The sequence below is a fragment of the Lactuca virosa genome, chromosome 1, assembly GCF_052849685.1.
Source record: "Lactuca virosa cultivar CGN04683 chromosome 1, Lactuca_virosa_CGN04683_v6, whole genome shotgun sequence".
Lineage (NCBI taxonomy): Eukaryota > Viridiplantae > Streptophyta > Magnoliopsida > Asterales > Asteraceae > Lactuca > Lactuca virosa.
This window is the reverse complement of record NC_136426.1, coordinates 110914144-110986232: the sequence shown is the minus strand read 5'-3', so window position 1 is coordinate 110986232 and position 72089 is coordinate 110914144. Positions and strand designations below refer to the sequence as shown.

Genomic DNA, 72089 nt, shown 5'->3' with positions numbered 1-72089 from the left:
TAATGAATGGACTCGACGAGTCGGGTATCTGACTCGCCGAGTCAGCTTTGCTGAGGAAAACCCTAATTGTCCGGGTTTGTGACCTATTTAAAGGCCCTTATGGCCTTCATTTGCGGCCACACTTTCCCTTGAGAGACCCTAATCGATCCAGAGAGCATAAAGAGAAAGAGGGAGCTAATTTTCATCATCTTGGTGCATTCTTGCAAGGAAGAAGGAGAGGGTTCAAGCTAACCTGACTTGAGGGGCTCAGATCCTCTGCTATTTCATTCAAGGCTGCTGTTTAAGGTATGAATCCATACCTATTTTCGTATGAATAGTATATCTCATGAATTTAGGGTTTCTTTACCCTCTTTTAAGTTGAGTTATGGAATATATGAAGTCCCTTTGAGGCTTAGACATCAGATCTGGACCTTGAGAGGTCCAGAGAGTCCCAAGAACCCAACTTTATGCAGCCACATAAGAGTATTGAGCCTAAGACACCATTATGGGGGTCATAGACATAAAGATCGAACCTTTGCGTGATTAATGAGCCTTGTGAGCATAGATCTGAAGTTTGGGAAAGTATCTTGCACTAAAATGGTCTGAATGCAAAAGAGTCTGAATAGACTCGCCGAGTTGAGCCGCTGACTCGGCGAGTAGCCAGGGTTTTGACCCAATGAACTGAGTCAGGTGGTGACCCGACGAGTTAGGGGTTAGCCCGTCGAGTTGGAGCTTGCTGGGGTTGCCATGAATCGACTGGACTCGACGAGTCTCCCGAGTGCACTCGACGAGTCTGGTCAAAGCTGGAGTTGACTTTTGTTGACCTTAGGGTTTGGTCAAGATGAGTGAAAGAGGTCGGGAAGGGTAGAATGCTCTTTTACCCATCTGAGAGAGCATAGGAAGGGAATAGTCTAGCCTTTGAGAGCCATTGTTAATTAGAGGTAATTTATGTATGTGATTAGGCGGAGGCTAGATCAGTGTTTCGAGGTCGAGATCATCCGAGTTTACCCGAGGTGAGTCGTCTCACTATACTTTACCTAGGGTGGAAACTATGTGTGACCCTTATGTGCTTGCTTGAGTTATGCATGTTTGTGTGATATGTATTGTATGCTATATTATTTGTTGCTTAGACCGGACCGGAGGGTCCAACGAACTATGAGGCTAGAGGGTTCTCCACCAGACCGGACCAGAGGGTCCAACGAGCCATGGGACTGGAGGGTCCCAACCAGACCGGACCGGAGGGTCCAACGAGCCGTGGGACTAGAGGGTCCCACTGAGACACATTGACCGGAGGGTCTTGCAGAGCTATAGCCTCGAGTGACTAGTTGTTGTGCGTGGTATTTTGGGGAACTCACTAAGCTTCGTGCTTACCGTGTTATGTGTTATGTGTTTCAGGTTGTTCTCAGGATCGCGGGAAGGCACCGGCTTGATTGTACACACCAGTGAAAGAGTTACGTTCTTGAGGATCCTGGATTATTATCAAACAAACATGGGTTGCGTTTTGTAATTTAAATAAACGAGATTTTATGAAATGTGTTATGAGAAATATGTGATTTAAAAATGAAAATTTTCCTTTGAAAATTTACGGTGTTACACCACTATATATATATATATATATATATATATATATATATATATATATATATATATATATATATATATAAAAGCTAGAAAACAACCAACATTAAAAAAACATACATTTAAAAAACGACCTACATTAAAAAAAAATGAAACGATCTAGGGGAAATATATTTTTCATGATCTTCTCATTCTTCTTCAAAACTAGCTTGGTCCAGTCCCGAAAGATGATCGATTTTTTCCATCAAGAATTTCATATCATCAATTTGCTTTCCTTTCTGCGCGCTCCTTCTTGTTTTTTGCTTCTTTTTCTTTGTCGAATGTCAAACGTTCAACGAAATTCAGATTGTATCAATCAAATCTTGTCATCGTTTTCCGCATTTCGTTTGCGTCCATGCTGAAATCGAATGCATTGGAAGAAGACCTTTTCCCCTTCCTTTTTGCTTTGTCCCTACCCATCAGTTGGGCAATTTCTTTTAGCTCGAGTTCGTCGTCCTCATTTAAATCTATCCCAACACAAGCATCATAAGAAGTTGTGTATCTACTGGAGCTTGTTTTGGTTCTTTGTTATTGTGCTCCTCCTAGTAGGAAATCGGCTTCATATTTTTTCCACCTTGGATGCAGAGCTAACAATTTCCCAGGCTCGTTAAACTTAAATGTCTTTCCTGTTTCCTCACGAAATAAATGCAAAGCCTTTAGAAGAATTTATTAATCTTCTCGAGCGCTTCTCCTTTGGGTTTTTAGGTTGTTATACAACCCGTTCATTTATTAAACACTTTTTTCTCTATTTCTCGAAACTTTGAATTAAGTTGGTGTTTGGTACGGTACTCATCGTCTTTACCCAAATCTATAGGAAATCTTTCAAGAATGTGAAGCCAAAAATGTTCAAGTGCTTGTACATTTCTGTGCTCAGAATCCTCCGAAATGTCAACCCAAGATTGTATCAACACTAGCTCTTCTTGTGGAGTCCATGCTTGAGGATTTTGCTTTGTCTTCTCATGCACCAATTGTTTTCCTTTGCGGTGTGGTGGGGGTGGAGGGTTGAGTTTCCCGTAAAATTTCGTTGTCCGACTCATTGAGGCTTTGGTATTGTGGTTGAGAGTGAAGGGGTGGGGTTTAGCTTTGTGTTTGTGATTGATAGAGTGGGGTTTGGATTTACGATTGATTTGGTGAAAGTTGATCGGGAAAAACGACAAAGTTGTTGAACATAGTTAGACTGATATTTGGTACTTACACAAGGTAGTATTGCCTAACATTTTTGTATTGAAATTGTGGAAGAGATTGAATGGGAGTATCAAGTTGGAGACAATAAACCGCTTGGGATTGATCGAAGACGAAAATGTTTCGGGTTTAAAAAAAGCATTTTATTCAAAGTAACCATTGGAGAGTGTTTGACAAAAAAAAAAAAAATAATAATAATAATGAAGAGAGGGGTGTGGTAGCCTCCCCTCACTTCGATCCCGCACCCATCGAACCGCAGCTCCGGTGTTTTGTTCAGGGGTGTGGTTCCATCCACCGCGCTTCTTTCCCAATCCGCTCCTAACGATCTAAATTTTGATCTCTAATTTTACAATTTAGACGATGAAGAATTCCAAAGAAGCTCAATACATCTTTGAATGTTGTAAATATATAAATGAGTTGTATTTTTTTCAAATGGTTCAACAGGTACATTTTTTTTACAAAAATACAAGCTAAATAAGATATTTGCACATCAAACCATTCCATTTTTTCATATCCTAAAGATTTAATAAAATTTTTGACATGTTATCCATCCAATCAATTCTATGTTATTTTAATTTGTCTACCGTGTGATACACAAGTTATAACCTAATAAAGATATATAAAAAAACAAATATAAGTTTTACAAATGGATTTTAGTTTTTGTTGTAGTATGAGTTGTTATCCTTCAAACTTTTACGGTGGAGAGTCATGGGTTCACTTTTGTCTGAAGCTGTTGGTGATCCGCCACAAAAATCCTTTCAGATTATGTAGAAAATTCAGAGTTTTATAACAAAGCATAGTATTTTTAAAAAGTATTTACCAATTCATTGTACTTTTAAAAATAATTACCAAAACATAGTTCCTTTTTCTATTGTAATAGTTTATATTAAACAATAAATGCTCGATGGGCTTAGATCTACTATATTTTATATAAAAAGAAAATTAAAAAACAAGTTAACCCAATGAATTCTTAATAAATTTTTGTCATTTCAATTGTTAACACAATAACTCAAATTGCATATATTAATTTTTTTTTTAAATTCTTTTACCCTTGACACTTTATCTTTTTACCAAAAAGAACATTTAGTTTTTAATTTCTATTATGTTTAAAAATAAAATAATGGACAGATGTTAGGAAAGTAAGAAGTGAAGACAAATGGCTCATAGGTTACGTCAGACGAGCATGTTTTTGTTTGCCATATATCAAGTTTCTGAAATATTATTTTTACAGATCCATAACGGTTAATGAATAACAACTGAAATTGATTTAATTATAATAACTCGTGAATCGGTTCAAAGTAAGTTGTTAATGTTCAAATGCTTAAGCAATGATCATTTTACTGGTAAGATTATTGAATTTTTATATATGAAGCAATGGCTAGGTTGTAGGAATACAAATTTACAGTAAATACATGGGATACGTTATTAATACCCCTTTTGTATAACTATACCTCTTTAATAATTACAAGTTTGGTACAGACTTTTTAGTTTTAAATTTTATAAAACTTTTTCAGAATTCTAACCAATAAAAAAACATATTCTCTTAACACACTGAAAAATGTATCCAATGCATGTAATGCTTTAGTATTCAGAAAAAGTGACTGTATTACATTGAAAATTACAAAACTCTAAATATGGTCCTATTATTCGGCTCACCCTCCCCTCTACAAACCCTATATTCACGTGCTTTTTGCATTGACATTCCTTTTTCTTTTTCAAATAAACTTTCTAATTTGCATTAGTGACCCTTTACTTTTAGAATTTGTCAAAATTAAAACTTTCCATTATTTTCTATTTTTTTCTTTTTATATTGTTTATTTTTATTTTATTTTCTCTTATAATAATATTTTTTACATGGAATATTTTATTTTTGAACTTTACACCTACATAAAAATCTTATATTATAATTGAAATATATTAATTTTTTCTTTAATATATATATATATATATATACATCAAATCAAATAAGGGAGGGGATATTAAATAGAAAGAGGGGGCTGAATACCTTTACCCCTCTAAATACAACAATTAACAATTGTGGACGGTCAGCTGCCGCCGGTAGCTACCGGAAAAACAGAAGAGAGTCCGAACAAAAGAGAGAGGAACGTCGCCATTAACCGGCGTCGTCTTCCATTAACCACTGCCATCGTCCCCTTAGTCGGACTACCTATTTCCTAGTTTTTGTCACAAATGTATGTGCACGATTAATTATTTTGTATTATTATCATATGAAACTAAGCTTTATGTTCAAAATTAAATTTATCATTTATTTTGTAGTATCTTTATTATTTTTTGAAGTAAACAAAATATGTTATGCTACATGTAAGACGCAAATTTAGTATTTATAAGTGGAAGTCAAGTTATTTAGTTAATGTTTGTTTACAATGTTTAAAATAACTTTTTTAGAATAATATATTAAATATATTTAATGTTGAAAAGTTTGTATACAAACCATTTAGATTATATTTTAAATGAGTCGTTGCTTATAAAATACTTGATTAAAAAAACTATTAATTATAAATGTTAATTATTCATACATTAAAATATATATATATATATATATATATATATATATATATATATATATATATATATATATATATATATATATATATAGGGATACGTTATTAATACCCCCTTTTGTATAACTGTACCCCTTTAATAATTACAAGTTTGGTACAGATTTTTTAGTTTTAAATTTTATAAAACTTTTTCAGAATTCTAACCAATAAAAAAACATATTCTCTTAACACACTGAAAAATGTATCCAATGCATGTAATGCTTTAGTATTCAGAAAAAGTGATTGTATTACATTGAAAATTACACAACTCTAAATAGGGTCCTATTATTCGGTCCACCCTTCCCTCTACAAACCCTATATTCACGTGCTTTTTGCATTGACATTCCTTTTTCTTTTTCAAATAAACTTTCTAATTTGCATTAGTGACCCTTTACTTTTAGAATTTGTCAAAATTAAAACTTTCCATTATTTTCTACTTTTTTCTTTTTATATTGTTTATTTTTATTTTATTTTCTCTTATAATAATATTTTTTACATGGAATATTTTATTTTTGAACCTTACACCTACATAAAAATCTTATATTATAATTGAAATATATTAATTTTTTCTTTAATATATATATATATATATATATATATATATATATATATATATATACATCAAATCAAATAGGGGGAGGGGATATTAAATAGAAAGAGGGGGCTGAATACCTTTACCCCTCTAAATACAACAATTAACAATTGTGGACGGTCAGCTGCCGCCGGTAGCTACCGGAAAAACAGAAGAGAGTCCGAACAAAAGAGAGAGGAACGTCGCCATTAACCGGCGTCGTCTTCCATTAACCACTGTCATCGTCCCCTTAGTCGGACTACCTATTTCCTAGTTTTTGTCACAAATGTATGTTCACGATTAATTATTTTGTATTATTATCATATGAAACTAAGTTTTATGTTCAAAATTAAATTTATCATTTATTTTGTAGTATCTTTATTATTTTTTGAAGTAAAAAAAATATGTTATGCTACATGTAAGACGCAAATTTAGTATTTATAAGTGGAAGTCAAGTTATTTAGTTAATGTTTGTTTACAATGTTTAAAATAACTTTTTTAGAATAATATATTAAATATATTTAATGTTGAAAAGTTTGTATACAAACCATTTAGATTATATTTTAAATGGGTCGTTGCTTTAAAAATACTTGATTAAAAAAATTATTAATTATAAATGTTAATTATTCATATACTAATATATATATATATATATATATATATATATCTTCATAATATAATTTTTAAAAGTAATCATAATTAATAAAAAACCGTGTCATCATAACGTAATGATTAAAAGCTAACTATTAAGGGGTAGTATTAAATAGTGAGGGGGTATGGATAAATGAGGCCATCTTCATAATATAATTTTTAAAAGTAATCATAATTAATAAAAAAACGTATCATTATAACGTAATGATTAAAAACTAATTATTAAGGGATAGTATTAAGTAGTGAGGGGGTATGGATAAATGAGGCCTAAATACAAAGTGTTTTGCATGTACAATTTGAGCTAGTCAACATGGTTAATTATATAGGCCCAGGAAATATATGGCCAGTGGCCTATACTAGTAGCCCCATCATTAACACCCTATCATCGTTTTGTGAGAATGTTGTCTAGTACAAAAGGTTTTGTAGAACATTTGTCGAGCGGTTGGTGGGTATAAACCCACCGTACCCATGCTTACATAACATAAAAGAATGAACCCGTAAGGCTATAAGTACATAATCTAAAAGAATGAAAGATCCACAATAATGAAAAAGAAAAAAGAGATACAATATTAAAAAAAGGAGATGCAGTTCTAATAGAATGAAGAGACCTATATCACATGATTATTTACAGCAGACGAAAAAAGAGAAGGTGAAAAAATGGTGAGGGAAACGGCAAGTCCAGCTAGCGATGGGAAGAAAGAAAGCGTGAGAGAAACTAGAAAAGATTAAGTTTTTCCATTTTAAAAGATAATACAGTTAATAGGTGAATAGATATAAAAGTACCACTAGTTACTAGTTAGTAAAATATTTTTCAAAAACACAATCCGATTTACTAATAACTAGCTAATTCTATTGGTTGGTACGATTACTACAATTTATATTAAAAATACTTAACTAATTGCAAAAGCAGCATTTATTACTTCAATTTACAGACACTGCCAAACACAATACATAGTATTAGTTTAACGTAATTAATACGTAGTTGGATTACTAAACCCTATAGATTGTCCAGGAAAGGCACACAAACACAATACATAGTATTAGTTTAACGTACTTTGCTGCTGTGTCTCTTAGTACGGAACCCAAACAACGTTATCTTCAGGCAAAAAGTGGCAAACTGGAACACTTCCTGGTTTCACTTTCAGCACCTGAAACGCTAAATGTTTTGGGTTCCATTTCGCAGTGTCTGTATGGCAAACCGCCACCCCTTTCACTTTAGTACCATCAGCGCCCACCAAAGAAACAGCATACGCTTTAACACTAACGGTTTTGTGGCAATAAAATACAGCGTACATGTAGTTTTGCTTATGGCAAGCCACAGCTTTATCTGATGCGAGTTTCTTGGAGCCCTCGATTGTGTACTTTTGTAACGGGGTACTTCCTTTAGCATTTACCTCTGTCGAGATCGCTTTCACTTTTTTACCTAACTTGTTAGTGCTGAAGTCCACCATGGACTCTAACGAGGTTGCACAATATTTTTCCTCGCCTTCAATGCCTTTGCTCTCGCAGACGCTTAGTGTTTGTTTCATGCTTTTGGCTTCCACTGAGTTGGACTTTATCGAAAACTTGTTGTAGATTTGGGGAAGTTTGTTTGATGAAAAGGGTATCGAATCAGCTACATGTCGAGGTAAAAAGGCTGCTTTTTGGTCGTCTTTCACGAAATGTAACTTCATTTCTGTACCTTCATGCAAGTCGTTCTCCAAGAAAAACGACGCTTCGTTTGGATCAACCTTGAGCTCATCCATGGGGACAGAGTATATTAATATTACTGTTTTATGTGTCACCCCTACATAGCGTTTCCCAACTCTGGCCTCGGTGTTCTTCTCTTCTGTTCATTCTAGTAAATCAACATACTGTTTCTTTGTACCAAATTTGTACGTACGAATAAACAATTAAAAGACTATGAAACAAAGAGAACCTGCAGTGTATAAAAGATCCTTGATTGCTTTGGGCATAGGACTGTTTGGCAACACAGACTTCCAGTAAACTTCAGGAGTCACTGCATGACTTCCTACCATTAATGATAGCTGATCCAAAAATTAAAGGCAACAATAATGAAACATGTCATCAATTGATACAATATTATAACATAAATATTACATTAACTTTTTATTTAATTATTACTTTATTATTTTACTAACTTCATTATAACCAAAAAAACCAAAAAAAGTAATTATTTTACTAATAAAAATATTTTTTTATTTTTTCAAACGTATAACATTAAATATGTTAAATAAAACACTTTTATATACTTTTTATATTTTTTTATGTAATTTATTAAAATCATTTTTATATAAAGTTTTAAAATTACAAATATAGAAAATAATTTGTTAATACTAAACTAAAAAACTGATTTAAATAAATTTAATAAATAAAAGCATTGTAAAAAGACTAATCTCGTTTAAATAAAAAGCCCATATTTTGTAAACTCAAAAAGCCCATATTTTGTTAGGTCATTACCCACCTATAAAAGAAAATAAAAACCCTAAAAAACCCTAATCTCTTTACAGCCCACCGTCAAAACTTCTCGTCACCTTACAACAAAAAACACCGGCGACCACCACCTGCGAATACCACCATAGTCGGTCAAGAACCATCTTCTGCCACCTAAGTACCATCGTCCGCCACCCAAGAACCATCGTCTGCCGCTTAAGAACCATCGTCTCTCTCTCTCTCTCTCTCTCTCTCTCTCTCTCTCTCTCTCTCTCTCTCCTGTTATTTTCGACCGGGTGGCTGGAGATAAGTTGCCGGAGGTGGTGAGGGCAGTGGTTATGGCGACGTTAGGTCGCGGGAGGTGGTAACATAGTCTTTAATGATTAAAGATTAAAATTGTAAAGATCTATGATATTATATAAAAAAAATTGAAATTACAGAGTCAAGCATTACAATTTCCAATGTTATAAAAACTGGAAGGTTAAGCCTTTCTAAAAATAGCTATAAACATTAAAAAAAGACCAATAAAACTATGTATCTTTTTGACATTATAAAATCTATTTTGAAGGTATGCATGTGCATGAACTATGTACATCCACTTCCGAAAATTTGGGTCGTTAGAATCTTGGGTTAACATCGTTCTAATCATTGCAACATATTACCTAATCTAGAACTGGAAAATTTGTAGTTTTTACATAAATTTCTAGAACCGGAGCATCTTGAACCAATTATAATGCATAAAGACATTAAAAGATTCAGAACTATAAGGTTCCTAAAAATTTAATGATGGTAAGAATATACTTACAGAAAAAAGTGCATAAACATTGAGAAGATTAAACATCATTGTGGATGATGTATGAAGACTCGCTTTGATGAAGTATTTATAATGGAGTTGAGGAGTAGCAAATGCACCACTCACCGTTTCACCGATAAGATCGACTTGTTTTATTTATGGCCCACAACCAACTTGCAAAGATCAAGTATGACAAGCCCACGTTCAGGAGCGCAAGAAAAAAACCGATCGACAAAATTATAGAAATGTTACTTGTAGTTTATATCAGTTGTTTTTTTTTAATTTCATTTTGTTGCAAAGTTGATTTTTAAGTCATTGAATCTAACTTTATTAATTTTTTTATAAAGACCATTTTGTCCTTACACCAAATCTTGAAATTATAATATAACACAATACCATTTTTGCTCGTATTAACTAAACTAGTAATTATAAATGAACCATTTAACAAAATTAACTAGGTTTTTAGTGTTTTGTAAAAGTAACCATTTTGTTCTAAATTGGTCATTCTTACTGACCAAAAATATATAATGTGTATTTTTTTTTCTTACTTTACTAGTTTCTTTTTCCAAAAACTCTTCTACTCATGTTTTAAAATTTCGTTTCAAAGTGTCTAATATTATTGTTTTGCAATCCAATATTTGATTTTAAGCTTTTATATCACATATTTTCCATTTGCTATATTGTTTTCAACTATTTGTTAAATTTAATAAAAAACATTGTATTTTTTTTAAAATTTCATATTTTGTTAATCGGATTTATACTTGTTTTTTAAATCTCGTAGTTTTTTTTTTCAAGATCCAAAATTTCAATATGAAATCTGGAATTCCAGATCCAGAATTTCAATCTAAAATTTATTTTGTTGTAAAAAAATAATATTTTTGAGGTGTTTGGACTTTGGAATGACCAAATCCGGACTTGCACTACAAGAATAAGGAGCTATGACGACGACACCTATGCCGACGACTTATGTCGTCGCTACAAGTAGGGTTATGCCGACGACTTGTCGTCGCAATAACTTTTGCCAAATTTGACCAAATTTCTTTGACCGGATGATCTGTGCCCACAACATGTCGTCGCCATAGATTCGGCGGGAATGACGAAATTATTCGCGGTTTTCTCAAACCCTATGCCGACGACAAGTCGTCGGTATAGGTTACGACAAATCTGATTTTCATTTATTTTTAGAGAAAATTACACGGATGGTCCCTATGGTTTGTGGTCACTTGCACGTTTGGTCCTTAGAAAGATTTTTTAACCCGGACCATCCCCGAAACTTTAATTTCTTACCCGCCCAATCCCCCTCTTAACGTTTCCGTTTGTTTAGGTGTTAGTAACCCACATAGTGGGGGTATTTTTGTTATTTCACCATTTCAAGCCTCTAAAACCCACCTCATTCATTCTTTTTCTCAATTTCTTCTTCTCACTTTCTTCCCTTTGTATTCTTCTCCTGGGCATGCGATCCAAACGAAGGGAAAAAGGTACATGTTCCCACTTTCCGACAGCACCATGTTGCTGCTCAGGTGTGTCTGTGAGTTGTAGTTGTCAGAGAAATATAAGCAGCCGACGACAAATGTTTGCAGCCGGAGCTGCTCGAAGAACAGAACCTGGACTATGAAACAGAGCGGTAGTCTCTTATTCTGGGTGGCATGTGTGTTGGCTTCTAGTGACAGTTTCTGACAGTCCATCAACCGGCAGTAGTTTTTTATTGGTTGGGTAAGTGATAAATGAAATTAATACGTTGTTTAAATATGTTATTATTAATAATTATAGTTTTTTATTGGTTGGTGTACAAGTCGAACACAAGAAGATTGGGTAAGTGATAAATGAAATTAATACGTTGTTTAAATATGTTATTATTAATAATTATAGTTTTTTATTTAAGGTATATTATTATTATTATTTTAATGTTTAAATTTAGTTGTTTGTTTTGATTATCGTATGTTTATTGTTTTCTTTATTTTAGGAGAAAATTCAAGACAAATATGAGAAAATGCAAAGCGAGGTCGGGGAAGGCGGAGAAGTAGATGAGGAAGAATGTCTTACGCGTGCCCTCGGAACGAGACGCGGGCATGCCCGTGGAGTGGGTAGGAGGCCAACCGCCAACTTCGGTCTAATTCCAAATGAACGGGCTTCCACTTCCACATCTTCCCAAACTCAATCTAAATCTCAATTCCAAATTGATGCACAAAAAATACAAGAATACTTAGCAACAATATAATGCATCATTGGCGGCATGTATTCCTAACTTCCAACTACCACCATTTCCTTGCTTTCTATTCAACTCTAACACACAAGGAAGTACCTCTTAAGAAAATGTCGAGCTTGAGAGGATGGAAGAAGAAGAAGAAGAAGATAATGATGGTTGATGTTTTGTGTTATTTTGAACAAAGTTATGTATTTATTATAATATTAAACTTGAATTTGAATGTTTTGAATTTAACAATGGTAGCTAGTTATTGTATCTCAATTGATATATGTTGCAAAGTGTTTGGGTTTGTTAAAAATGCAGGAATGGTAATGTATAAAATCACTAAAAACTATAAAAACACCTAGTGGCTATCCCGACGACAAGTCGTCGCTATATGTATTTAATCGAACCAGTGGCGACGACACGTCGTCGTTATGGCTGGTACCTACCCCGACGACATGTCGTCGCAAAACTATGCTGACGACATGTCGTCACCATAGGTAATTAACAAAAGTTTATTTTTTTCGAAAATATCCTCGACGAAACCTGTAACAACGACATGTCGTCGGGATAGGGGGAACCTATGCCGACGACTCCTGCGCCGACGAAAATTTTAACCTATCTGACAGACCTATGCAGACAACTCAGTACCGACAACTTGTCATCAGTATACCCTATGACGACGACAAGTTTTTGGTACAGGTCAGAAATTGTCGTCGCCGTAGGGGCTTAACGTTGTAGTGTTGTTAGTGATTTTTCAAAAGAAAATCTATTTAGTCCTTTTCTTTAATATTATCTTAACTGCGGTTAATTAGTTTAGTTATTTATATAATTTATTTTTATTTACTGTGTTATTTCTCTATTCGTTTTAAAATAAAATAAAAAAAGAATCTTTAAAGTAAAAACGAAAAATTAAGATGTTTGTTTTCTCGAAACTAAAAGTCTACTGATCACATCAGCAACCATCTGTAGTAGAAGAGGTAGAACAAATATATAAAAAATGCAATAAGAAGTATGTTTATTTTTTAACGTTTGTAACCTGCTAAAATAAACTGAAATTAATCATACAATAGTTAAAACTAATTCTAAATCAAAATTTTATTTAGTTTTAAGCATATATGCAAATCGAATATAAAGATAATTGTGATGATATCATTTTCAAATACGTTTATTTAAAATCATTAAACATAATAATTGCTAAATAGCAATAACATAGTGATCAACATGTTCATTTAATAAATTTGGTAATTTTTGTGATTAACTTTATAGTTTATTAATATTTTTTTATAAACAATGTAATACAAAAAAGTATTTATATGAAATTTATCAAATGGATTTGAAATTATGTAAAGTATACTTGAATTATTTATAATAACATTCATAATATTATTAAAATAATAAACATGTTGTTAGAAAAAATTAAAACAAACCTATGTTGAATAAATGGTTTGAAGATGAGGGTCCAATGATGCACCGCGCAGTACACGCGCAATAATCTTTAAGTTATAACTCTTTTAAAAAAACAAACATGTGCGAAATGCCAAGTTATGCGCGTGTTCTGTGTGGCGCAGCCATAAGTGGTCAAAAGTGAATTTTAAAAAAAAATAAATGCCTAAATCTTATCCATCAAAGAATGAAGTCTCGTGGTATTTATTAATATGGATATCAATCTTCGATGCAAGAAGCTACGGTGACGACTCCAATATTTTCAACCTCCATTACGACCCATCCTGTTTATTAGATCCACAGTCAGTGGCGGACGCAGAAGATTTTACTAGGGGTGGCACTATAAAATTTTTTCCGAAAAAATCTAAATTAGTAGTGGCATTTGTATTTTAAGCCGGTGCACATAATAGAAAAAACATAAAAAAAAAAAAAAAAAAAAAAAAAAAAAAAAATTACACTACGTGCCGGAATCGGACAGTGGCCCGGGACCCCCCGGGCACCACTAAGATCCGCCACTGTCCACAGTTGTTACAATATGATACTCATTTTGTTTATTGAATCCATAGTCCAAAAACCATCTTCAACATTCTTCTTGATCTTAAAAATATACAAAAAAAAAAAAGAAAAATACGATTTGAATGAACATAAGTTGGGGACGTGATGAAAAGTTGGAGAAAATATTGGAAGTGCTACCAACAATGTTGATGATGTGATCATAAATATTAACTTGGACACTATGTCCCTATTTTGGCCACAAATAATTCATTGCATGTCCAATTGGGTTGATTCAAAAATCTACATAAAGGTAACTCAGTTTCTCACAGCTCATATGATATCCTCATCTTCCAATTTGTCACGGATTTTGGCCAAAATTTCATACAAGACGGATGATGTCACCAGAAATGTCCATTTGCATACCTTGTCGGTATTTTAGTCATAAGTTGAGTATCTTAACTCATATGCAGTTAACTCAAAATTTCATGGAAAGCTTATTCAATTTCTTATAGTTCTCATATTTAATTGTTTCTTCTAATTATTCACTGGTTCCACTCATAAACCCATCCAAAATCGATGAAATTGTTAAAAAAAAAAACATGATGTTTACAAATTCTTACATGTAAAGATGTTTACATACATCACCAACTTGTTCTCATCCTCTCGCCATGTTAAATGCTATTGCACCTCTAACCTCCAAGTAGTTGTTCTTAACCACTTATTGCATTTTTTTAATTTCCCATAGTACATATTTATACAATTTAAACCCCTCTTACCCCATGCAGAAGTGTTGAGTACATGAAAAGGCAAAAGTTCACTTAGCATATAGCAATATGTAAATGTAATCATAGCAACCAAGGCATGTAAGGCATGCTAAAACACTCATGTCACCTTCATCACCAAAGCACTTACAATTTAAGTTTAATAAAAATCACGATGTTACATCATACTCTCTTTTTGCATGTCCATAATGCTATTGCATCTCCCTTTTCACCAAGCACGACACATTTCACAAAATATTACTCCCATTTACAAATCATAAACCCGTTTTGAGTCTAGGTTTTAGGGTATAGTGTATAAACACATGGTATTTCTCATACTTTTTCTCATTATCACCTAGCACATGTTAATACCCGGTCTTCATCTTTGATTCTAAGGAGGTTGTGGTATGGTCCTTGGAATGATATTATTCGTATGCTAGGACAATTGAGTCACAGGTTTTGATGTTCAGTCGTTTTGTCCGATTAGGATTAGAGATGGGAGACTTAAGTCCTGGTATGATTTGTGGGTACGTGATTTGCCTCTTGCGATAGTGTATCATCGGATCTTTGCTCTTGACAATCATATACATATTTCAGTCAAAGATCGTGTGTCCTTAGGCTGGGAGGTGGAGTTTCTTCGACATGTTTTCAGTATTTTCTACCGGTGCTTACTTGGATAGTAGGATGCTGATTTATGCAGATAGTGAAACTCGATGAAATAATTTGGTTCCTATCAAGTTGAACATTTTTTGTGGAGAGAGAGTCTTCAGATCAATCCTACCATATATAGATACTTTCTTATTGGGGCATTGAAGTATAGTCAATTTTATGTCCTGTTTGCTCATTGGCAATGGAGTGAATTGATTATATGTTCACAGGTTGTTTGGACCTTACTTAGGTTTTAGGTCGTACTGTAGTTTGGGGGGATGTGAAGCTTCCCAAGCATATTTTTATCCGTTCTTTGATTTCTTGGTCGAGCTCGTGTCGATTGGTTGGTAGCCAACACAAGGCATTTGATGTAGTGGTCTTGATAGTTTTTTGGTGTTTGTGGAATTTCCGTAATTGCATCGTTTTCTGGACGATTTTGTCTAAGAAATCATTGATCTTTGGTGACGTGGTAGATATATCGTTTTTGTGGATTTTCGATAGGTATTCTAAGGATAGCCGGAGTTGGACTTCTTGGTTACAAAATCCACCTTTTGCTTCCTCCCTTTTGAAATGTTTCTTTTTCTAGCTCTTTGTTAATTTTTTAATAAATACTCATCGTTCCAAAAAAAATATTAGGCATTCTAAGTTTTAATAATTGAAGAAATTGGTGAACATTACAAAAAAAGACGTGTGAAGGGAAAACAAGATGCATGTTTATGAGGATTTTTTTAAGATTAATAAAAAAGAGTGAATTTATTTGATAACTGGTTTCAAGCCTTTGTTATCATAACTTTATATATGTAAATATAAAAATTGGTTATTAGGTTATTGGAGTTCGGTTAAATTCGAACTAGTTTTTTATCGGATTTTTATATAAGATTAGCTTGCCTAACGTAAATAAACAAATCACCAAGAAAACAATATTTGATAATGAATTCAAACTAGTAAAGAACTTGCAGCTACGTCGTTTTTGGGGTGATATGGGAAAAATCGGCAAACTTTAAAAGATATGTGTTCAAAGTGTAAATCACCACAAATAGGGGAGAAAGTCGACAACCCCTAAAATTAGATGTCAAAAGTGTACAACAACCAAAAGAAGGGACACTGTTGGAGAAAATCCAAAAATGTTGTGGCAATAATGTGAAAGTTGCCAAAGTTAGGAAAATATGGTGGCAAAATTCTAAATGAGGTTTTTTGTGTTTTTTATGGGCGTGTTCAGCAAAACTAGTTGGTAGCGGGTAGCTTATAGCATGTAGCGGGTAACTTGTAGCTTGTAGCGTTTTGTTAAACGCTACATGAAGTAGCATTTGGATTTGGAGCGTTTTGATTAAACTAAACGCTAGAAGCTTGTAGTGCCAAACAAGACTTTTTGTTTTAAACGGAGTGTTTTGTCAAACGTTAGAAGCTAGAAGCTCTCAAACGCTCCAAAACGCTCCGTGCCGAACACGCTTTATGTCAAAATGTAAAAGTTTTGACTACAAGGGCGAAAAAGTGTCAAATTCATTAAAGATTTGTGGCAAAAACACCAAAATATAAAACTTTTCACTGCGAGGACGAAAGGTGTCAAAGTCACTAACGATTTGTGGCAAAAACCTAAAGGCACTAAAAGTTTTGACTTTAAGGACTAAAAGTGTCAAATTCACTAAACACATTTGTGGCAAAAACCTAAAGACATAAAAGTTACTATTGCTAACTTCCCAAAAGACAAAAATGTAAAAGTTTTGACTTTAAGGACTAAAAGTGTCAAATTCACTAAACATTTGTGGCAAAAACCTAAAGACATAAAAGTTACTATTGCTAACTTCCTTTGGATTATATATATATATATATATATATATATATATATATATATATATATTAAAAAAGTTTGAGGCCCGTGCTAAGCACGGCCCATGGAGGATAATTTGGGTATTTCATTCACTGTTATTTAAAAGTGCAATGCTATTATGGGTAAAAGATGAAATTACATTTCAATATAAAAAGTAAAGTAGTTAGCCTATATTGATAAAAAAAAAAAAGTAAAATCCAATGTTATTTCCGACAACATTATAATTCTCCCCAATGAAATTCATTGTCTAAGCATGCCTTTTCTCCCTTAACTGCAAAATTTCAGGACCAGAACTTAATTGTTAATGCATTTTTAGTTTAAACATCATATCAAAATCATTAATTAATCCCTAAACCTTTTAGGGTCTTAGTTATTTTCGGACAATATGTCATGCTTCTTGTAATGTATATCTTCCTTGATAGTGATGTGAGATATATGTCTTTTGTAGCGCATTGGTTTACTTTCATCTGCTTGCTCCTTCACCTTTAACACCATCATAACTACTCAAATTCAATATTTTCTCTGTCGATCCATGGGTTTCTTTTTCATTCCATCACTGAAAGGAACGGAAATTGCAATATAGCCCATTTTAGTTCTTTTAAATCTTAATGACATGAAACTTTTTCATGATTATGTATAATCTAATTATTTTTTTATATTTTAAAAGTAACTGTGTTCAAAATGGTATGGATTTGTTACGTTTGGTGACGAAAAAAGAGAACAATGATGTGAATAAAATCAATGGCATGTATTGTTTAACCAAGCACATGTGAACCGATCACCCTTAAAATGCACCTACTTAACAACAATATAGGCATCTTATCTTGGTCTCCCAACCAGGTAAGGGCGTGAGGCTTTGTGTTCAGAAACATTTCTAACATCGTCCCCTTTATGATATGACGATCTTTAAACTCTACTATTAACTAATCAACATTTATATTCAAAAAATCGAGAAAATCTATAAATATATTTTATTGGGAAATCTCAAGGAAAGTCCTAAAATTTTACCCTAATTTACGAAAAACTTCCAAACTAAATTTTGTTTACGAAAAAGCATGAATTACCGGTAAAAATGGCGATCTGACCCCTTTTTTCGGTTTACCGGTTATATTACTTATCTGTTTCACTAAAGTTGTAACACCCCGTTTCCAATACAAACCCTAAAATCTGAAGATGCGTTTCAAGTATTATTTTATTCTAGCATATGAATATATTTAAATAAAGAATTTAGTGAAAAAGTGTGTAATTGACATTGTAATTTGTTTTGGAGGTCTAAAGAATGCTTTTGGGATTAAATTAAAAAGATTTCATGGAATCAGGGTCTAAAAGTGTAAGTGTTGGATTCAAATTAAGAATAAATTGTGGAGGAGGGACTGTTTAGTAACTTTTGGGCTTATTCTGAAAAGAATTTAGGAGTCGGGGTCTAAAGTGTAAATAAAGGAGCAATATTGAAAGGAATAAGAGAAGGAGGGGCTGGAATTGTATATTATGGGAAGTTTGGAAGTAACCGGGTATATAAACCCGTCACTCTTCGGGAACCCTAACCCTAGGAGCCCTTAGCAGCCGCAACCACCTTATATCCCCTCCGCCGATCGCCACATTCCCCTCTTGACTTCCGGCGCCGCACCACCATCCTCGTGGAGATCAGAAGCCACCGGCGAACCATTGTTGTCGGCGAAGACAACCACCATGAGTCAGCGACGTACGGGTTAGGAAGACCGGAGTGATGCCGCCGCTGCACCGCCACTGTGAAGAAGACGGAGCCACCGCCCGAAACCGCAACTGCCATTCCCTGTGGCGGCGGTTGCTCATGTGTCGTCGTGAAGACCGAGCGGACGCCCTCCTCTGTAGCTGCTGTCACGACCGTTCTCTTCATCCCTTCTCCTCCATTTTGGCGTTACACCTCAGCCAAGACCCGCCGTCCGCCGCTGATGTCGATCGTAGCTCTTGTCGCCGGCGACGACGGGGACTCACAAGCGAGCGGACGCATTCGCTGCTGCTGTTGTCGTGTTTGCGTGTGTGTTGCTGCTCCTCCGTGGCGTGTAAAAGGTTGCTCGCTGGACGGAAAAGCTCAAGGAAAACCACCATGGCCGCCAGCCATGGTGGTTGCCACCGCTCTTTCATCTCCGCCGCCAACAGCCACCGTGGGTGGGTGGTTGTATGCGAGTATTATGGTGCCATTATTCTGAGGTGTGTAGTTGTTGAGTTGTAATCTTGGCCGGAAATAGAAGAAGACCGCCACCACCGTGAGGTGGTGGCTGCCACCACATGCTGCCGCCGGCCACCAGGTTGTTGTGTATAAGTGTTTTGTATTAGTGTGTGTGTGTGTGATTATTGGGGTTTAGCAATGTAAATGTAACAAAAAAATGGAATAATTAAAAGAAAGTCATAACCACCACCGTGAGGTGGTGGCTGACGTCTCCTGCCGCCACCGGTCGACGTGTCGGGTGGCGGTGTGCCTTGCCTCGTTGAGTTTGATTCGTTTGGGGTGCTTGAAACCCTAATGGGTCTTGTAATCCCTAATGGGCCCAATGAAGCCAAATGGGCTTAGTGAAAATCCTAATGGGTCTAATGGACCCTAATTGACCCAATAAAACCCTAATGGGCTTAATGATATTCTAGTGGGTCTAATAGGCCCAATAAAGCCCTAATTGACCTAAAATCCCAACAAATTGATAAATGGGTAGTATTTGGGTTGGAAACCCTAATTAGGGTTTGGAAAACCCTAATGCCAATAAAACCCTAATTTGGGGAATTAACCGGGACACACAAGAATTATTTAATAACTTGAGATATTAAAAAAATAATCATTGACAAAGATTAATCTAAGCAATATTGGACTTAATGGATTAAGTCCTTAGTGGATTAAGTCCTTAATGGGTTAAGTTGGAAACTTAACCCTAATCATCATTTTATGTGAAACCCTAATTTCACTTGGGCCTTAAGTTGGGCCTTTCTATTGGGCCTTGATGATTGGGTTATTAAAGGGTCATCCAAGATCAAGCAAATGGACTAGAATAATTAATGGGCTTTGAGGTAAGGCCCGTATGGGAGTTGGGCCCAATTTGGAAAATTGGGCCATAGATGGGCTGTAGTTTGGGCCTTAATGGTTATATGATTTTGGGCCTTAGAATAAGATCATGTATAGGCTTGGGCCCAATTTGGAAAAATTAGGCCATGTGTCGGGCTTTGATTCCTAGTTGACCTTGGGCCTAAGGATTGGGCCTTGGGCTTGAATAAGCCAATCTTGGGGTAATGTAGTAATTATCCAAAGTATGTACTTATGGTTATGTAGTGGAACCTAATTATTAATTGGGTGTTATTTGGTGTTGACAGTTCGGGAATCTGTCATCCAGCAGCTGGGGTTGAGTCTGCGAGACTTCAGCAGTGTGGAATTGAGTCTGCGGGACTTCAGCAGTGCCAGGTGAGTCTCCTCACCATACCAATGGGTCTAAGGCACCAATGCCGGCCCATTTTATGATATGTGATACACTAGTTGAAGTTGTATTATGTTGCATGTTAGCTGGTTATGTGATAGGGAGTATGCTAGTGATTATGTGGCATGCTAATTGATTTTGTGGTGCGTGATATGCTATTGGTCTTTGTGATACTTGCATGGAAGACCTCGGGGGGTTCCCTGGGCACTTAGGTGTAAGACCTTGGAGGGTTTCCTTGGCATCCTAGGTCAAGACCTCGGGGGGTTCCCGAGGCACTTAGGTGTATGTAACGCCCGGGTTTCGGGGCTAAGCATTTTAGACGGTGTAATAGTCTAGGTCAACTATTGTAACTCTTTTGATGTAATAAAGATGAAATATTTGAGTATTTTGTGAATTATGTGAATTTATATGCTTATTGTTTAATTATAAATGTATAATTCATAAAGAATAAAAATAAGCGTCAAAATTAAAGTATGAGATAAGCCCGATATCTTTACATAAAGTTGTAGTGGTCGAAACAAGGATTCCAGAGATATAAAGAACGCCGAAATCCGAGTTATAACGAAGAAGTTATGACCCGTCGAAGTTTCGCAATGCAACCGGCACGATACCGGGAAACGTAAATAGTGAATTTACGATAAAGCGATTTTTAGCCTTAGCGATCTAAATGAAAGTCGTAGAAAACGTTAAACCGAGAGTGTCCATAAAAAGAACGCCCAAATCTGACTTCGTATGAGGAAGTTATGATTTTTTGAAGTTTCGGCTTAGCAGTGTACAGCCCGAAGTTCGAATATTAGATCGAGCGGTTTTTAGCCGACACAACCTAAACGAGAATCGAAGATCTCGTTAATAGTAGCGTATCGATAAAAAGACAGACGAAAACGGACGTCGGATGAGGAAGTTATGAATTTTTAACGGACCAATCCTGTCCCGGCCTGTTAAAAATATAACTTTTAAAATAAAGTCAAATTAGCCGACGGAGTCTATACGAAAGTTGTAGAGTACGTTCCTGCCTACGTGTGGATATAAAGAACGTCGAAAACGGAGCTCGTATGTGAAAGTTACGAATTTTTAAAGTCGAGAGTGCAATTTGCGAAACTATGATGACGTGGCAAGATCCTACCCGTTGCTTGCTCCCCACGGTCTCGCTTCGGATGAAGGACACGTCGCCCCTTCGCTACGCCCCACGTCCGAATTTGGGTACGCCCAACGTACTTGATCTTGTGCGGTCCGAGAGATGGCCACGTAGCCCCACCGAAGCCTCGCCACCTATACCCTATCCGAAGTTACACCCCGCGTAACTTGCTGAACGCGCAGCGTAGGTCCGATGTTCAGCAGCCTATAAATAGCTGCGAGATTTCCCAGAAAATTCACACCAATTCACTTCTCTCTCTAAATACTTTCTCTCTCTAACCCATTCCAACTCCCCTAAACCCTAGTAAATCCCTAGCACCCAAAGGAAGCCCCGAGGCTCTCGGAGTCCCGAGAAAAAGGGTCTTTCGGTTCGGAAACGCTGCTCCGAGCAAAGCCCGGTTTTCTTTAAAATCCGCTGTAAGTGAGCTACGCCTACGCAATTTTTAATATAACTTTTAAATAATTATAGTAATGTTATTAGGTCCTTAAAATAATTATTTGGGCTATTATTATGAGTTATATTGAGTGTTATTTAACGCTTATATAATAATAATAATAGCTAGACTATTAATTAGTCGCGGTTAACGTTAAAACTAAACTCTAGTGGTACTAATACTAGGTTTTGGTCAAGGAAAAATTGTTTTGAGATAACGAAGTGTTGTTCAAATACCGAGTCACCACCTAATCAGGTGAGTGCATAGTTACTTTCATCTTACACATAGATATGAAGTATTTTATATAAATTACGTGCTATGTGTGCATATTATCTGAATACTTGTCGTCTATGTTGGATGAATGATTTTATACACGTTTTTCATGATTTAAACTGTATATGTATTTTATATCTACCAAAAATGTTGGGGTAAAACATGGGTAGATGTAATAAGACGATGTGTGATAAAATGATGAGAGACCTCGATGTTGTTGGTGATCCAGTCATCTAGCGGAGTATAGATGACGACCACGGACTCTTCTAGACAGTCCAGTGGAACGCTAGCAGGCTCGCAACCTGTAGGTGTTTGTGAACGATGTGTTCACCGGTGTACTCCATCCCTCTCATGGTTGGCTTTAGGACATTTATTGCTGAGGAACCCCCTTAGCAGTAGTGCCCATGCCGATGATGATCCTTAGGCTATGTCCCTTATGATAGGTGTTTAGGGACGTAAAGTGAGGATAACGGGAACGGGTAATCGGGTTATTGTTGATTGATGAAATTAATAAACTTATTTATTGTGGGTTGAAAACCCTATGTGCTCACTAGGCTCCCAAGCCTGACCCACTCAGTTTCATGTATTACAGGTAGTGGCGCTCGAGCATAGATGTGATGTTTTGGATGAGGGATTACGGATATAGGCCTATAGACATGAAATAATGTAGTAAGGCTTATATTGTACTGTTTATGCTTTTGATCTGTATCGAACATGACATCCCGAGTCTTTTAATGAAATACATTTCCTTGGAAATGCTTTTGATAAATCATTATCATATTTCGTTTTGGGACAAATTCCGCAACACTTTTATTTAAAATGTTACTCTGATTTTCAAACAAGCATAAACAAAATCGGTCTTTTCTGGCCGTGAAAATGGGGATGTCACAGTTGGTATCAGAGCATTAGTTTAAGCGAACTAGGAATTTGTAGGATTTCTAGACTTAAACTTAGAATGCTAAGCGATGATTGTGAGGTGTGAGCACTAGCTTATTTTAGGAATTATGCCTAAAATGCTTTTATGTGCTAAATGTTTTATGTCTTATGTGCTGTTAATTGTTCGGATCTGTGGTCTGTTGCCGACCGGATCTGGAAACCTTATGTGTTTAGGATTCTAAACGTACGACTACGATATTAGAACTAGCATGTAAACGTTTCGGAGAGATAAGGATGATTTAAACGTCTATCCTGAATAAAGATCTAAATTCACTTTATTCGGTGTACAGATCAAAATGGCAAGAACCCGCAGTGGAGCTGGGAATGCAAATGGGAATAGGAATCAACCCCCAGTGATTCAGCAAATACCTGTTGTAGCGGATGTTCCTGAGCCAATCACGATGGCCGGAGTGCAAGCGATGATCCAGATGATGTTGGATCGTCAAATGGAGGAAACCAGGCGTTTGCTCCAACAAAATCGCGAGGAAGCTACCATACCAATCGTAGAGCCCGAGCTGAATGATGGGTCGTCTGAAGGAGGAAACTAAAGTGGGACTGTTGGTCAAGCCAACCCACCGATAGTTAGGCAAAACCACCAGGATGGAGGAAATGACGGACGTGGATGCAAATACAAGGATTTCATGGCATCTAAACTACCGTGTCTATCTGGAAGCCCGACGCCGGTGGAAGTCATGAACTGGATCTCTGAGATGGAAACGATGTTTGAAAGTTGCAGAGTGTAGCAACAGGTAGAAGACCGTTCTCGCGGTTCCTCTGTTGAAATCTGGAGTACTAAGCTGGTGGAAGCTACTAGCTGATTCAATGCCCAAAGGAGAAGCGAGCAAGATGTCGTGGGAGAATTTTCTGGTGCAGTTAAAGATGCAATACTGCTCTGAGCAGGATCTTCTGGAGATCAACAACGAATTCCAGAATCTGAAGAAGGGAAGAATGAGCGTTACTGAATACGCTGCAAGCTTTACAGAGAAAATGAAGCTTGTTCCTCACCTCGTCCCAACTGAACTCTCCAAGGTTAACAAGTTTGCCCTCGGATTACCAGCGGACTTCGGTCCAATGGTCAAGCAAACAACCACTCTGAAAGCCGCCATCTGGGCTGCTAAGAATGTGGAGACCCAGATACGAGAGAAGGGTCTGGAGAGAGCGGAGGTGGGAGAGAAAAGGAAATTTGATGGGTCGTCGAAATTCAGCAAGAAAAGCAAATTCTCAAGGTCTGGTACGCAGAAGTCTGGAGGAGGTGAAGCCAAATGGTGCGACAAGTGCAAGAAGAAGCACCAGGGGAAATGTGACGGAGGAGTCACTTGTTTCAAATGTGGAAAACCTGGGCACTATGCCAACGAGTGCACGTTCACTAAGAAGGTCTGTTATGAGTGCAACGAGGAAGGGCACATTTCAAGGGACTGTCCGAAGAAGAAGGAGGCAGGAAGACCCAACATTCCACCGAAGCCGAAGGCAAGAGCCTTCCAGATGACGCTCGAGGATGCAAAGGAGGCAGCAGACGTCGCTTCAGGTACCTTTCTTGTAAATGGATTGTCTGCCAATATACTATTTGATTCGGGAGCAAACTATTCCTTTGTATCGCATAGATTTGGAGGAAAATTAGCATTGCCTGTAGAAAAACTTGATAATGCCCTAATTGTGGAAGTTACCAGTGGCAAGTTCGTACCTGTTAGTAATCGTATTAAGAATATCGTCATCGACCTAAACGGAAATGAATTCCACAAGGAGCTGTTACCCATAGAATTGAACGGTTTCGACATCGTTCTGGGAATGGATTGGCTTAGCGCCAACGATGTTGAGATTCAATGCCGAAATAAGATAGTAAGGGTAAACCCACCCGGAAAAGAGTCATTTATGGTGTACGGGGACAAACGCCGAGTAAATTCTGGAATCATCTCCCTGATGAAAGCCAGAAAATGTTTGTCCAAGGGATGTGCATCATACTTGGCATTCGTAATCGATGCTAAGAATGAAAAGAAAGAGGTGCAGAATATACCGGTTGTGTGTGATTATCCGGAAGTCTTTCCCGAAGATCTTCCCGGATTACCGCCTGATAGACAAGTGGAGTTCAGAATAGATTTGTTACCAGGAACAACACCGATAGCGAAAGCACCATACCGATTAGCACCGACGGAGATGAAGGAGCTCATAACGCAACTTCAGGAGTTGTTGGACAACGGTTTCATTCGACCTAGTTCATCACCCTGGGGAGCTCCGGTGCTATTCGTAAAGAAGAAAGACGGAAGCATGAGAATGTGTATAGACTACCGAGAGCTGAACAAGGCAACGGTGAAGAACAAGTATCCATTGCCGAGGATTGATGACCTATTCGATCAGCTGTAAGGTTCGAGCTACTTCTCAAAGATCGATCTTAGGTCAGGATATCATCAGTTGAAGGTGAGAGAGCAGGATATTAAGAAGACTGTGTTCAGAACGAGATATGGACACTACGAGTTCTTGGTTATGTCGTTTGGACTAACCAATGCTCCAGCAGCATTCATGGATTTGATGAACAGGGTTTGTAAACCATTCCTCGATAAGTCTGTGATAGTGTTCATAGATGACATTCTCATCCACTCGAAAAGCCAGGAGGAGCATGGTCAGCATCTACGAGAAGTGTTGGAAGTCTTGAAGAAGGAGAAGTTGTATGCAAAGTTCTCCAAGTGTGATTTTTGGATCCGAGAAGTCCAATTCTTGGGTCATGTGGTTAACCAGGAGGGAATAATGGTTGACCCAGCAAAAATCGAAGCTGTGATGAAGTGGGAACATCCGAAGAGTCCCACAGAGATTCGAAGCTTTTTAGGATTAGCCAGATATTACCGACGATTTATCCAAGACTTTTCTTCGATAGCTGCTCCATTGACTGCTTTGACCCATAAAGGAGCTACATATACGTGGGATGAGAAACATGAAGAAGCATTCGAGAAGCTAAAGAAGAAGTTATGTGAAGCACCGATTCTTTCTCTGCCCGATGGAGTTGAAGACTTCGCGGTCTATAGTGACGCATCTGGAGTCGGGTTGGGTTGTGTTCTGACCCAAAGAGAAAAGGTGATAGCATACGCGTCTCGACAACTGAAGGAGCATGAAAAGAACTACCCCACTCACGATTTGGAGTTGGCAGCGGTGGTTTTTGCTCTAAAGATATGGAGGCATTACCTCTATGGCACAAAGTGCAAACTTTTCACTGATCATAAGAGTCTCCAGTATCTCTTTAATCAGAAGGAGTTGAACATGAGGCAACGACGATGGCTAGAGTTACTCAAGGACTACGACTGTGAGATACTTTACCACCTCGGTAAAGCAAATGTTGTTGCTGATGCTCTAAGTCGAAAAGTCAATCTTGAAAGGAAAAGGCCAAGAGCGTTGAGAATAGAAGTTGTCTCGACGATTGTGGAAAGTATCAAGAAAGCTCAAGAAGAAGCTTGGGAAAAGAATGACCGAAAAGAAGAACGTTTGGGAAAGACGTTGGTATTCGGTAAAAACCGTCAAGGACTGAAGGTATTCCAAGATCGAATTTGGGTACCTAAGACGGGAGGAATAAGATATCTTCTGATGGAAGAAGCTCGCAAGACCATGTACTCGATTCATCCCGGTAGCACTAAAATGTATAGGGACCTAAAACCCTACTACCGGTGGCCGACGATGAAGTTCGATGTTGCAAAGTATGTGGTCGAGTGTATAACTTGTGCAAGAGTTAAGGCACAACATCAGAAACAGTATGGGAGTTTAGAACCCTTACCTGTACTCATGGGTAAATGGGAAGATATCACCATGGATTTTATGACTAAACTTCCCAGGACGAAGAACGGACACGACATGATTTGGGTGGTCGTGGATCGTTTCACAAAGAGCGCACACTTCATAGCTGCCAACGAAAGGTGGTCTATGGATAAGCTTGCAAATGCTTACGTGAAGGAAATTGTAAGACTTCACGGTGTTCCTCTAACGATTGTGTCAGATCGTGATAGTCGATTCACGTCAAGGTTTTGGAGGAGTCTACAAGAGGAATTGGGTACGAAATTGTGTTTAAGTACAGCTTATCATCAGGCAGACCGATGGTCAGAGTGAAAGAACGATTCAAACACTGGAAGATATGCTAAGAGCATGTACCCTGGAGTTCCAAGGTAACTGGGATGAGCACTTACCTCTGGTAGAATTTTCCTACAACAACAGTTTCCACTCGAGCATCAAGATGACACCCTATCAAGCCTTGTACGGACAGAAGTGTCGTACGCCGTCTTGTTGACTTGAGGCTGGAGAAAAGCAGTTTATGAGCCCCGAGATAGTCCATGAGACTGCTAAAAAACTAAAGGTGATTAGGGAAAGAATGTTAGCAGCTCAGGATCATCAGAAGAGTTATGCTGACAAGAAAAGACGACTGATGACCTTCGAAGTTGGGGATTCGGTTTTGCTTAAAGTCTCACCGTGGAAGGGACTTATAAGATTCGGGAAACGAGGAAAGCTAAGTCCAAGGTTTATTGGATCGTTCAAAGTTCTTCAGAAGATTGGGAACCAAGCTTACAAGCTGGAATTGCCCGAAGAACTCGATGGTATTCATAACACCTTCCATGTGTGTTATATGAGAAAATTCACGGGAGAAGTTCCCGACATAATTCCGATCTCAGAGCTAAGAATGGATGAAAACAAGAGGCTGATTGAAGAGCCCGAGGCAATTGTTTACCATAAGACTAAGAAGTTACGACGCAAGATGGTCGACTTAGTGCTAGTCCAGTGGAAACATTCGAATGGGCCGAATCTCACTTGGGAAACAGAGGATGACATGATGAGTCGCTATCCGCATCTGTTTGCTGACGCATGATTCCGGGACGGAATCATCCTAAGGGGGAGAGAATTGTAACGTCCGGGTTTCGGGGCTAAGCATTTTAGACGGTGTAATAGTCTAGGTCAACTATTGTAACTCTTTTGATGTAATAAAGATGAAATATTTTGGTATTTTGTGAATTATGTGAATTTATATGCTTATTGTTTAATTATAAATGTATAATTCATAAAGAATAAAAATAAGCGTCAAAATTAAAGTATGAGATAAGCCCGATATCTTTACATAAAGTTGTAGTGGTCAAAACAAGGATTCTGGAGATATAAAGAACGCCGAAATCCGAGTTATAACGAAGAAGTTATGACCCGTCGAAGTTTCGCAATGGAACCGGCACGATACCGGGAAACGTAAATAGTGAATTTACGATAAAGAGATTTTTAGCCTTGGCGATCTAAACGAAAGTCATAGAAAACGTTAAACCGAGAGCGTCCATAAAAAGAACGCCCAAATCTGACTTCGTATGAGGAAGTTATGATTTTTTGAAGTTTCGGCTTAGCAGTGTATAGCCCGAAGTTTGAATATTAGATCGAGCGGTTTTTAGCCGACACAACCTAAACGAGAATCGAAGATCTCGTTAATAGTAGAGTATCGATAAAAAGACAGACGAAAACGGACGTCGGATGAGGAAGTTATGAATTTTTAACGGACCAATCCTGTCCCGGCCTGTTAAAAATATAACTTTTAAAATAAAGTCAAATTAGCCGACGGAGTCTATACGAAAGTTGTAGAGTACGTTCCCGCCTACGTGTGGATATAAAGAACGTCGAAAACGGAGCTCGTATGTGAAAGTTACGAATTTTTAAAGTCGAGAGTGCAATTTGCGAAATTGTGATGACGTGGCAAGATCCTAGCCGTTGCTTGCTCCCCACGGTCTCGCTTCGGATGAAGGACACGTCGCCCCTTCGCTACGCCCCGCGTCTGAATTTGGGTACGCCCGACGTACTTAATCTTGTGCGGTCCGAGAGATGGCCACGTAGCCCCACCGAAGCCTCGCCACCTATACCCTATCCGAAGTTATGCCCCGCTTAACTTGCTGAACGCGCAGCGTAGGTCCGATGTTCAGCAGCCTATAAATAGCTGCGAGATTTCCCGGAAAATTCACACCAATTCACTTCTCTCTCTAAATACTTTCTCTCTCTAACCCATTCCAACTCCCCTAAACCCTAGTAAATCCCTAGCACCCAAAGGAAGCCCCGAGGCTCTCGGAGTCCCGAGAAAAAGGGTCTTTCGGTTCGGAAACGCTGCTCCGAGCAAAGCCCGGTTTTCTTTAAAATCCGCTGTAAGTGAGCTACGCCTACGCAATTTTTAATATAACTTTTAAATAATTATAGTAATGTTATTAGGTCCTTAAAATAATTATTTGGGCTATTATTATGAGTTATATTGAGTGTTATTTAACGCTTATATAATAATAATAATAGCTAGACTATTAATTAGTCGCGGTTAACGTTAAAACTAAACTCTAGTGGTACTAATACTAGGTTTTGGTCAAGGAAAAATTGTTTTGAGATAACGAAGTGTTGTTCAAATACCGAGTCACCACCTAATCAGGTGAGTGCATAGTTACTTTCATCTTACACATAGATATGAAGTATTTTATATAAATTACGTGCTATGTGTGCATATTATCTGAATACTTGTCGTCTATGTTGGATGAATGATTTTATACACGTTTTTCATGATTTAAACTGTATATGTATTTTATATCTACCAAAAATGTTGGGGTAAAACATGGGTAGATGTAATAAGACGATGTGTGATAAAATGATGAGAGACCTCGATGTTGTTGGTGATCCAGTCATCTAGCGGAGTATAGATGACGACCACGGACTCTTCTAGACAGTCCAGTGGAACGCTAGCAGGCTCGCAACCTGTAGGTGTTTGTGAACGATGTGTTCACCGGTGTACTCCATCCCTCTCATGGTTGGCTTTAGGACATTTATTGCTGAGGAACCCCCTTAGCAGTAGTGCCCATGCCGATGATGATCCTTAGGCTATGTCCCTTATGATAGGTGTTTAGGGACGTAAAGTGAGGATAACGGGAACGGGTAATCGGGTTATTGTTGATTGATGAAATTAGTAAACTTATTTATTGTGGGTTGAAAACCCTATGTGCTCACTAGGCTCCCAAGCCTGACCCACTCAGTTTCATGTATTACAGGTAGTGGCGCTCGAGCATAGATGTGATGTTTTGGATGAGGGATTACGGATATAGGCCTATAGACATGAAATAATGTAGTAAGGCTTATATTGTACTGTTTATGCTTTTGATCTGTATCGAACATGACATCCCGAGTCTTTTAATGAAATACATTTCCTTGGAAATGCTTTTGATAAATCATTATCATATTTCGTTTTGGGACAAATTCCGCAACACTTTTATTTAAAATGTTACTCTGATTTTCAAACAAGCATAAACAAAATTGGTCTTTTCTGGCCGTGAAAATGGGGATGTCACAGTGTAAGACCTTGGAGGGTTTCCTTGGCATCCTAGGTCAAAGACCTCGGGGGGGGGGGGGGGTGGGGGGTTCCCGAGGCATTGGGCTAAGACCATGTGGGGGTTCCCATGGCACCCGGTGTAAGACCCTGGAGGGTTTCCAGGGCTTCCCTATATTTTTATATGCATGGCTGGTGTAATTGATATGATTTGCGTGAGTATGTGAATAAGACCTTGGAGGGTTTCCATGGCATCTTTATATGTGTATATGCATGCTTATGCGATTGTTACGGTTTATGTAGTTGTTGATATGGATTATGTGGATATTTGGATTGTGTGGGGTATGCTCTAGGGAACTCACTAAGCTTCGTGCTTACGGTTTATAGTTTTGGTTTCAGATATTACTTTCAAAGGAAAGAATGCAGCTTGGTCGCAGCGCATCACACTATGTTTCCGCACCTGAGATCTTTGGGATTATACTCTGATATTATTTATGGTGACATGTTTGTTTATTTACACACTGGTTTTGACATGAGTTAATATTATGAATGTTTTTATACTAATGGTTTATATAATTACACAATTAAAAATGAAATTTTTACCCTTGACTTTTGGATCGTCGCAAAAGTCCCATTATTTTACCCTAATTTGCGAATAAGTTCCAAAATAAAATTTACTGATGATTTGGCCATTTGCTCTATGTAACGTACATTTTACCGGTTTCATTGCTGACCCAGACGCCTAGTCATTAAATAAGATGATGAGATGGATATGTTGAGTTATATAATGCTACGTTTAGCATAAAACTTGATATACTGATGTATTTTATATCTTTTTGGAACATAAAATGCATCCAACGAAGACTACAATAATTACATAAACTAACAACAACTGCGTTATTTTTTACGTTTATAAGAAATATCAAATTGTCTATCTAATCTTATGTAACCCAATATATCCATCTCATCAGACATCAACTCATTTTCTGCCCTTTTTTTTCTTGGAAACACATATTTTATTGGTTTCATTGCTAACGTAGATACATAGTCACAAATGAGTCGATGAGATGGATATCAAATTTTACAGTAAATGTGACATTATATAACCCATCGTATTCATTTTATCAGCTAATTTAATGACTAGATCTCTAAGTCAGCAATGAAACCGATAAAATGTAAGTTACAAGAAGAAAATGTTCAAATCATTAGTAAATTTTATTTTGGGACTTATTCGCAAATTAGGGTAAAATAATGAGACTTTAGTGAAACATGTAAGTAATAAGACCAGTAAACCGGAAAAAGGAGTCAAATCGTCATTTTTACCGGTAATTCATGTTTTTTCGTAAACAAATTTTAGTTTGAGACTTTTTCGTAAATTAGGGTAAAATTTTAGGTTTTTTCTGGAGATTTCTCTATTTTATTTATCTAATATTCTAATTAACTAATCAGTTTGAGTGTAAGACTAAGAGTACTGGTAAATGAAAATTTAGTTGTCGAGGTGATTTTTATGAAGATCAATTCAAGAATAGTTATATTAATGGTGTGCGACGAAGCATATATGTTAAATAGGCATAATCTTGAAAGAATACACCTTCTTATCTATTAAAATGACGTTTCAGGTAGTTAAGGAGAAGGCAAACTTGCAACACATTTGAATTGTAAACACAAAAAACAAATAAAATTGACAATTTTTCAGATTAATGGTTAACAAGTTAAAAAGAACAAAAAGGGTTTCTCATTAGCTACCTTCGCTTGCCTTCTACTTTATTAAAATCTTTTACAATAAACATATGAGTAGTCAACGTAACATTTATAAGAAGTAAATGTGTGCATCGCCATGAGCACACCTATAAATTTGCTAGGAAATGGAGATTACTATGAATTTCAAGCTAGTTCCCGTTTTATTCCATTTTGGAATGATAAAAAGATAAAGAGAATTTATACCATAAAGTTATACTCATTAGCAATGATTTGTGTGCATCAAAGACTCCATGTAAACAAGCTAGCAAGGTCATGGGGTTAGAAAGTGGTGGTAAAGTAATAATGACTTGTCGAGCCTTTCTTCTACCCCCTAAGAAGATAAACTTGAAATCAATATTTAATAGTTTTTATCCATTGAAGTTGTACACCTACAACATGTCATCTACAAAAAAAAAGATTCATAATTTTATTTGCAACATTTCATATGTAATGAAATATGTTTGAGAGTAACCATAATTTCATATGTCAACAAATATGTACCAGAGTAAGCAAAATTCCATACAAATCGTCATTGAAGATAATTCTGAAGTTCAATTGGAGTATTAAAAAACCCAAACACAAAATACGTCAGAACTAACAAACCCATTATTGTATTTCTTATATATGAATAATAAAGCAAGTAAACTCGTAAACCTCATTTACCTATGTGATAAGATTGAAGCAATTTCCATAAGTTGTTCCTAAATCAATGTCCATGCCCTTGCCTTGGGATTTAGCCGATCAACATATTTTACACCACTATGTGAACAATCATTTCCCCACGAACCAACTACTAAGAGATTATCCACCGATCAATGCATTCCAGATTAATAAATTTCTTTGTGGCATTTTGTCAAACAGTTTATGGGCATATGACAAGAGCTCATTTATATATAATCTACGAGTGTATTCCAACCCAACCAGGAAAACGACTAACATCCACATTTAAAATCTTCAATCTTTCTCTTTTGGATAGAACTTAATCGAATGTTCATCAAAATTTGATTAATGAAGATTCATACATGTTGTTTCATCACTTAAGAAGTATTTCCAACTAAAAATGTAGATGAATTGCTCATATCTGTGACATTTAAGATTCTGAAACCAAACTCCAATAAATCATATGAAACATTACATTTTATGATCTGATATGCATTGTATGAAATACAACCATAGAGAATACTTTTCGACTTGGCTTGTAGCATCACTTGATAAAACTCTCTTAAATTTTCAAAAAATTTGGGTTCTAGAATCAATCGATAGAAATGGGTTCCTACCCATATAACATTAATGAACGGAGGTTCAGTAACATCTACACCCCAAACCTCATTTCCTCCGTTACATATACACTTCATTTTCCTGTCAAACGGGTCGACTTTAAGTCAAAATTAAAGCGACTGTTCTTTCTCTTTTTTATTTTGAAGATAAAAAGTAGATTATATAGGCTAATAGAACGGAAAATAAGTGTAATTACTATAACTTGAGGCGACGTAAAGCAATTTTGAACTTACAGGTTTTCCGTGTGCGAACTGCGATCTTTCAATGGAAAACATCGTCATCCAAAACGAATTCCATGTGTTATAAACCCATTAAACTCACGTTTTCGTTTGAGATGGAGGGAGAAAGAAGAAGAAAGGCGTTGCTTGAGGAAAAGGCGTTGTAGGATACACCGGTTAATGAATGGGCACGCTTTTTGAAGGAAGCAGTAATGAAATCGGTGAAACGTCTTGTTCTAACATTATCACACGCGCCGTACGCGCTACCCTCAAGATAATAAAGAAAATAAAGCAAAATAAATAAAATCACTAATAAATAATAAGATAAAATAATATATAGTTTAAATAACTAAATAAAAAAATCAAAAGAATCAATAATTATATTATTAATATAAAAAAAATAGAAAAAAAATAGATGTTAATGATATGACAAGAGGGTTTTTTTTAAAGATTTTTGGAGTTTTTTTTATTATATCATTTATTATAAATAGTAGTAATAATAATCATGGGAATAAATATATTTATAAAAATTAGACAAAATTTCACAAATGATCGTAATAAGGTTTTTAAGCTACCCGTTGTGGCGAAAGTTTATATAATAATTTTTTTTTATGATGTAATATATTTTTTTGATGTATTGCGACATAATTACACTTCGAAAACACTATAAAACTGAATAAAGTACGATTTATTAAGATTAAATAAACATTTATCTTACCTCCATTAGTGGATATATGTGAACTTCTTTAGTAGTAGAAGACGTAGATGCAATGCTCCCACAACCCCTCACATAAACACATGTGCGTTCAGGCTCACAATGACTGGAAATGAGAGCAGAGAGAAGATGAGGCTACATTTCAGTTGAGAATGGTCGGAAAATGTAGGAAATGCATGAAGGGGGGTCTTCTTTTAAACTATATATAAGAAAACCGAAAACATATGAGATTGAGGTTATGTTTGAAAATGAGAATATGAGGGGGGCTTTTGAACCCCACACCATCGAACTGTTTTTGAGATTTCACTTTAAGTGAACATTTGTAAAATATTGTGTCTCATGAAGCCCTAACCCAGTTTACTCGAAACCCGTTGGGGTAACCCCATTAACACACCTACTTATGTCATTAACATGTACAATGCTCTAATAAGAAATAACTACAAAATACAATAGTGTAATAAAAATATTTAAAAGTATAGTGCCCTACTAATAGCTACAAAATATACAAATGATAAGAACCAATATATATATATATATATATATATATATATATATATATATATATATAACAACATATTTTTGCTTCTTTGTTTATTACTTTCATCATAATATAACATTGTGCTTTTATTAATATACCCAATCATAGAAATGTCATCAAAATTACAAAGTATTTTTATTGATGTAATCAAATAGATTTTTCTAAGTACGTTGACTTAATAAGAAAAAAAAAGTAAACTCTTATAGGCAATGTATTTTATCTTTTACTGACCTCACGGAGAAAGAAAAACAGTGAGTTTCCACTTTTTTCAATAAATTGTAATGCTTTATTGATTATCAACTCACTTATGCTTAGATAAAACATACACAATAATGAGTAATTTCGGCAAAATAGTTGTAACATCCTGTTTCGGAGCATTCTGTGATTTAATGATCGTGGGCGGTAATTTGGGTATGAGAAGTTTTGAGGCTTTAAAGAAGGAAGGTTTAGTCCCTTTTGGGATGTGGTTAAGGTAGGTTGTGTGATAAAAGAGTTCGGTTTGTGCTTTAGAGCCCAAGGGTATTGTTAAAGGCATTGGTTCGGGCCTTTCATGAATTTTGGATCTGAGTTCGAGTGGGCTTTAGGAGAAATAAAGTTGATAGAAGTGTAGGGCTTCTCGTTACCTTTTCGTGGATATAAGGATCATCGGAAACGAACTTATAACGAAGAAGTTATGGCTTCCAGAAGATTGGTGGTTTTGGGGTTCAGTCGGGTACGCGGGGCGTACACAAAGATTACGTGGGGCGTACTAGTGAAGAGAGCAGTACGCGAGGTGTACCTTGGAGTACGTTAGGCGTACTGACCAGGATGATCGCGGGTGCTCTTCAGAGTACGTTGGGCGTACTCCAATCAGACGCAAACCCTATTTTAGGGTCTTGGACCCTATTTAAGCTCCTTATCTCATAACTTAACCCCAATATCTTCAGCCTCCATCCCTCTAAACCCTAGAAATCGACCCTTAGCCTTCATTTGAGTGATTCTTGAGCTTTTTGGTGATTTAGTGGGTTTTTGGTGCTTATTGTGGAAGAAGGAGTTTCTTGAGGAAGCATTGTTTGGCTTGTAGCTTGTGGATACATGCCCTAATCATATCGATCTAGATCCAGAAAGTATAAAGTTTGAATCTTGGTGGCTTTCTCATGTGGATCTAGTTGGGTTATGACTTGCTATGTTTGGCCCTTGAAGAAGAAGGAACTTGGTGATTAAGATATGGTTGGAGTAAAGCTTCTAGATCCAAAACCTTCATCAACTTTGCAAGCTTCTGGAGGTATAAAGTCTCAAACTTGGCAACTCTTTCATGTAGATCTAGCTAGGTGGTTTTTAGTTATGGTTTTGGTCCTTTTGTGGTGGTTCTTGTGAGTAGAAGTTACTCTGGGACCTTTGAGCTTCATATTTGGTCCTTGTTAGGGTTATGGATTCTTAAAGTTTGGATCTTGATGAGTATAATCCTTTCATGTATAAGTTAATATTCATTTGGTGGAAGTAGAGTGTTATTTCTTGAGATTGGGTCCTCTTGGGGCATGCAAAGTCACCAAGTCCATGACTTTATGGTTCTACACATTCATTAAGAGTTTGATCGGTGTTGTGGGCTTCTGGTCTTAAGCATTAAGTGCTTAATGGGCATTTTGGGTTTCTGGCGCGTAAGTCGAGCATAAAAATGGGTACGCTTAGCGTACGCATGCAGCTCCCCGTTTTCAGCCGAGTAACCTGGTACGCATGGCGTACCAGGATTACGCCCAGCGTAATGATGGTCAGTAGGCTTTCAGACTTGTTCTTCGTTTGGACTTTGGGCCTTGAGTTTTGGCTGGGTTTGTGCTCTATGGGCTTTTGATGGACTGAGGACTTGCATTAAGGATTGGACTTATTTATGGGCCTTGGTGGGCCCAATGGGCTTGGACCTTGGTGGGCCCAACTGGTTTGGGTCATTAGTGGGCCTGGTTAGTTAGGGCCATCTTTGGGCCTAGTGTTGGGGTTTAGCCTTGTTTAGTTATTGATTATGGTGTTGGGTTGTTTGGCTCAATTCGGGATCCATTTCGCAACAGCAGCGGCAATGTAGGATTACTCGCGTAGCGGTTGAGGTGAGCCTTCTCCTGGTGCTCGTGAGTCGAAGGCACCAATGTCGACTCACTAAATTATGTATGTAGGATGCTAGTTGTCTTTGTGACTCTCGCATGTTTGTATGTACCTGTGTGGTAGAATAGTTGTATTTGTGATAACCAGCTGGGCTAGCTATTATTATTGTCTTATGTTGTTTATATGTGATTGAGACTGCTGATAGTCTCCAGGGTTGCTGATAACCCACCAGGCGTGTTGTTAGCCATTGGCACTGCTGATAATCCCCAGGGTTGCTGATAACCCATAGCTATTTATTTCTGTTGTCTTGTATGTGGTATTTTGGGGAACTCACTAAGCTTCGTGCTTACAATGTTGATTTAAATGTGTTTCAAGTACTTTTTGTAGATTCCGAGAAGGCGGAGGCGTGATTGTACACATTCGCCTGCTTATGAAGACTTGAGGATTTTGGGATACTCTGATATTGTTTTGATAATAACTTACAATTTATGTGATGGCTTGAATTTATGAGTGATATTTTGAGAATTAAAAATGAAAAATTTGTCTTGAAATTTGAGGCGTTTCAATTTGGTATCAAAGCCTCTATTTGAGAGATTCGGGCATGTCTGGACTCAAACTGAGGAGTTGATAACTTTTCAAAAGAAATGATTTTTCATCACACGATTTTCCAAGGAAATTAAAGAGTTTTGAAAGCAGGTCCGAAGTGGTGTGTACAATCAGCCAGAGCCCGAGCGGTGATTTCCCAAAATACATTTACTTGATTGTGCTGTGATGAGTTGTTATTATGAGCTGATAGAATTGCATTCTAGTTTAGGGCAAGGGATTTGCTCAGTAATGCATGCTAGTGTGCATTCTTAGGAGAGATTCCTTATATGCTTGTTATGTTAGTTGGTAGTGTTGCATGCATATGTCTAGTGATCTCCAAGAGTTGTGAGGTAGGATTTCCTGAGTTCGATGATGCATTTTGTGTTGTGGTTAGAGCAGTTGAGGCTGTATTCTAGTGTGGTTTCATGTGTTGGTTTGGATAACCTGTTTAGGTTATGTGCTGGTAGAGGTTGCTTGATGCGCGAATGCTTTTTTCTTTGTGCTTTTAGAGACTTCCATTAATATCGACTAACTATTAATCGAATACGTTAGGTTGCACGTTACAGGGATTAGATAATTTTAGAAGGTTAGATTTAGCTCTACTGCGCAACTCTCATTTGAGTCTAACCGTTGTAGGGTGGGATCTTGCACTCGAAGAATTATCTAGTGCATGTAGCATGTAATTATATTTGAGAAGTAGTTAGTAGGTATTTAAGGGAGTTCATTTTGCAGCTGATGGCGAAAAGAGGTGTGAAGGGAATCCTAGGAGATCCTAGGGAATATTTTCAGTCCGAAGGGTGCGCTTTTTAGCGGTGAGTATTCGATGGAGAGCAGGTATGTGGAATTTGATTGGTCGATAGTGTAGTAGAGTAGCTACTTAGAGAATCTGGAACTATTCTTGAGGAAAGTATGGATAAATGTGGAAGGTAGTATTGGGCCCGTACTACTGAAAGCAGAGGATCCATACTCGAATCGAGGAGAATTCCAGGGGTTCTAAGTAGCAGGTTGAGGGTGGATAACATGGTTTGGGTTCCATTATTCATTGCATAGTGTGTTTCTGTCTTTACCGGTTATCCGGCTGCGGTTGATCAAACTGAGAATGGGCCTGGTGATTGTTGGGCCCGAGGGCCATGTCAATCGGGTTTGAATGGAGTAGGCCTTGCGAGAAAGTTGAGTTTAGGTCTCAAGGGATTTAACCGGTGAGGTGCCAATTGGAGTTGCATGACTCAAAAAGGAGGTGGAGGCGATGCGCTTAGGGGTGCAAACGAGTCGAGCCGAGCCAAAGCCTGGTCAGGCTCGGCTCGGGCTCGTTTAAGTTATACGAGGCTCGACCTCGAGCTCGACTTGATTCGATCTTTCTTGTACTGGTCTCGGCTCGATTCGATCTTTCTTGTACTGAGCTCGACTCGAGCTCGTAAAAAATTATACAAGCTCGGGTCGGGCTCGGGCTCAACTTGTTTTTCGTTTGACGTGTCTAAATAATCTTAAGCTCGGCTTGAGCTCGTTAAGAAACTCATTTACTAATACCCTAAATCCCTAATTTCCCAAATACATTTTTATTTTAATATATGAAAACTATAATAAATTATATTATATAAGGCTCGTTTAGGCTCGTGAGCCTAATCGAGCTTAGTGACATAGGCTCGAGCTCGATCTCGTTTAATAAATGATCTTAATATTAAGCTACAGCTCGACTCGGGCTCGTTTAAAATCGGTTTCGAGTCGAGCTTTTAACGAGTCGATCCCGAGTAGCTGTTGAGGATTGCAGTCTGAGTTGAGTGATCGGCCGATGGTTTGTGATGTTAATTTCTATGATGAGGATTATATTTTCCCGTTTTCCGTGTTGGACGGAAGGGATAACGAGCTTCCGGTTTCAGAGTTTGGAGGTAAATCCCGTGGGGTAGCAGATAGTTGCGGTATATACACCAAAGGATTTTTGTAGTATGTCTGTCGGGAGGTATTGATGGGTTTTGAGCACTACAACATTCCTATGGTGTACATGCTACCCTAATGATTTGGATATAGGTTTTTCTCAAGTTATACATGCAAATAATCATCCAAAGCATAAAACCTAAGACTATCATACAATTTTCGAAAATCACATGTAAAATAGGGTTTGGAACATTACCTCACTTGTTATATTGCAATAACAAGAATAATCCTTCTTGATCTTGACTTCTGAAAGCCTAGTGCCCCAAGTGTTGCACCTCTAATGGAGTCACAAACACTCTTGCAAAGGATGATTTAGAGAGGTGATGAAATCGGCCAGGATTCTTCTTAGAATGCTTAGAGCCTAAAATCACATGTAGAGGGGTCTTTATATAGCTGTGGATGCTAGGGTTTTTAGGTGGAAACCCTAATACCTTGCTTAGGCACCAAGCAGCCTATGGACACCTCCTTAAGAGGCCTTATACAGAATCTATAGGGCTCTTATATGATTTCGTCCACTCCATAATTAAGGAGTCCAATCAGCCCAGTTTTGCAACTATCAATGATTTGCAAAACAGTCCATCTATTATTAATCAGTTCCTTTAATCCTGAAATTAATACTATATTAATTTTTGATTAATCACTAATTAATAATATGATTTCCAAATAATATATTATTCTTGTAATATATTAATAAAATCATTCTGAGTACCAATTTATTATTCATATAATAAATCTTACTCTCTCTCCACTTGTCATCCTATCAATTTGCATAAGTGAAGGCAGCCCAAAAGGACCATGCTCATAATCAAGTCAAGTATATACCAATTATAGTTATGGGCTTAGACACCTAATCTAACAAGTATTTCTTATGATGCAAGAGAGTCACCAGTGGGGGGCTGTGACAGATGAGGACAAGGATATGCCTTGATTGATTATGGTAAGTCGTATTCAAGCAACTGTTTCAGGTAATCAGAAGGAGTATATCGGAACGAATACCCACGTTGTATATGATGCGAATCGACCTTGAGGGTGAGGTCTCCTGTTTCTATGTTGATTCTTGCGATGGGGTGGGGGTTGAGGATTCAGAAATGAAGTGTGGTAGTCCATTATTCCCAGATAAAGATTCTTTGCTATTTCGGGACAATCAAAATATATGTCTGTGCAGTTGTATGAGATTCTTGGTGATTGGAGGCAGTCACAGTGGGAAGTTTCTGAGGTCTCCATCTGAGATTCGAAATACTTGGAGTTGAATGGTCTTTATCTGGAAGGTCATCGAGTGTTGCGTAGTACGTCCCAAGAATCGGGTATGGTATATCTGGTGAGTCAGTTGTTGTTTGGTCTGTTTGGAATGCCAATTGGCGGTGGTTCGAACCTTAAGTGGGGGAGAATTGGGCATTATGATGAGAGGATCATCAATCTGTTGGGATGTGATTCCAAAAGATTGGGTTATAGGGATCTGCGATCTGGGTATATGAGACTTGGGACTAAATGTGGTCAAGGCAGGGTACAGAGCGAGATGATGCATGTTTTATGTGCTCAAGAATGAATGAGTGTCTTCACGACAGGTAGCCATTGGTCGGGGAGTTTGTTATGGTCAATGTTTCCTTCGAGTTCGTCAATGTTCGAGTTTTGGGGCGATATATTCGTTGAGGTCAAGTTTTGATTGTTGGGGGTTTTTCCAGTTCGGCGTATAAATTGCTATACTCCAGGGAGGATAGTGGTTGGTCTGTCAATTAACTTCAGAGTTGGTATGAGTAGCTCGCGAGGGTTATGATCGGTGAATGTTGGTTCATGGAGAATTAGTTCAGTTAACTCAGTATGGTGGTGGTTTGATAATGAGATTGTGGGATTGTTCGGTAATCTAGCAGTTGCGAGGTTGTAAGAGAGTGGATGAATCCAAGTGGGGGTAATCACTTAGGACTTTCGGGAAGGACCGTGGGGTGAGCCCATGGAGAGTGAGAGAGTGTTGTAAGACTGCGGGGAGCCGTAGCATTCACTAGTCAGTGTATGTGACGCAGAGGGGTTCTTAGGCTGGGTAGCCTTGCCATTTGAGTCTTTGGGAACCTGGTGGTCGGACTAGGTGCGAGGCTGGTGGTCTCAGCGAAGGTCGGTAACCGTTATATCCTGATTTAGCAAGGGTTGTCGCAAATCTGGAGGATTGGGGGTGTAATGTACACGTAGTTTTGTGGATCTCTGGTCATGAGTTGAGTATCAGGTTGGATATAGGTGGTTTCAATTTTGCTGTCAGATCAGGCTATTGTGTTTGAGTTTGGCTCCATCTGTGTAGGGGATAGGCAGGTTAGGATTCCGGATTTTCAGATGGATTTCATTTTGAGTGGTCATGGTTTCAATTCGATGTATTATACCTGGTAGGATCGGTTCGTTGGTTGGGGGAGGACCACAAAATGCATGGAATTAGTAAGGGGTAGGCGACAGAGGTTAAAGGTAATGTGTGACTACAGATCGGTTGTAATATTCACTTGAAGTAAAGGGCACTTAGTGATTGCATGTGCAATGTGATTGGTTGAGATAACTCTGTTGGATTGAACGGCTGTCGGATTCGTTTTGACGAATGGGCTAGGGCAACCTTTTTGCGGTTCAACTTTTGGGTCGGGAGTCGATCTTGTATTCAGATTTGGTGTTAAGCATTGGAAGGTAGTTGGGGCTTATGTTTGCGGATATCATTGGATAGTTTCGGTCGGGCATGGTCATTCAAGTCGGGGTCGGAGCTGAATCGTCCTTGGTTTGGTATTGGCATGGTTCTGTCTGACGGGAGGTCAGACATAGTGCAGAGTTTCAACTTCCATGCGGTTCGGCAGGTGATTCTTTTAATGTATGAGGGCAAAGTATTGAGGTTCATTCTTCAGATGGGTTTTGATAGCAGTGTCGGTGGTGGGTCTTCGATGCAAGGTGACCCCTCCATTTCTTTTGGGTTTCGGTCAAGATCGACCGGTATGTCGAGCATAAGTATTCTGCAGCTGATTACGATCAACGTCTTGTTTCCACCAGTCGCATCAAGATAATCAGGGTTGGAAGTGTTGTGTTTGGTCTGTTATTCAATGAGGGTTTGACATGGTGATGTTTTACCTGGGCGGTCTGTCGGGGAGTCAGACCAATTTAGATTTCAAGTTTGGAGAGGCAGAAGTGGTTCTCCAGTGGCAAAAGGTTCATTCTTTTTCGGGTTGGAGTTTCTGTTGGGTTCGGTTGTCTTAGGGAGATCATTTTATGTTCGAAATTTTCGGTTGTTCTTTTCGGGTTGTTTGGAATGATCTGAGTGTCAGTAAGGAGCGATTTCGAGGGAGAAATCTAAATTTTCGGTTGTGCTTTCCAACCTAACTGGGCTTCAAATCGTGACAACTGATTACAAACCATATGTTCCTGATTTGGGTTACATGGGTTTATGGGTTATATATCCAAATACATAATTTTATTCCTCAGAAGCCATTGATGGAGAATGTTGGAGAACTTGTTCGACATTCTGAAATTACCGTCCATGAAGATGGACTCATGTCATTGACTGGAACTAAGAAAGAGATGAAGGACATAATTTCGATTCTTGTTGAGATTTACTTGTCAAAGAACTCAAATAATTGGAGAAGAACGATGCTCTTGAAACTCTAGCCCTTTCCAACACAAGGAGGAAGGCTTTGGCAACTTCATCTTGTCGGAATGTTAACAGTCAACTGAATGATATCCATTGTGTTCTTCCTGAATTCAAACCCTTATACCTAAATTACACAAACAAAATCCCTTCCCCCTTTGATTCCTCATAGATTCTCTTTCTGTGTTCTAATCAAGAGTTCTCAATAAAGTCTTAACTCTTAATCGCTCGCCCCAGAATAAGATTAAGAGAAGAAAACCTGATAATTTCTTGTGTTTTTAGAGTTCTTGACAAACCCTCTACTTAAATCCACACCGACGAAGAAGAAAACCTGTAAATTGCGATTAAATCTCTTACGTGTTTATTTTAATCCAAAAAACTTCATCTGCCTACACCACCAAAGGTCTAGTCAAACCTCTCTGTTGCCCCCTTCCGGTAAAAACCACGATTCCACCAAAACTGCTCACATAGTGAAGAAATCATCAAAAAATTGTTACAAAACCTTGATCCAAGAATGATTGCAAGTATGTTTTCCAATGCAAAATGGGAAGGATGGATAAAGAAGATGAATTGGGTGATTTGTATTGTATGCGTCAAGGGGAGAGAGAGGGAGAGAAAGAGAGAGAGGTATGTGGGCTCTTATTTTATATATATATATATATATATATATATATATATATATATATATATATATATATATATATATATACTTATAGGAAAAAAAAGAAAATGGAAAATAAATATAATAAGGCCAATTTAGTCTTTTCAGTTTACCGAAGGACCAAAATCACAAGCAAACTACCTAAAAAGGGCAACCAACCTAAAAAAAGTCGTGGTTTGGACTAAAACCCCAAAATAATGCATACCACAGGGACCATTTTTGCAATTTTTTCTAAGTATTTGCTTATCAAGAATAATTTAGAAGGTAATACTTTTACAAAATGACAAAAAAAATCAACCTACAAAATTAAGTAAGTAATTAAATTTAATAAAAAATATTAATTACTATTTTATCTGTTAGTATATTGGTTAAAATTAGATCGAGGACTTAAAATTGTAAGCCTGAACATATGTATTATGGGCTTTCTTGTGTGTTGAGAAAGAATCTAGAGCATGCCCTTGAGTCCTCTAAATCTGGAAAAAAAAAATGTAGTAAAGCATAATAATATCACTATAGAGTGATATGCTCTTATGTACAGGAGACTAACATTTGTTAAATGTTAGAGTTTATAATTCTTTTTGTTTTTTTCCCTAATATAGTCCTTCTGAAACTTTTTTTTGCATGGATGGTCTCTTTGGAGCAAACCTTGCACGCAAATGGTTCTTATGACTAACTTTGTTAACAGATTTTGTTAAGTGTTTGTAAAATGACGAAAATACCCTTTGTTTTACACAAAAATAGTCACGATGACTCCCCCACACACACACTCTCTCTCTCTCTCTCTCACATCCACACACACACACAAGAACACACACAATAAAAAACACACTCTTTCCCATTGTTCTTCCTTACCCTTCGTTCCGCCTCCTAATCGTTTCGACTTCCTTTGTTTTTCTCCAGTGACCACCATCCATCGTCGACACTATCGTTGACCCACTTGTAGGTTTATGTTTTAATGGTGATGTGTAACACCCATAAAAATCGTGCCAAATTTAAACTTTTAAAACATTTCAAAACCATTAATCATTACAAAACTTGTTTTCAAAATGTATAATATCAGAGTATCCCAGAAACATAAACATAAATATGAGGAGCTGTACGATCACGCCTTTGCCTTGCTGCGATCCCCTGATGTACCTGAAACAATAAACTGAAACTGTAAGCCCGAGGCTTAGTGAGTTCCCCTAAAATACCGATACACTGCATATAACACATTTACAAATAACAACATGTACTGGGTCCACAACTTTACAGTCTGGATTACCCTTGGGCCCACAGTGTAAGTCTGGATTGCCTACCGGGCCCACATATCACATCTGGATTGCCACCGAGCCGACAGTACGAGTCTCCCTCATCTCGTATCTGGAATGCTCCCGAGCCCACAGTACGAGTCTGGCATGCCCCACCTGGCCCTCAACTCATATCTGGAATGCTCCCGGGTTTGTTGGTTACCGCACGGAGCAGTATCACCTCAACCCATCCCACATAATATGTCGACATATAACACAACTAATGCACATACACATGATCACATAAAACTACAAGTAGTCCTACAGCTCTACCTAACTGGCATAGCAACTAGCATGCAACACTAACTCATACTCAACATACTACCACTGCTACGATATCATATCCAATGGGCCGACCTTGGTGCCTTAGACCCTTAGTATAGTGAGGTAATTCACCTCACAAATGTCGCACTAAAGCGATAAGTTCAACTCTCGAATCACCGACACGAACTCCACCACCTATAGTTACCATAAAACCATTTCCATAAATTTCCAAATTACCAAAATACCCCAAGAGGTCAAACTGGTCAACCCTTGGTCAAAGTCAACAGTCAAGGTCAACAGTCCATGTTGACCCGACTCGTCGAGTGCAGTTCACCGACTCGTCGAGTCCTTCCTGAACTCGAGAAGTTGTGAAATCCTTGGTTGACTCGTCGAGTTCATGCATGTCCAAATGTCGGGAAAACCCTAGTTGACTCGCCGAGTCACCCCACTGACTCGCCGAGTCCATGCAGAAGTCCTTGCACGACAATCTTCATTGGACTCACCGAGTTAGCCATGCAACTCACCGAGTCCCTTCAGTCCATTATCCATTCAGATGCTTTTTAAGCCATTTTAAGGTTCCATATTGCAGATCTAGCTTCCCAAGGCATGTTTATCACATAAAGTTGCAAACTTTACATGCATGCAAGGCTCTAAAGACTTATAATGTCAAAACCAAGCTTGTGATGGAGTTTTACACCTAAGGAGAGGTTCATACTTGCTAAAGTTGGAAGCTTTATGGACTTAGAGACCAAAGAGAGTTCAGATCTGAAGTTGCAACTTCAGATCTTAACTTATACCCAATAATAGCTTCCTAATATGCTAAAAAAATCCCTAATCTTAGCCAAATGATATCTAGAATGAAATGAGGTCAAGGTAACGACTTGATACCTTCAGAAGATGCTAACTGGGGTAGATTTCAGATCCCCACACTCTCCTTGCTTCTAGCCACTTGTTTCTCCAAGCTTTTCTCACTAAGATCCACCTTCCAAAGCTTAAAATACACAAGAATGGAGCACACACACGGATTATGGTTTGATGGACTCTCAAGAGGCTGTAAGGGGCTAAAGGAGGCTAATGATCCTTTAAATAGGGTGCAAAACCCCGAAAATTAGGGTTTCATACCCTAGCTCCTACTCGTTGAGTCCTATCTTGGACTCGACGAGTCGGTCACTTAACACGTGGCCAAACCCGCTCCTACTCGACGAGTCAGTGCATCCAACTCGTCGAGTAGACCTTGCAATTTATGAAAATTAAAGCCATAAAATTAATACCTAAGAGTCGGGGCGTTACAATTCTCCCCCACTTGAACTAGACTTCGTCCTCGAAGTCTGCTGCGGTGAACAACTAGGGATAATTCTCCCGCATCTCAGCCTCCGGCTCCCAAGTCCACTCGGATCCCCTCCGGTGCTCCCATTGTACCTTTACCAAAGGTACTTTCTTGTTCCGTAGAACCTTCACTTTCTTTTCCAGAACTGCTACCGGCCTCTCGACATAATTCAGGCGCTCATCGACCTGAATATCGTCTAATGACACCACCGCCTCCTCATCCAGAACACACTTCCGCAATTGCGAAACGTGGAAGGTACCGTGGATTTGACTAAGCTCCTCTGGTAACTCGAGTCTATATGCCACCTTGCCAACCCTGGCAATGATCTTGAACGACCCAATGTAGCGGGGACCCAGTTTCCCCCTCTTCCTGAAGCGGATCACACCCTTCCAGGGTGAGACCTTCAGGAGTACCATGTCACCGACCTGAAACTCCAACTCAGATCGGCGTTTGTCAGCGTAGCTCTTCTGCCGACTCTGTGCGGTCTGCAGCCGCTGTCTAATCTGCTGAATCATATCGGTAGTCTACAGGACTACCTCGGTCCGACCCATCACCCTGTGACCCACCTCACACCAACAGACCGGGGTGCGACACCTCCGCCCATATAACAACTCATACGGTGGAGCACCAATGCTGGAGTGAAAAACCTTGTACACACTATCCCGTGTGGTACGCTCAGACATCTGTAAATACTCGTCCCATTTATCTGTCCCCATGTCGTATGCTAACTGATGAATTGCAGTTATGTATTTTTGAATTGGAGAAAAACCTTTGTTACGTCTCGCATTCCGCTTCCATTGGAAAAACTGAAATCGACCTTCCAAATCTTCAACAATACGTAAAAATAACTCTTTCCTTATCCGAAACCGTCGTCGAAACTTTTCAGTGTACACGGCGTTGTCTACAAAATAGTCTTCTATAAGACGATTATCCCCGCCTTCACGATTTCTCCTCAATGGAGGTCTTCTTATTTGAGGTTTTGAACGTGAACTTTGACCTTGTTGGTTTCAGAAATACGTCACTGTTTTAGTTATGACGAAACCGACAAATAATGTCTCTTCCTGTGCCATCGAATCGGAGGACGAAGATGATGATTATGACATTGTGGTTGAGTGGATTTTTTTAGAGAATATGTAGAAATAAGTGTGAATTATGTTAGGTTAGTTTGGTATTTATAGAGTGGTAAATGTATTAAAAACATAATTTTCAACAATTTATTGTCGTAGTCGTTGGGAAAAAAAGGTTTTTTTATGTTATCGTTGGAAATCAGAAAACGGAAAAAAAATCGACCAACGAAATGAAGAGAGGCGCTGGGGTAGCCTCCCCTCACTCTGATAAATTACTTTTAGATATTCGATTATTGCAAGTGCTGAAACGAGAATACGTCGTTGCTTGTTGTGTGGAGAAGAAAGAGACAAAACAATTTCCGAAAAAATCAGCTTTGGTCCTTGAAGACGCCCATGATAAAATCTACCCCTAAACCGAAATTCTTTAGCAAATTGATTTATAGAATTAGCACAATACCCTTGGACATATAAATCTTATTTATACTAAATAAATTGGTTTATTTTAATATTTTAATTATTATTGTTGTTGTAGTTGTTGTTGTTATTTTTAACTATAAAAATAATCATAATGACATACCTGAAATCAAAATGGGCATTACACATCTTCTTTGACTCTTAAAGACGTCATCAATACCGTATTTACCAACAACAACTTAAATATAACTCAGGTGAAATTTATGAATAGTGTTTTGATTTTTAGTATAGAAAAGAAAATACTTAAAAATGTTAAGACTTAAAATGTAATTACTCGTTTAAATAAAATGAAAGAACGTAGATATGAACTTTAAAACGTAATTTTATTATGAAAATTGTACTTTATATTTAATGAAATTGCTGTTTTTATTTTTTTATTATTGTATATTATGCAATTTGTTTTGGAATACTCATTTACTTTTACCGGCTTCATCACTGTCTTAGTAATAAAAAATTGGAGTTTAATATGCAACTTATATAAAATAACTTTAAAAAAAATATTTAGTCTATTATTTCGTCTACATCTTTAAATTTTATAGAATAAATAAAAACTCATTTTAATATTTCTACAAATTTCAAAAATTCATCCATCATTATTGTCGACTTATAAATTTTAGAGAATAGTTTATCATTTTACTCTACAACTTTTTAAAATACTAAAGCATAAAGTGGCAGTGGTGGAATAAGTGGAGCATTTATTTAATTATAATAACAGATGTAATAATAGAAAAAGAAAGACATAAAAATGAAAGCAAAATCTTTTTATTTCACAAATGGAGATATGTAATGAAAACTCTTATGGATTTTGAAACCATAATAAATATTGATATTAGACAAAGTTTCATAATTAGTCACTATGGTTAGATTTTTCATGGAAAACGACATGTCACTGGTTTCTGTGGTTTGCAAAATTTCATGAATGGTGTTCTTGTCGTTAAATCTAACTTTTTAGCTGTTAGATTTTTATGAAAAAGACTATTTTACCCTTGTACTAAATTTACCATACACTACAAACCTTAAGGACCATTTGTGTAATTTTGTAAATTTGTAATTTTGTATATATATAAATTATAAGTCTAATACTGATATATATATATATATATATATATATATATATATATATATATAATTTTAGTTGTTTATAGTTTTTTTAATATTTATATTTATTTTGATTAAAGTAAATGAAAGAAATTGGGCCGATAATTATATGATTCCGGGCTTCCGGCCCCAATAATATGATTTCGAGTGAAGAGTGAAGACTTCCACGACCCAGGCCCAATTAGGGTTTCGCCTCCATATTAACTTCATTTGGATAGCTCGGCCGCTGTTTCCCTTTGAACTTCTTCGGCACTGCTGCTACCCTGATAGGGTTCTCACAGAAGGTAAAGATCTTCCTTAGCCTCTCAATCTCATTCTCCCCTTTTATTTGCATCTTGTTCTAATCATAACCGTTTAATCGATTTTGTATGCTCCATTTCTTTGTACATTTGGAGGAGTTGATGATAAATAGTATGTAGTATACGATTGACGATCGGTTTAGGTTTTTTTATGCCTGAATGTAGTATACGATTGATGATGAAATTGATAGCTTATACTCTGTTTTATGTCTATGCAGAAGTGAAGTTTAAGGCAGCAACAGTTAACAACCATGAGGTATGTGTGTAGATTCAGCCATTTGAGTTTTTCCTTTTCTCAAAAACTTTTTACCTTCTATGCGACTCATGCTATACAGAGATTTTAACATTTGTTGCGAGTTTTTAATAATCGAATCGAATTTTTATTTAATTAATCAAGATTATGTTTACTTTCTGTATGTTTTAACAATTCCAATAGACGTGTAGTATTCTCGATCCACAGGAGATTTATAGTGTTGCTCTTCAAATTAAAACTATTTTCTCTGTTTCTATGCCGATTCTTATAAATGCGCATCATTTTAAAACTAATTCACATGTTTCGGCTGATTCACAACTAATTCAACAATTAATATCTCAATATCTGCTTTCACAGTAAGCTTCAGAGTGAAGCCCTAAGAGAAGCCATTACTCAAATCACCACAGATGCAAAAGAGAAGAAGCGTAATTTCACTGAAACCATTGAACTCCAAATTGGACTCAAGAACTACGACCCACAAAAGGACAAACGTTTCAGTGGAACAGTCAAATTGCCTCACATTCCTAGACCTAAATTGAAAGTTTGCATGCTTGGAGATGCCCAACATGTTGAAGAGGTAATAAGCTTTCTCTTTATCATAAAACAATACTCAAGTCACCAAAAAGATTCATATCTTTAATATTTCATTTAACATGTTCTTGAATACTTATGTAGGCACAAAAGATTGGACTTGAATACATGGATGTTGAAGGGCTCAAGAAGCTGAACAAGAACAAGAAGCTTGTGAAAAAGCTTGCGAAAAAGCACCAAGCTTTTTTGGCTTCTGAATCTGTCATTAAGCAGATTCCTCGTTTGTTAGGCCCTGGTCTTAACAAAGCGGGTAGAATTTTTTAAACATAGTTTTAATGACATAAATGTATTATTTATTTACTTATATTTGTATATGTTAAAATTCAGGAAAATTCCCAACACTTGTTTCTCATCAAGAATCCCTTGAAGCAAAAGTAAATGAAACTAAAGCAACTGTGAAATTTCAATTGAAGAAGGTTTTGTGTATGGGAGTTGCTGTTGGAAACTGCAGCATGGAAGAGAAGCAGATTTTTCAGAATGTTCAAATGAGTGTTAACTTTCTTGTTTCATTGTTGAAGAAGAATTGGCAAAATGTGAGTTCTCTTTTTTTTAATAATTTAAAGTTTTTTTAAAAAAGTTTTGAAACTAATTGTTGTTGTTTGGATGATATTGATAACAGGTGAGGTGTTTGTATTTGAAGACAACAATGGGAAAGCCAGTGCGTATTTTTTAGGTTGTTTTTTTTGGGATTTGTTTTTGTTTGGAGACAAAGATTAGTGAATTGAGTACTTGGAAGCAATTTTTGCTTTATGTTTTTTTGGTTTTGTTGGATGTTTAATTTTTAATTGTATTGGATTTTGCTATGAGGATTATGTTTTTAATATGGTCTACTTATTGATAAAGTTAACATGAAGTCGCTTATTTAAAAGTGTTTATTTAACTTGATAAACAAAGCAAAATTTGTGAAATTTAAAAAAGGTAAAAAGACATAAAAGCTAAAAGCTAGTTTATACTATTATATAATTTATCACATTAATATTATAAACCTAAGTACAGTTTGCTGTCTTCATTTTTCTTCTTATAGAAAAGTCGAGTTTTAATGAAATTTTCAGTTATGCATTAAAGCTATTGTGCATCTAAATGATACTTCTACATATCGATGGGTTTTTCAAAACTTAATATTATAATACAAATAAAAATGTATAATAAAATATAAATCAAATTTCTTGTAAGAGTTGTATTCGCCTGTGAAAACCATGGCTATTTTAAGCATTTTTGAAATTCTTTTATTTTTATCTATGATGAAAAATCATTTAAAGGAAAGACTAGTTATTTTAGTAAATTTCTTTAGATATTAAATGAATAAGAAAGAAGGTGGCTTTGTTACGAATAGACGAAATGAAGAATACCTATTAGTCATGGCTAAGAGCCACTCAATCATTTGTAGAATTGTAGGGCCCCTATTTAGCTCTAAAAACCTCTTATGTGACCAATTTAGACTTTGGGTGTTTGGTGCTTCAAATTGAATTATTTTAGTAAAAGCATATTAATAATAATTAGCTGTATGAAGCAAATTATTAGATAATAAATGAAAAATAGTTAGGAACTAAAATCAAAGCTCGATTATAATGATACTAATATACAAAAAGTACAACAACAAAAATCTTTTACCAAAAAACTGTTGTATGAAAAGAAAAAGCACACTTATAAAGATTAATAAGAGCATAATTGATTCGAGTTTAGTTTTAAGGCGATATAGATCTTTATTATACTAAGTACAGAATGTTGAACAAGAAGTATCATATTACAAAAGATAGCCTTGTACGAATCCAACTGTAGTCACGAGCTTAATGTGATCGACTACTAAATATTACTTTATTTATTAGCAATTCTTTTTCTATAAACAAATTATTCCTTATTGAATGGGGACAAACTAAAACCTTGGAGTTTGTGGTAAATTGCAATAGAATATATGACGATTGACAATAATTCATATAACCCCCTAAAGTCTATACAAAATAAACAAGCAATACTAAACATTATTTATTTAACAAATCTTCTCCGGTTCGAGTCGTAGTTTCCAAATGTTCAAACTAGACCTAAAATCAAAACATCTACTTCGAGGGTAACTCATTCGTTAAGATATGAGCACATTGGTGAGAAGACGGGACATCTAGAACTCTAATGTGGCAAAGGTCATACATGTAAATTTAAAAAGAAATAATAAATTGTACCATTTGAACTTCCTACAAGTACATGTCGAACCGAACCAACCTCAGGTCCCATCACATGGGGATAAATCATGGAGCACTAGTGATATGTTAGAAAAACAATGTTTGAACCTTGAACTCCTATATGGAATTTCGCACGTCGACTGTCAGGTTCCTATCGTTTGGGTTACAATATATATCACAAAAGAATATCGTTGCACGAGACAAAAGCCAGTGAAGTTAAAGAAGATTGTGAAACCAAACAACCTCTACAACGACAATAACAACATCGCAACATTCAAATTTGACACCGAAACAAGAGACAATTTGTTATCATCAAGAAAGACACAACAAACATACATAGATCAATGCATTTCATGACATCCCACCGACTTTATGTTGATGTAAGAGACCAAATGAAATACCATTGACGGATGAAGTTGAAGCCAATGACTGAGAGTGCCCTAAAGATAGCAAATGATGCATTTTAGCACATTCATATAGTGCTTACGTGGATCATGCATATAGACGCAAGCTTGGTAGACCACATAAGTTAGTTCAGGATGAGGAAATTTCGGTTTGAATGGGAACCAAATGGGGTACAATAAAGAGTTGTATTTGAAAGTAGTTTACTGTTAGAGGGAAATGTGAATTTTATGTCCGTATGTGTTTTGAGGATTACATGAGAGCATATTCAAATGTTTTTGTGTTACCATAAAACACATATTGAGAAAGAAAGAGTCTAGAATTTGAGCGAGAAGTCATAATTCCATTAAAATACAAGAGATAACATAAGTTAGTAATTGTAAATTTGATTGAAAGGAAGGAGATGAAAAACTTAATCATGGTGAATGATGCAATAAGAATAATGTCATTAACATGGAGAAGTAGATAGATAATGTCATGTCTGTGATGAAATGTGAAGATGGAAGTATCGAATTTGTTACTATGGAAATATAAGGAAGAAAGATAAATAACAAACCAGTGATAGTAAGCACAAGATGCTTGTTTGAGGCAATAAAGATCCTTTTTAACTTGACTAACATGTTTTAGAAAAGAGGAATGAACATAACTTAGACATTGTCGATAAAAACCTCCTCACTCAAGTCGATAGTCATGAATGCATTTTTAACATCATGCTACCATATTAGTCCGCAACGAGAGACAATAAAAAAGAACTGATAACTAAAATAGTTTGTGTAACTTTAATACGAGTGTTTTGGACTTATCGGAATTCGTTGGTCTTCGGAAACGAAAAATTTAGAAAAAATATGATGTTTGAGTCTGAGAAGTTTACAACGTCAACACATTTTCACAGGTCACATCGAAGATTTGATGTGCCATCATCGAATAACTTAGTGTTAATATGAAATATAATTGAATAGTTTATTTGAAAACTTATTTTGTTATATATTTTAAGGGGAAAAACAAAACTTATATTTGTATAAACTATAAGGGTTATTTTCATAAAAGACCCTACATTTTGATTTTTTTTCTTTTTAGACCTAAAACTTTTTTCTTTTCCGAAAAAGACCTAACTTTTAGCTTTGACTTGTTATTTTAGACCCTAACAAGTAAATTAAGTATTTTTATTTCATAAAAGACCCTATATTTTATACTTTTTTCCAATCTAGACCTAAAATGTTTTTTATTTCAAGACTAATTGTATAAAAACATGATTATATCCTTTTAGTTTAAAAATAGACATCGATTTAAACAATGTAATTATTATGCCTACATTTATTTATGATTGGAAAATTCTTTTTCCACGTATATTTATAAAAAAAAGACCCTATATTTTGTTACTTTTTTCCATTTTAGACCTAAAATGTTTTTTTTTTTCAAAATAAACTCAACTTTAAAATTGGTTATAATCTTCAAGACCAAATATATAAGGTACTTCTTGACTATACTGAAAAAGAAAGTATACATGTATACACAAAAAATGTTATCTGATCTATTATCTTTTGAGCGAATATAACCTAGAAGAATTACAAAATTTTATTTTTTTCTAAAAGATATAATTAAACTTTATCTTGGATATATATATATATATATATATATATATATATATATATATATATATATATTATATCATTAAACTTGATATATTGTTTATAAAAAATGTTATTATTACCGCTAATAAAAAGTTCGATGTTAATTTGATGTTTTTTGGTAACATAGACAATACATGGCTAAGATGAATCTTTTAGCATAATAACAACTTTTTTATTTGTAGAAAAAAACAATATACCATGTAATTTAATAAACTGTATACAAAATAAGATTTTGCAATTTTAAACAAAACTTGAATTTGATATATCTAAACAAAACTATTATGAATGTTTAGGATTAATATTTTTATGTATGTATTTGATATAGTTATACCATATTATTCAATAACGGGCTAATGCTACAAAATATTCTATGGCTTTGGTTTAGGAGTATGATAGTTAGTTCGTTTGTTAACTGTTCCAAAAAAATTGATTAAAAAATTCAACCAAAAAAATAATATAGAAAAGTGAGAGAGGGAAATATGTCCAAACTCACGAAATAAGTATAATAGACAAACTAAAAAAAAATATTTTGTATACAGTTTTGTTAAATTACCTGGTATGTTTATTTCCTACAAATAAAAAAAAATGTTATTATGCTAAAAGATTCTTCCTAGCCATGTATTATCCATGTTACAAAAAAATATCAAATTAACATCGAACTTTTTATTAGCAGTAATAATAACATTTTTTATAAATAATATATCAAGTTTAATGATATAATATATATCCAAGATATATCTTTTAGACAAAAATAAAATTTTGCAATTCTTCTAGGTTATATTCGTTCAAAAGATAATAGATCAGATAATATTTTTTAGTGTATACATGTGTACTTTCTTTTTCGGCGTAATAAAAAAGTACCTTATATATTTGGTCTTGAAGATTATAACCAATTTTAAAGTTGAGTTTATTTTGAAAAAAAAAACATTTTAGGTCTAAAACGGAAAAAACTACAAAATATAAGGTCTTTTTTTATAAATATACATGGACAAAGAATTTTACAATCATAAATAAATGTAGGCATAATAACTATATTGTTTAAATCGATGTATATTTTTAAACTAAAGGATATAATCACGTTTTTTATATTTTAGGTCTAAACTGGAAAAAAGTACAAAATGTTGGGTCTTTTATGAAATAAAAATACTTAATTTACCTATTAGGGTTTAAAGTAACAAGTAAAAGGTAAAAGTTTGGTCTTTTTCGGAAAAGAAAAAACTTTTAGGTCTAAAAAGAAAAAAAATCAAAATGTAGGGTCTTTTATGGAAATAACCCAAACTATAAACTATAAAGTATAAAAAAAATTTAACTCTTTTTAAACAATTAAAAAAAAAAAAAAAGCGGCGAGTTTGTCTGTGCAGTTAGGGTATCATTTGGTTAACTCAATTCTTCGTCTCTCTATAGATGCCAAACGCCACCTTCCAAGTTCCAACCCCCTTCTCCTCTCTATAAATAAACCCTCCTTCTCAAATTTTCATAAACCTCGATTCCTCCGCTTCATTGTATTTCTCTTCCGTAAGTAAACTTCAAATCCTATTTTTCTTTGATCTGTTGTTCTTATGCTATTTTTTTCGTCCAGAGATCTTCATAGTTAATGCCGTAGTTTTCTGTATTATGTGTATCTGTTCATTTCCTAGTGGTTGACTGGTTGGTGATTAATTTATGTCTGTTCTAATCGTAGATGTAAGTTGATATCGTCACGAAATTATCATCTGAGTTTGATTAGATCTGTTTCAGCGGTGTTCCTTTTCGAATCGTGTGTACTGTAACTTGTTGCGTCAATTAACACTCTTTCATAGCGAAAAAAATTGTACTTGATTTGATTCAACATCTAAGAATTCAGTAGAAAATTACAAAATTGGGGAAAACTTTTTGTTGCGATGAGAGCTTACATGCATGAGAAATTACTTGTTGAAATCTATGAAGGATTGCGAAATTTACATAGATCATGTCTTTGATACATTCAATTGTTATCATTTACATAGCGAATTGAAGCCCTAACTTACGAATGTTTTTCAGGTCACAAAATGTCGGCCATCAGACTTACTACCCCAACCACCATCATAACCACACCCAAAACCTCCACCACCCCCAGCGCTTTCCTAAAATGCCCCTCCACTCTTCCATCAATCAAGAGCATCTCAAAAGCTTTTGGCTTGAAATCAGGGTCGTCTTTCAGGACAACAGCCATGGCAACATACAAAGTCACGCTAGTTGGACCAGATGGAGAAGAGAATGAATTTGAAGCACCTGATGATTGTTACATTCTTGATTCAGCTGAAAACGCTGGAATTGAACTGCCATATTCTTGCAGAGCTGGTGCGTGTTCAACCTGTGCTGGAAAGATGGCTACTGGATGTGTTGACCAGTCTGATGGGTCTTTTCTTGATGATAATCAAATGAAAGAGGGATACTTGTTGACTTGCATTTCTTACCCGACTTCTGATTGTGTGATTCATACCCACAAAGAAGGTGATCTTTATTGAGTTTGGTATGTTTTTCTGATTATGTTGGTTCTTGTTTATTATCTTGGATTTTGAATTGTTTGTGGTAGTAGGTTTTGAAACTTTGTTGTCTAGAATCGAATGTGTTTTATGATGCGGAATGTTAGTTTTTGTTGTTAGTAATAAGTGATTAAGTGAAATTAAAACTTGTTTCTGATCTTATCTTGAATTAAGGTAAAGAAATTATAAACCCAATTGATTTCTATGGCTATTTTCTTAATGCATATCTATTCCTAATATTCCAATAAGGCACCACCTTAATGGTTATGGAATAACAACAGTTCAATCTTCTTAAAATGTATAAAGTTCAAAGTTGAATAAACAAATTGTAAGTAACAATAAATTTGGTGTCAATGAATGGCACTATCATATTTGGTGTTATGTTATTCCTAAACATTGAAACTGTGTAAAAATGGCGATGAATTTGAGCAATGTTACATTAAATTTCAACTTGAGATACCTAAGCAACAAGTGCGACATGAAAGCGCAAGAAGAATCCAAATTGAGTCATTGTAAGTTTGCTTGGTGTTTAGATTTGAACTTGGTGAAATTCAACTAATTAGCTCAAATCAAGTTATAATTTAAATTATGGTTACAAATATAGCGTCAAATAAGTCAAAATATTGTCGAATAAGTGGAGGACCACTTCCATGACATGGGTTTGCCTAACCCTAAGAAAATTGTAGATTTACGTAGAATGAACGTTTTCATAAAATCAATGCATTTGGGAAGTCAAGATTCCAATAATCATGATAAATAATATTTGATCTTATTACAACTATTTATTTGTCGACTTGCCTTTTAAAAAAAAGCAAAGAGATTTGCCGTGTTTATGTAGAATATGAACCATGGCATAGAGTGGGGTGCTAAGCAGCTGAGAACTGAGATGAACACGTGGGTTGGTCTCATTGGGCCTGATTGGGCTAGGCCGGTTTTGTATCAGATACTCTCAGTCTCAGATAGTAGAAGAAACATTTCTTGTGGTTTGGACTCGGTGATCAGTAGGCTTTGACTGGGCCGATGTTTTTATTGGACCAGCCCGATATTGGGCAAATTCTATAAAATTGATTTTTCGTCGTAAAATATACATAAAACTAGCATTGTACAAAACATTTTCTTCCTACTTATCTTCCTACCCATATGAAATTGTGACAAGTGTCATATTTAGATAAAACTAATAATATTTTAAGACACTTGTCATCATTTCAAATGGGTAGGAAGATAATTAGGAAGAAAAATAGGAGGATATTTAATTTCTCGGAAAGGAAAAGCCGGTTTGAAAGAAATCAATCCAGTTTGAAACCGAACCGTTTGTTAGTATAAGTTTGAGCGGATTGGAATTGCTTTCGGTTAAAGCGCTTTTAAATAGAAAAAAATCGTTCCCATCAATAGTATATAACATGAATTCTGGGGAGCTTTATGTACATTTCCTTTTTTGTTTTTACTACTTTTGCCACGATACTTTCTGCCTTTTAGATTTTGACCACATAAGTTTTGGTGGTCATAGGTTTTACAAGAAATGTTTTGATGGTTAAACAATCTTGAATGAAACATTTTATTTTTGGGTTTATGCAGAAAAATCTCATTATTTTGAGAAATTTTTTAATAATGTTCTAAAAGTATTTTTTTTGAATGGAAAAGTCCCGATTATTTAATATTTTGTCCAAATTAATGAAAAAGTCATTTTTCATATTTTAACAGGAAAGTACAAATTATGTGATTTTTCCAAAATAATAAGACTTTTCTGTTAAAAAAAAGAACTTTTAGAACTTTATCACAATTTTTTCCAAAATAATAAGACTTTTCCGCATAAAATCTTTTTATTTTTGAACCTCTAAACAAACTTGACTCCTTGAGTGTTCGAAAACAATTACATGACGTACCAATAATTTTTGATTGGCTCACTTTTCATCAACCGTGATAATTTTGTCAAATCCTAACTCCTTCACCAAAACGCGACAACAATGTTGAAACATAGGTTTTTCAATCAGTTTTATTTATATGATTTTTAACCAATTTTAACGGGTTCTTGTAACGAAATGGCTATGCTTATGGGATGTTGATCGAGTATCTTTGATTATATGTATCTTGGCATGCCAATTGGGTGTGATATGTAAAATACAAACGGGTGAAAAGTTGTTATTCACCATTTTATAAGTAAACTGCCAAGGAGGAAAGTGAAAGCTCTTTATATAGGTGGCGGTACTCTCTTAAAACTAGTTTTGGGAAGTTTTATATTTTGCTTTTTTTTTTCTCTTTTTCGAGCTACAAATTTGATTCTAAAATTCTTGGAGATATTACATTGTCAATTCTTTTGGTAAGGGGAGATTGACACATAAGATGTGTTAGACCAAAAGGAATAAAGTCATAGCTTCTAAGGGTGAAGGTGATTTGGATATTGATAATTTATTTGCTACAAATCATGTAATGCTTTATGCAGTTGGAAATTGTTGGAAATTCCTATATGGGACAAATACCTTTCCTTGCTTATCAAAGTTATTCATGATAAATAATAGAGGGTTTGGTTATATCAAGGCCCAAAACTAGAGGTGTTTGGTAGACCACTGTTTATTCTTTTGTTAATCTTTGTACAAAAGATATTGATCTCACTATATACACTTTTACAAAAGAGTGCGTGATAGAACATTAACTTCTTTTGATAATCTCACGACTTCGGTTTTTGATCCACAGTCAAACACGGTTGTATACACAGGATATGGATGTGTTTCCTAATCCAACGGATCATATTTATCATATCTAGTTTTGCTGATCAGTTAAATTCGATTTTTGGGTTGGATCAAATTTTGGCCCGAATACGATTCTTTTGTGCATCCTTATATGAGATGTTACTACAAGGTAGGAAAAGTGTATATTAAACTCAATACCTTGGGATGAAGAATTATCCTAAAGTGGTTATAGATGGCTAATTTGAATGATATATCATTGTGCCCAAACTTTGTTGTGTGTGCTCGTTATGTTATATGATGAAGATATTGATTCCATTGAACATATTTTTGTTTCTTGTTCTTTAGCATGTCAATTATGGTGTCAAGTTAGCATCTAATAAGAAATTCAATACCCAAACTTTACTATAGCTAAGGGATGGTCTATGTGGGTGGATTAAACTCAACTAAAGATTGAGCAAATATAAATCTTGATGATATTTTTCTTACTGATTTTTGGGTCTTAAAATTTATTGGAACGCTTGCCTCTTTGACACCACTAAGCCAAGACATAATGATTTATATGATAACGTTGTATAAGATTTATTTTCCTTGAATTATACGTGCCTTTCGTTACATATATATAATATGTACAAGAAATGCAACAGATAATAACTAGCCTAAGAGATAATTATTTAAATTACAAACGATGTTATCTCTAAGTCTATATATTGCTAATACCCCCCGTCAAGCTGAGCGATGGAGGACCAACTCGAAGCTTGGTGCGAAAGTGTTCAAAAAGAGGTATAGGAAGACTCTTGGTGAATATATCAGCTAGTTGTTGATGCGTGGGAATATATTTGGTTCGAAGTTTCCCAAAGGCAACAAGTTCTCTAACAAAGTGATAATCAATATCAATGTGTTTGGCACGTTTGTGAGCAACGAGATTCTAACTGAGAAAAAGTGCACTTTTGTTATCACACAGTAAGGTGGGAATCGAAGCAAGTAAGGCTTGGAGATCCTTAAGCAAGTGTATCACCCAAACGATCTCAAAAGCAGTGTTGGCCATGACACAATATTCTGATTCACAACTTGAACGAGATACAATAGGTTGCTTTTTGGCATACCACGAGACTAGATTACCCCCAAGAAATATGGAATACCCATAAGTGGAACGACGAGTTTCAATGCACTGAGCCTAATCAACATAAGAAAATCCAACTATTGAGGAGGTATGAGGTTTTCTGAAGTGCAAAACAAAGGAGAGAGTACCTTTGACATAGCGTAGTATGCATTTGACAACTTGAAAATAATCGTCTGTTGGTGCATGAAGGAATTGACTAACTTGATTCACTACATAAGAAATATCTTGACGTGTGATTTTAAGATATTGTAGTGCACTGACTAGCGATCTAAAGAGAGTTGGATCCGAGAATTGAACTCCAGTGGTAGTGAGGTGATCAGTTATGGACAATGGGGTAGAGGTGGGTTTGGATTCCAACATACTTGCTCGTGTGAGAATATCATGCATATACTTAGCTTGAGTAAGAAAGAGATTTTATCCATATATGAAACTTCAAGGCCTAGAAAGTAGCTTAAGTTCCCAAGGTCTTTATGAAACATCCCAAAAATATGACCCAAAAATTTCGTTTTCAAACCATTATTAAAAATCATAAATCATCCAAAGTCATTAGTGAAATCATAAATCATGTATCATAAAACATCATAGTATATGTCTCAAATCAAAATCTCATAACAAATCATCAGAGTAAGCTCCCAGGCTAATAAAATTGTGGTGTGTGCCATGCCATCAACTCGAGCCCTTCCCTTTGCTACTAGAAGTACCTGAAACCAAAACTGAAAACTGTAAGCACGAAGCTTAGCGAGCTCCCTCAAACTACCATATACCATATAATAACACATATAACACATACTGGGCCTTGCCCACTGCATCGGGCCCCGCCCGACATCGGACCGAAGTCCGACATAAATTGGGCCCCGCCCGTAATCGGACCGAAGTCCGGTATAAGCTGAACATAACATAAACATAACATATAACATAATCACATATACTGCATCGGGCTTGCCCGGCATCGGATCGGAGTCCGGAACATATAACACATATCATAACATGCACTCACAAAGACATCAAGCATACATAACTACTTCTCGGGACCACCCCGATATCGGACCGAAGTCCGGAACTACTACCATCTAAACGGGCCGGCATTGTAGCCGTAGACTCGTTCCTACTGGAAGGAAACTCACCTCGTCTGACTGACTGCTGAAACTCTGGGCGAGGAATCTCTGTCTGCTGCTCCGACGACTCTCCGACTATAATTTAATAAGGACACTTAGTCAAAAGAGATACTATTCTTAGGGTAAAATGATCATTTTGTCCCTGGTCAAAGTCAATCATCCTGGTCAAAGTCAACCTTTCAGGTTGACCAAACTCGCCGAGTCAGCCATGTGACTCGCCGAGTCCTAGAATTCAAAACCCTAGAAATCGCGACTCGACTCGCCGAGTCACCTCTTGACTCGACGAGTCCTTAAGCTACTTGCCATCGCGGTTTGTCGAACTGACTCGTCGAGTCTTCTTCAGACTCGCCGAGTCTTGGCATAATCAGGGAAGGGACAAGATCATCCTACTCGCCGAGTTCCTAACCAACTCGCCGAGTTCTATGAACATCATCGGGGTTTCTTTATCGGGCTCGCCGAGTTCCTTATGAACTCGTCGAGTCCCATGTAGATCTAACCTAGTTAGCTGGTTTCACACTTTTACAACTCCAAAATACAGATCTAGATTGTTTCCAAGGTCCATTTCTATAAAGTTGGAGACTTGAGGGCTTTGCACACCTCAAATGAACCCAAACTCAAATTATAGCAATCTACTTTCATGAACATGGTCATGTCTTGCATGAAAACGGGTTCAAGACCCTTTTTATGGCTCTAGAGGCCCCAAACTACAGAAAAGGGGTAAAGTCTTGCAACAATCCAATAGAGTAGCTTTGCCTAATCAAAAGGGTCAAAAGACCCAAGAATCCACATGCAAAAGATCTAAGCTATAGCTCATCAAGATTAGAACTTTTTACCTCAGAAAGCTGCCAAAGATGTTTAAATAAGGAAACCCTGAAAAGGGGTTTAAGATGTTTAAATAGGGTGCAAAACCCCGAGAATAGGGTTTCTTCCTGGCAGTCCTACTCATCGAGTCCATGCTTGGACTCGCCGAGCAGGATTTTTAAATCCCGCGTCTTATAAGGCATCTACTCAACGAGTTAGGGCTACCAACTCGTCAAGTGGCTCAATCCTAAACACTTGAATAAATAAATAATTGCGTACCAGGAACGGGGCGTTACAATTCTCATCCACTTGTCTTAGACTTCGTCCTCGAAGTCTGTTGCGCCTGAAAACAACTTCTGGTAGTGCTCCCTTATTTCCTCCTCAGGCTCCCACGTCCACTCTGAACCCTTGCGGTGCTGCCACTGCACCTTCACTAGCTTGGCCCGTTTGTTCCTCAGCTCCTTCGTCTTACGATCTAAGATCGCCACTGGTTTCTCTATGTAATTCAGGCTGTCATCAACCTGAATATCCTCCATGTGTATCACTGCTGAATCATCCACCAAGCACTTCCGCAGCTGGGAAACGTGGAACGTGCTGTGAATCTGGTTGAGCTCTACTGGAAGGTCTAACCGGTAGGCAACCCGACCCACCCGATCCAAAACCTGAAACGGACCAATGAACCTGGGGCCCAGCTTGCCCCGCTTCCGAAACCTGATAACACCCTTCCAGGGTGACACTTTCAGGAGGACCATATCGCCCACCTGAAATTCCAAGTCCGAACGCCGCTTATCGGCATAACTCTTCTACCGACTCTGAGCAGTCTGGAGCTTGCTCCAGACCTGCTGAATCCGCTCCGTGGTCTTGAGCACTACCTCTGTACTCCCCATGAGTCTCTGACCGACCTCACCCCAACAAATTGGGGTCCTACACTTCCTCCCGTAGAGCATCTCGAAGGGAGGTCGGTCTATACTGGAGTGATAGCTGTTATTATACGAAAATTCCGCTAACGGAAGATACGTATCCTAACTGCCACCGAAATCTAGCACACACGCCCGAAGCATGTCCTCGAGAGTCTGAATCGTCCTCTCGCTCTGCCTGTCCGTCTGAGGGTGGAAAGCGGTGCTAAAATGGAGACGAGTACCCATCTCGTCGTGAAACCGCTTCCAAAACCTGGAATTAAACCAGACATCTCGGTCTGACACCACCGAGACAGGCACTCCATGACGTGTCACTACCTCTCGTACATAAATCTCGGCCAACTTCTCGGCCGAGATGCTCTCCTGAATCGATATAAAATGGGCGCTCTTGGTCAACCGATCCACGATGACCCATATCGAATCAACCCTACGTGCGGTCCTGGGAAGCTTAGTAATGAAGTCCATCGTGATATCCTCCCATTTCCATACGGGAATGTCTAAAGGCTGCATCTTGTCGTGAGGCCTCTGGTGCTCTGCCTTGACCTTCCTGCAGGTCAGGCATCTCTCCACATACCAGGCTACGTCCCGCTTCATGCAGGGCCACTAGTAATCGGGTCGAAGATCTCTGTACATCTTTGTCGCCCCTGGATGGATGGAGAACCGAGACTTGTGGGCCTCATCCATCAGGACATGTCGTACTCCGCCCCAGTACGGTACCCAGACCCTCCCCTGTAGGGTCAACAATCCTCGGTTACCGTAATCAAATGAAGCTACTCAGTCCACTATCCTCTCGCACTTCTGGCGCTCCTCCTTCAGTCCCTTAACCTGCGGCTCCCTAATCTTCTCTAGCAATGGAGTAATCACTGTCATCCTCAGACAAATATCTCGGATCGGAGCCGCTACTGCCTTGCGCTCAGGGCATCGGCCACTGCGTTGGCCTTGACCGGGTGGTAAAGAATCTCACAGTCGTAATCCTTTACCCCATCTAACCACCGACGCTGCCTCATGTTCAGACTCGGCTGGTCCATGAGGTACCTCAAACTCTTGTGGTCCGTGTAGATGGTACATCGGACCCCGTAGAGGTAATGCCGCCAAATATTGAGGGCGAACACCACCGCCCCCAGCTCCAAATCATGCGTCAGGTAGTTGGCCTCGTGAGGCTTCAACTGTCTCGAGGCATAAGCTATCACATGCCCCCGCTGCATCAACACTGCTCCCATACCTGTGATCGAAGTGTCACAGTAGACTACAAAGTCATCTACTCCCTCTAGCAGTGTAAGAATCGGCGCCTCGCATAGTCGCTGCCTGAGTGTCTCAAAGGTTGTCTGCTGCTCAGGACCCCAGCGAAACACCACAGACTTCTTGGTCAGTCGGGTTAGCGGAACTGCTATCTTGGAGAAATCCTGGATGAATCTCCTGTAATACCCTGCCAAACCCAGGAAGCTCCGAATCTCAGATGGAGACTTTGGGACCTCCCACTACATCACGACCTCTATCTTGTACGGATCGGCTAATATACCCTTCTGGTTGACGAGGTGTCCCAGAAACTGCACATCGCGCAACCAGAACTCGCACTTGGAGAACTTTGCGAAAAGTCTCTCCCTCCTCAAGGTCTCTAGCACCTCTCTCAGGTGCTCCTCGTGCTGCTCCTGAATCTTGGAATAAACCAAGATGTCATCAATGAATACTATCACAGACCGATCCAACATCGGTCTGCACACGCGGTTCATGAGGTCCATGAACGCGGCTGGAGCATTAGTGAGCCCAAACGGCATCACCACAAACTCATAATGACCATAGCGGGTCCTAAAAGCGGTCTTCTGCACATCATCATCTCTGACCCGAATCTGGTGATATCCGGACCGTAGATCAATCTTGGAGAACCAAGATGCTCCCTGAAGCTGGTCGAACAAATCATCTATACTCGGGAGTGGGTAACGGTTCTTCACCGTCACCTTGTTCAGCTCCCGGTAGTCTATGCACATACGGTGCGACCCGTCCTTCTTCTTTACAAACAGGATCGGGGACTCCCCATGGTGAACTGCTCGGCCTGATAAAACCCTTGTCTAGCAGCTCATGCAGTTGCGTAGACAACTCCTGCATCTCGGGAGGAGCCAACCGATATGGTGCCTTGGCTATCGGAGCCGCACCAGGGACCAGGTCAATTCAGAACTCAACCTGTCTCTCCGGAGGTATCCCAGACAACTCCTCCGGGAATACATCCGGGTACTCTCGTACCAATGGTACATCATTGACTGTCGTCTTACCCTTATCTCGGGTATCCATGACGTAAGCAACATATCCTGCGCAACCCTGCTGAAAGTAGCGTCTTGCTCTTGCTGCTGAACAAAGAATCGGTCCGCGCTGTGGTCTCTCACCCTGAATCACTAACTCTCCACCACTGGAAGTGCGAACTCTAACCAACTGCTGCTCACAATCTATCACCGCCCCATTGGGGCTCAACCAATCCATGCCTACTATAACCTTATTCCCTCGCAGGGGAATAGGAACCAAGTCCACTGAAAAATGCTCATAAAATAACCGAAGTGTACATCCTCTATGAACTCTTGCGACCCTGACGGTCCTATCATCTGCTATCTCAACGTCAAGTGGGCAATCCGGCTCCCCCAGAGCTCTGCTAAATCGCTTGCTAAGTGCAAGTGACACAAACGATCGGCTAGCCCTCGAATCAAATAATACCATAGCTGAAATGTCGTTCACTAGGAACGACCCTATAAACAATACATAAGCATGAGTAATAATCAAAAGTAATAAAGAGAAGATGAAGAAAAATACATACCAGCAACCACATCAGGAGTCGCTCGTGCCTCCTCCGCTGTCAACTGGAAGGCTCTGCTCTTCGCCACTGGCGCCTCAGCATAACCCTGTCGGCCGTTTGTAATCCTCAGTGTGGTAGGAGCGGGTACTACCACTTGTCCTGCTGATGCTAAACTCGGACACTAGGACTTCTTGTGTCCCATCTGATTGCAATGGAAGCAAATCAGATCAGATGCTGTAGTGGTGGTAGTGGTAGTAGCTGTACAATCTCTACTCATATGCCCAATTCGGCCACACTTGAAGCAGCCGGAACTCCCCGCCTTGTACACCCCATCGTGCAACCTGCCACACTTGCCACACCGACTGTGGCTCTACTGTCCCCTAGGCCTGTGATCAGATACCTTAGGCTTCTTGCCCGAACTCGATGCGCCAGATGCCACCTCTGGCTTCCTCTTCCTCTCCATCTCTAGATCAATCTCCCTCTCACGAGCCCTCGCAATCATGTCCTCCAGCGTATTGCAGCTGGAGCGGCTCACAAACTGGCGGATATCACTCCGCAACATCTCATGATATCGGGCCTTCTTCATCTCCTCGTCTGCCACATACTGCGGAACGAGAAGGGCCCTCTCCCTAAACTTGGAGGTAATCTCCGCCACAGTCTCCGTCGTCTGCTGGAGGTCCTGAAACTCTCTAGCAAGCTGCTGCACCTCAATGACAGGTGCAAACTCGGCCCTGAACCTGGTCGTGATATCACTCCAGGCCATCGCATCCAAAACTGAGTCATCACCAATAGCTCGTCCGATCTCCTCCCACCAATCTCGTGCCCTGTCCTTCAGAAGGCAGGATGCTAATCTGACCTTGTCCCCCTCGGGACATCTGCTGGTGCGTGACGCGTTGGCGACATCCGCCAACCATCTCGTACTCGCAATGGGGTCCCGAGCCCCATGGTAGTCGGGAGCTCCACAAGCTCTGAACTCCCTGAAAGTCAATGTGCGCGACCCCATCATGGCCGCTATCTCAGTACGGAACGCGCCTAACTTCTCATCCAGAAGCTCTAAGATACCCTCCTTGACCGATCCAAAAATCACAGGAGTCTGGTCTAGTATGCTGCATGTGACCTCCGAGGAGATGAACTCCCTGGTCTGCTCATCTAACTGTCCAGCTCCAGAGCCTGAGCCCGATCCCTCTCCTGCACCTGAACTACTAACTGCTGGTCTAGGGCGTAAAACCACCATTCTGAAAACACATCATAACAATCATTAGAATACTAATATAACTAGAGGGATCACATACACTACAAGTTCCCTGGTCTTATCTCATCCTTTCTTGATTCGAGTACGGATCCTCTGCTTTCAGTAATACGGGCCCATACTACCTTCCATATCTATCCGTACTTTCCTCAAGAACTGTCTCGACTCCACCAAGTCCCTTCTACTGCTACTGTTCTCTGCTACTCTCATCTTAGGCTTGCCCTAGGGAAATCACCATCCCACTCTCCGCCATCAGCTGCATAAAAGTCCCTGTTTTCTTCCCCGAACTAGCTCGCGAATACTATTACATCTTACTCAGACTAGATAATTCTTCGAATGAAAGATCCTACTCTACAACGGTTAGACTCAGACAAGAGCTGCGAAATAGAGCTAGACCTAACCTTCTGAAATTATTTAGTCCTTGCGATATGTAACTTAACATATTCGTTTACTAGTTAGTGAAAGACAACTAGAACTCATAAAAGCACAAAGCAAGCAGCATTCGGGCATTGAGTACACATATTCAAGCATATACTACTCTGGCTATCATACTAACAATTATGTACTAGCATGCAGTTTTCATAAAGCTCAAACACATATAATAGGCACATAAGGCATCCTTCCTAGATCCTTAGTCCTAATCTAGCATGTTGTTCTAATAAAGCTGATAATCGTAACATATTGTATGGGTAATTTGGGAGTACTTACTTGAGCTCGTCTGATTCCATGGACCACACCCTTTTCTTTTTTCAAAGTTCCTTTCTTTATACTTTTCTAAAATTGTTTTCTTTTCTCAATTTATAAACATGGTTTTTCTTTTGAAAACTTTATACCACTTCCTTAGTTCGAGTTTAGACACACCCGAAAGCGTGCCCGAATCCCTCAAACCAAGGCTCTGATACCAACTTGAAACATCACAAAAATATGACCCAAAAATTTCGTTTTCAAACCATTATTAAAAATCATAAATCATCCAAAGTCATTAGTGAAATCATAAATCATGTATCATAAAATATCATAGTATATGTCTCAAATCAAAATCACATAACAAATCATCAAAGTAAGCTCCCAAGCTAATAAAACTATGGTGTGTGCCATGCCATCAACTCGAGCCCTTCCCTTTGCTACTGGAAGTACCTGAAACCAAAACTGAAAACTATAAGCACGAAGCTTAGTGAGCTCCTCCAAACTACCACATACCATACAATAACACATACTAGGCCTTGCCCACTGCATCGGGCCCCGCCCGGCATCGGACCGAAGTTCGGCATAAATTGGGCCTCGTCCACTGCATCGGGCCCCGCCCGGCATCGGACCGAAGTCCGGAATAACTTGGGCCCCGCCCACTGCATCGGGCCCTGCCCGGCATCGGACTGAAGTCCGGTATAAGCTGAACATAACATAAACATAACATATAACATAATCACATATACTGAATCGCGCTTGCCCTGCATCGGACCGGAGTCCGTAACGTATAACACTTATCATAACATGCATGAATCACGAAGACATCAAGCATACATAACTACTTCTCGGGACCACCCCGACATCGGACCGAAGTCCGGAACTACTACTATCTAAACGGGTCGGCATTGTGGCCGTAGACCCGTTCCTACTGGAAGGAAACTCACCTCGTCTGACTGACTGCTGAAACTCTGGGCGAGGAATCTTTGTCTGCTGCTCCGGCGACTCTCCGACTATAATTAATAAGGACACTTAGTCAAAAGAGATACTATTCTTAGGGTAAAATGACCATTTTGTCCCTGGTCAAAGTCAATCATCCTGGTCAAAGTCAACCTTTCAGGTTGACCAAACTCGCCGAGTCAGCCATGTGACTCGCCGAGTCCTAGAATTCAGAACCTTAGAAATCGCGACTCGACTCGCCGAGTCACCTCTTGACTCGACGAGTCCTTAAGCTACGTGTCATTGCCGTTTGTCGAACTGACTCGTCGAGTCTTCTTCAGACTCGCCGAGTCTTGGCATAATCAGGGAAGGGACAAGATCCTCCTACTCGTCGAGTTCCTAACCAACTCGCCGAGTTCTATGAACATCATCGGGGTTTCTTTATCGGGCTCGCCGAGTTCCTTATGAACTCGTCGAGTCCCATGTAGATCTAAGCTAGTTAGCTGGTTTCACACTTTTACAGCTCCAAAATACAGATCTAGATTGTTTCCAAGGTCCATTTCTATAAAGTTGGAGACTTGAGGGCTTTGCACACCTCAAATGAACCCAAACTCAAATTATAGCAATCTACTTTCATGAACATGGTCATGTCTTGCATGAAAACGGGTTCAAGACCCTTTTTATGGCTCTAGAGGCCCCAAACTACAGAAAAGGGGTAAAGTCTTGCAACAATCCAATAGAGTAGCTTTGCCTAATCAAAAGGGTCAAAAGACCCAAGAATCCACATGCAAAAGATCTAAGCTATAACTCATCAAGATAAGAACTTTTTACCTCAGAAAGCTGCCAAAGATGAGTGTGTTCCTGGATATAGTTCTCTTTCCCCAAGCTTTGCTAGCTCAAGCTCTTGCACCCACCTTCAAAGGCACAAAACTCACTCAAAACTCAAGAGAGAGGCTCACAAACGAACTAGGGTTTTCTGGAGAAAAGGAGGCTGATAAAGGAAACCCTGAAAAGGGGTTTAAGATGTTTAAATAGGGTGCGAAACCCCGAGAATAGGGTTTCTTCATGGCAGTCCTACTCGTCGAGTCCATGCTTGGACTCTCCGAGCAGGATTTTTAAATCCCGCATCTTATAAGGCATCTACTCGATGATTTAGGGCGACCAACTCGTCGAGTGGCTCAATCCTAAACGCTTGAATAAATAAAGAATTGCATACCAGGAACGGGGCGTTACACTTTAGTAGCAAACTCAGTGTTTATACGTGTGATGAATGTATGATATAGTGTAGGATCATTTCCTGTGAGGATAATGTCATCTACATAAACAAGGAGGTAAAGCAATGTAGAGTTTCGTTTAAAAACGAAAAGTGACGTGTCAGCCGGAGTAATTGCAAATCCAAGATTAGTAAGAAAAACATGAAGGCGTTGAAACCATGCTCTCGATGCCTTTTTAAGACCATATAGCACCTTCTTTAATCGACATACATAGGATGGATGTTGGTCATCACCAAATCCTGGGGGTTTCTCCATAAAAATGATGTCTGTGAGATGACCGTTGAGCAAGGCGTTCTTGACATCCAATTGATGTAACGGCCGTTGATGCATAACTGCTATAGATAGAACAATATGAATCGTGGAATATTTGAATACTGGATCGAATGTGTGAGAGTAGTCAATGCCTAAAACTTTAGTAAAACCTTGAGCTACTAACCGGGCTTTATGTCGCTCAATTATACCATCAGATCGAAAAATCCATTTTGAGCCAACCACATTTGAGTTTTTTGGTCTTGGTACTAAATCCCAGGTGTCATTATCACGCAAGGTTGACATTTCTTCTTCCATTTCCATGAGCCAATGAGGGTGTTTTGCAGCCGATTTAAACCCTTTGGGGACTTGAGATGCGAGAAGGGAATGAAAAAGACTTGTTTTACCTAGTGATGCAAAATCAACAAACAATGTTTTGGCTTGAAGATACCCAATTGAGATTGAGTTTTCATTGGACAAGGTGGTGGTCGACAAGGAGTTGGGTGAGGTGATGGTGAATGAGGTTGCGATGGTTCATCAAATTCAGTAGGTGCAATGGTGGGAGTGACAAGTGATCTGGACAAAGCAAGCACATAGGAGATGACATTGCTTTTTTCATAGAGTTTGAATCAGGGGCTGTTGCGTTGTTATGTGGCTCATGGGCTGGTGGGTGAGCTCCCGATGGGAGTAAGGAGATCGGCTCATTAAAGGAGGCAAAAACGAGTGTAGTGGAATCGGTTGGTGAGGATTGATCAATGAAAGGAAAAATGTATTCATCAAACTGAGCATGAAGAGATGTATATATGTGATTTGTAGATGGGTCAAGGCAATGATAACCCTTGTAGGTGGTTCTATAACGGATGAATATGCAAGGATGGCTGCATCGAGCAAGTTTGTGTGGCGAAT

The 72089-nt window shown here is 37.8% G+C and overlaps 2 protein-coding genes, 2 long non-coding RNA genes and 1 pseudogene across 6 annotated transcripts; 3 read left to right on the top strand and 2 right to left on the bottom strand.

Moving 5' to 3' along the window:
- Window positions 1–7456: 7456 nt before the first annotated feature.
- On the bottom strand, window positions 7457–9900 carry LOC145106178 (BURP domain protein RD22-like). 2 transcript variants are annotated; one of them, XM_079043198.1, is made up of 3 exons: window positions 9800–9900; window positions 8480–8588; window positions 7457–8389 (listed from the first exon to the last, which is right to left on the bottom strand). In XM_079043198.1, the coding sequence occupies exons 1-3, from the start codon at window positions 9836–9838 to the stop codon at window positions 7632–7634; spliced, it is 906 nt and encodes a 301-aa protein (XP_078899324.1). In that variant the 5' UTR covers window positions 9839–9900; the 3' UTR covers window positions 7457–7631. The 2 variants fall into 2 exon arrangements, with proteins under 2 accessions (XP_078899324.1, XP_078899328.1); XM_079043202.1 differs by having other exon boundaries at window positions 8480–8560; window positions 9800–9877.
- Window positions 9901–18710: 8810 nt separating this feature from the next.
- Window positions 18711–31152, top strand: LOC145106172 (uncharacterized). Its single transcript, XR_013707488.1, has 3 exons — window positions 18711–19441; window positions 20490–20577; window positions 31058–31152. It is a non-coding gene; the product is annotated as an uncharacterized LOC145106172 (long non-coding RNA).
- Window positions 31153–33377: 2225 nt separating this feature from the next.
- On the bottom strand, window positions 33378–34129 carry LOC145106168 (uncharacterized). The gene is made up of 2 exons (XR_013707487.1): window positions 33910–34129; window positions 33378–33757 (listed from the first exon to the last, which is right to left on the bottom strand). It is a non-coding gene; the product is annotated as an uncharacterized LOC145106168 (long non-coding RNA).
- Window positions 34130–49703: 15574 nt separating this feature from the next.
- On the top strand, window positions 49704–51464 carry LOC145156580 (large ribosomal subunit protein uL1z). Its single transcript, XM_079075886.1, has 6 exons — window positions 49704–49799; window positions 50033–50070; window positions 50425–50644; window positions 50743–50908; window positions 50986–51191; window positions 51278–51464. The coding sequence occupies exons 2-6, from the start codon at window positions 50066–50068 to the stop codon at window positions 51329–51331; spliced, it is 651 nt and encodes a 216-aa protein (XP_078932012.1). The 5' UTR covers window positions 49704–49799; window positions 50033–50065; the 3' UTR covers window positions 51332–51464.
- A 4762-nt stretch (window positions 51465–56226) lies between these two features.
- LOC145156568 (ferredoxin, root R-B1 pseudogene) lies at window positions 56227–57529 on the top strand (annotated as a pseudogene). The gene is made up of 2 exons (XR_013736806.1): window positions 56227–56380; window positions 56885–57529. The product of XR_013736806.1 is annotated as a ferredoxin, root R-B1 pseudogene (transcript).
- The last annotated feature ends 14560 nt before the right edge of the window (window positions 57530–72089 follow it).

Excerpts from the sequence above, each read along its gene's own strand:
- LOC145106178 (XM_079043198.1), bottom strand. The coding sequence starts at position 9,838 with ATGATGTTTAATCTTCTCAATGTTTATGCACTTTTTTCT. Across the intron at positions 8,589-9,799 it reads ATGTTTATGCACTTTTTTCT|CTATCATTAATGGTAGGAAG; the intron begins GTAAGTATATTC and ends TTTTTGGATCAG. Across the intron at positions 8,390-8,479 it reads GGATCTTTTATACACTGCAG|AAGAGAAGAACACCGAGGCC; the intron begins GTTCTCTTTGTT and ends TAGAATGAACAG.
- LOC145156580 (XM_079075886.1), top strand. Across the intron at positions 50,909-50,985 it reads CCCTGGTCTTAACAAAGCGG|GAAAATTCCCAACACTTGTT; the intron begins GTAGAATTTTTT and ends GTTAAAATTCAG. Across the intron at positions 51,192-51,277 it reads TGAAGAAGAATTGGCAAAAT|GTGAGGTGTTTGTATTTGAA; the intron begins GTGAGTTCTCTT and ends TATTGATAACAG.